The sequence below is a fragment of the Agelaius phoeniceus genome, chromosome 21 (genome assembly GCF_051311805.1).
Source record: "Agelaius phoeniceus isolate bAgePho1 chromosome 21, bAgePho1.hap1, whole genome shotgun sequence".
Lineage (NCBI taxonomy): Eukaryota > Metazoa > Chordata > Aves > Passeriformes > Icteridae > Agelaius > Agelaius phoeniceus.
The window spans coordinates 4,601,094-4,673,182 of record NC_135285.1 but is presented as its reverse complement, the minus strand read 5'-3'; the positions used below and the strand labels follow the sequence as shown (position 1 = coordinate 4,673,182).

Here is a 72,089-nt window from a genome sequence, read left to right as displayed (position 1 = left end):
TTCCCTTTTCCCCCAGACACAGCCCTCAAGGTGAGGCATCAGTTCCCATCTGCAGGACCCACAGTGAAGGTTCTTTATCACAGACTTCCCAGAGGCCAGCAATCCTCCTCCAGCTGCTTCATCTGCCCTTAGAGCTGTGCTAGAGCACAAGAGGGGCATGAAGGAGCAGTTAGGGGCCAAGAAGAGCCCCAGGGTGCTTCTAGCAGGGCTGCCTGCAGGTGAAAAGATGCTGTTTTCCAAGCATGGTGTGGAGAGTGAAGTTTCTCATTGAAGGCTGATGATAACAATAAAAGCAATTGAGAGCTGGTTGCAAACCCACCGCATCCTGGATGCTTTGACCGTGGCTAAATCCAAAATTCCAGGTTTTCTGCCCAAAAGGAGAGTGAGCCTTGCCCTCAGAGCAGCACAATCACAGCAGTGCCCACGTTTCTGTGCTGTGGGCAGGAAGGAAGAGCTGCTCCTCCGTGTGAGGACCTCATCCCTCCAGCAAGATCCCGTTTTCCAGGATGGGCTCTGGAAAGCAGACAAGGTCTCTGCTCATCTCCATGGTATCAGAGTGCCTCCTTTATTATAGAAACAAACAACTCATTTCAGAGACAAGTTAAGGTTGCTAAGTGACAACAATGTACTTACTTATCACATCATTTGCAAAGCCCTCACACTTAAAAACAGGGAAATGAATGATTAAGGACTCCTGAAACCCTATTTTGCCCACATAATAAATATATGTTTTTAAGCAGAGTACAAAGAAGTGCACTCTTTATTTTGACAAAACAACCTCATGCTTAACCTGTGAATTGTTTTCTTTTTCTTTGTCTTTTATATGGCGTTTGTGTTCCATTTAATTTGGTGTACAAACATTTTCTTTTAAAGAATATTCTTAGGGGGCAAATACCATTAGTTAGTTGAAGTATTTCTAAGTACCATTACTGTTAAGTGATACTGAATTTTCAATAAGTGCATATGTGCCAGATTTTTTATAATAAAAAAGTATTTCCATAATATTGTTTGTCTTCAAATCAACATTCATTTGGTAGATGTGTTTCACATTTTTTAAAAAGGGTTTGTTTTCTGTTCAAATTCAAGAAGTGATGATAGAAAATTCTCTCTCTTGGGTCAGAATTAAGATTGTGGAGGAATCTTACAACACCTTTCACCATGTTTGAACAAACAATTTAGGTGAAACAAGTTCATCCAAAGTCAAGAACTTCGATGTTGCCTTTGGATGGGTCAGGATTTCACCCTTTATATGCTTTATGTAGGGAATAAAAGATGTATGATGCTGTTAATTATTTATATCCTGGCTTTTAAGCACTTGAGTTTTGTACCTAATGGGGCTGAGGGAGCAATGCTGGTACTTCACTGTAACTTGTTGGAGGAACAAAACTGCTGTTTGTTTCAGGACTCCCAAGATCACTCAGGTGTTTATTTCTGCCTTTCTGGTTTTTATTTTTATGTGGATAAATTGAAATCCAGGATTTTCCTTCATTTCTAGCTTAGAAAGGTGTGAACCTACACCACTGGGAGCTTAGGCCTGAGTGGGTTAAACTCAAGTTTTGGCCAACCCTTTTTGAGCTGATAATCACAGGAGTCCAAAATCTTCTCCTTGCACTGCCTTTGGAAGTGCTGAGGATGAGATCTCCCTCAGGGACCTGGGCACATCCAGACTTTTGGGCAGTGACATTTTTCATGGCTCTCTCTGCGTTCTGTGGTGGAGATTTCCAAGCAGTCAGGGCGTAAAGGAGAGGGCAGATTTTCAAAATCGCTGCCCTTCCCTCATCCCTGCAATTACTGCACTGGCAAGGAGAGCTGTGAAAGGATTCAGTGCTCACTGAGCTGTGCTCCCTTGAAAAATGTGACCACTTGCTTGGAGGTCTAAATGGGAGCTGGGTAATGTCACTTTGGTTGCTGGAAGAATTAGTCAATGACAAGAGGGCAATCACAGCAGCTCTTCTCCATTAGCTTCATCTTTCCTCCAACAATATCAATTATGGAAGCTCTAGCCCAAGGTTTCAAACAACAGCTATTTCTCTACAATGTTATTATTTTTTGCACATAAAAATGCCTTTTGCATGAGCTACTGTCAAGGTCTAATCTGATCTATTTATCTGTATTTACAAGGCACTTATCTTCTGCAGCACCTAAGAGCTCCACACGAATTAATAGACAACACTCATCCCAATACCACTGAAAAATCTCCTGGACTAAAATCTTCCCTCTTGGATCCCAGGAAAATGAAAAGTGCTATTAAGAGGGATGAAGACAAGTGCTATGAAGGGATCGAGACAACCACAAAGTGCCAAAAGCTGCTGCCAAAATTCCTGTAGGTACCAGTGGATCTGGCACCAGCAGGGGTTTGCTCCCAGCCCAGCACTGCTGTTTGCATCACCTGTGCCAAGGCAGGACCTGGCCTCCCCTTGGTGTCACCTTCTCAGCATGGGTGGTGTCCCCTGTGCCAAGAGTTTCTTTGGCAGAGATGCTGGGCTCCCTCCAGATGTGGGGAATTAGTGCTGAGATGCCTGATGGCTGGGAGGAATGATGTGCAGAACTCCATGATATCAGAAGGCTAATTAATTACTTCATTATACTGTATTATACTATACTATAAAGAATACAAAAGAATACTAAAAGATACCAAAGAAAACTCAGGACTGTGACACAGCTTTGTGTGATTGGCCAAGGAAACAGAACAATCCTCAGCAGAATCCAATCACCAAATTCCTTCAGGTAAATAATCTTCCAACACATTTCACAGGTGCACAAACACAGGAGCAGCGAATGAGATAAGAATTGTTTTGATCATTCTTTTCTCTGCTCCTCTCACAGCTTCTCTCTGTTCAGAGGGGGGCATGTGAACACCACAGTGGGGTTTCTGCACCAGAGGAAGGAATTCTGATTTCAGACCTTCCCTACAGCTCCAAGGTGCCCACGGTGCAAAGGTGGGATGGGTGTGGGGCAGCCAAGTGGTGCCTTCCCCTATAAGAGAAAACACCTGGAAATCCTCCCTGAGGAAACCATGGAGTTTTCACTGCATTTGGGACTGAGAGATAGAAAAGGGAGACCAGGAAAAGCCAGGTCCCTGTGCTTGGGGAGGGCAGAGAGCAGCTCTGGAGGAGGCTCTCCAGGACTCTGCACCACTGGAGGGCTGCTCTGGGTTTGCTCAGCCCTGCTGTGATTCGAGAGGCTCAGTCTCCAAACAAACAAGGGTTTAACTGAATCATAACTGAAGCCAGCACCCACATATTCCCCTTCCTCCTTCCAAAGGATTTGTCTGGTCTGTATTTTTAGGATTAGATTTGCCTCTGATGAGTAGTTCTGGCACAGAATGGACAGAGATGTGTCTTCTTGTTCAACAGTGCCTTATCCTTTTCATTGTCTACCACAGGCAGAATTTTCCAGCCAGCAAGGGGCCCAATGCCCCTTCCTCCTGAATTCTGTCTCTGGACTGTGTGATAGGGGCAAGCAAGAGAGAAAGAAAAGTGGAAAGAAAACATCAGCCTTTAACACAGCAGTATATAGATATATTTTTAACACCAAACCAGAATAAATTTCCAGCTCTCCCTTTCCTTCATCCTTAATTTCCCTAAATGAGGCACTTTCTGTGATGAATTCTCCCCAGGCAAAATAAAACCAGGTTTTCTTCTGATTTTGGCTGCCTGGGTCAGGCTCAAACTGCCTGACAAGGCCCATACATCTCAGGGCAGGCAGAAGTAATGGGGGAGCTAGGAAGAGGGGGAGCTGGACAGCACAACAGAAAAATTAAATTCTGCATATAGAAAGGAGAAAATGGATGGATTTTGGTGAGGGAGAGATAAGGACATTTCAGCTGCCAAATTCCTCATGAGAAGTGGTGTTGTGTGGTAGAGGGAGGAATGGCTTAACAAGTGGTGGAAGAAAAAGATGTTCTAATAAAGCCCAGGCTGAGCTCTCCATGCTGGAAATGAAGGGATCCAGCCCCAGCTGAACGTGGAGCAGGTTCTCAGCTGCCAGAGAAGGCCCTGTTCAGAGCAGCTGTCACTGCCATCTCCTAATTGGAAATGATTTGGATTCTGTCTGAAACCAGAGAGCCCTGAACGAGGCAGTGCAGCCTCCATCAGGCAGCATCTGCTCCCATCTCCAATGGCAACAGTTCAGCCCCCACCACTCCCTCCAGATGCCAACTGGCAGGAGGTGCCCCCTCCATGCCCAGCACCCTGGGCAGCAGAGGGTGCAGAGGGAGCCCAGGGAGAGGGAAACAGCCCTGGGATGCCAGGGAGAGCTGTGGAACGAGGGTTTGGAGGAGGATGGAGGGAGGGAGAGATGCAGAAACAGCCCCACCCTTGTTTGACAGTGGCTTTTCCAACATCACATGCCATGAAAGGCCCTGGGGAAGATTGCTGGAATTAGAGGGTTTTTTTTGCTGATTGTGTTCATGGCTCCTTTGTGCTGCTCATATGTGCATGTGAAATTAAGCTGGGGTTCATTTATTTACTTCTGGTTTTGGGTGATGAGGAGCAGTGGGAAAAGGAGTGACAACAGTAAAGAAAAAAAAGAGGAGTTGAGGCTTTTGAAGTATTTTTGGTGGGGTGGGGAAGCAGGAACAAATGACAATTGAAGATATTTGTAGCAGGAAGGGGTGAGTGTCCCCTGAGCCTTGGTGGGTGAGAGGCAGTGAAATGTTTGCTTGTGGAAGCACAGGAGTCCTGAGAGAGCTGGGATCACCCTGGGATCATGGATTTGCTTCCTCACATCTCCCTGTGGGCTGCACGTGCCACATTCATCCCTCAGGGTGTTCCAGATTGCAATGCAAGGTGTTTTCAATTGCCATCTGTAAGGCAGATCACCTCTGTCAAGTGGGCAGTTTGCCTTATCTCTCTCTTTGAGTGACCACATTCACACCTCCCTGGGAGGGGACATCTGCTGATAACAGCCATTGAATGTCCCTGCATGGCTGATAAGAACTGCAGCATCCCATTGGGAGATGGGAGCCCAGAGGGAGGAGCCAAGCATTCCTACCCAGATATAATCCAGAGGTTTGGAGACACCAGCACGGCTTCTCCACAGGATTCCCCAGAGGAACAGCAGCTGCCTCTCCTTCCCCTGGATCTTCAGAGGCAGAATCCATCCTTCTCTACAGGATCCCTGCTCCAGCAGAACCAGCCCTGACACTGCAGGAGGGCTGAGCCACATTTCCAATGGGACTGTGCCAGCACCCTGACCCACAGGGTGTCAGGCTGGGTTCTGACTCTGGCAGTGTTGTTCTAGTGCACTGCATTGTTTATTTTATCCTTTTATTTTTTTCTTTTCCCTATTAAAGAACTGTTATTTCCTGCTCCCATATTTTTGCCTGAGAGCCCCTTAATTTAAAATTTATAGCAATTGGGAGGGGTGGGGAGGGTTTACATTCTCCATTTCAGGGGAGGCTCCTGCCTTCCTCAGCAGACTCCTGTCTTTCCAAACTGAGACACAAGGGTTACAGCTTCACATCAGCAGCAGCATCCCACTCCCCTCCATGCCTCTCTGTGCCACTCAGATGGAAAGCTGCTGCCCAGCTGGGCTCCCCTGATCCCTCCCACCCCAAAACAGGCAGAGCCAGCTGCAAAACGAAAGGAGGGATGGGAGCCCACCAGGCAAATGTGAGTTTGCAAAACCTTCTGTGGCCGGTGCAGCAGAAGCAAATCCTCCCAGGCTGTGTTTTGTGAACAAGCAGGGGCTGAGGGATGCTTTGGAAACCACGGGCTCAGATTCCTGCACAGGCATCACTCCATAGGGAGGGGGATGAGAAAAATTCAAGTGATTACTACAAAATGTGCTCTGCAGTACCTTCCCCTCTGCATGCTCCAGGCTTCCTCCTTTCCATCCATCCACCAAAGTACTGAAGTCCTATAAATGGGGATTGCAGACAGCATATGAAGTAATTTTTACAGCTGAAAAGAAGCACAGAGTTAACAGATGCTTTTAAAGCACATTCATCTAACCTGGGTGCCTTGGAGCCATTTTTGCTCCAGAATTGCACTCAGAGGTTTTGTGTTCTGGAGCTTGGGAGACTAAAGACACCATGGAGAAGCCTGCTATCTCTTGCTAACAAATTGGATCAAATTGCCTGGGTGCTCTGTGCCTGGGGCAGATGCTGCAGTGAAGATGTAAAACACTTAGGAAAACCTGATTCCCCTCTCTGTGATATCTGCATGGTGCTGGGCTGTGAGATGGGGGAAAAGGGGACTTTGCTGGCATTTCTTTGGCTTAACAGAATTTGATAACTAATGAGTTATTCCAGCCTTCCTGGGGAAGTTTCACCCATTTTGCTTCCTACCCTGGGTCTTAATTAGCAGAGCAGGCTGCCTGCCTGTCTTGTAGTGTGGGAAGTTCAGCACTTAACAAACACCAAAGTGATTTGTTTTCCAAGCCTCTTGAGGACACCAGCTTACTCCTCTCTCAGCTTCAGACAGAAGGAAGGGGGATGGAGAGCCTCTGCTTTCCTCACAGGTTATCCCAGCACTTTATACCTCTGGTGAGGCCAGGGCTGCCCTGCCCTGTGACCAAAGGGATCGTCCCTGTCTCAAAATGGTTACTCAGGATGGAACAGGAAATGGGATGGGCAAAGGAAAGCCAGGATCAGGAGAGGCTGCCATCACAAGGGGGGCTGGAAATGTGTCTCCTGAGGCGCAGGCTGGGTTTTAAGCCCTCAGGGACCACTGTCTCTTAGGCTGTCAAGATCTACTCACAGCAACACTGAAGGATTCCCCTGCCCAGGAGTGGTGCTGGCACTCAGAGGGTGGGAGAAGGGAAGAGAATCTGGAAGTCAATTTACTGTGTCTTGTTGTCTTGTATGCAAGACAACTTATATGCAAAACTCACTCTTTTTTTTTTTCTTTTTTCCCACTGAGATGTATTCATTTTAAAATGTTCTCATCAGCCCCCCAAGAAAATATCAAACCAGTTGTGAAATTTGGGTTCACAGGTGAGGGGACAAAATTAGTGACTGTCCCAAGTGCAAAATGGCAACAGGGCACCTTTGGGGGAGAGCTGTTGTAGTGGATGTTTTAGAGGAGAGAAACAGGAACACTGGGGATATTTGGGGCTAATTTGGGGGAAGCAATTTACAGCTCTGTACCTGAACCCTCTCCTGATCCATCCCGTTGCAAACTGGCAGCCTGAGGTTGTGTATTTATGGTCATGAGAATCCATCTTTTCCTCACCACAGCAGAATTCAGGGCAATGGATATTGGGTACCTATATTTCCTTTTCCTTTCTTCCTCTGAATCCTAATCCAATCTCCAGTTCATGCTGCTCAGGGTGCTGCTTTCCATTCCAGACCTCTGTTCTATAGATCACTCTAATCCTACCCATAAATTAGTTCATTTAATGAACATCAAGCACAAAACAAACAGCATGATGGTGTCTTTACCTGGCCATAATCCTGAATCAATACCATTTCATTCTTCTGTCTAAATCAGCCCTGATGATCTGCACCACATTTAAAGTGCTAATGGTCCATGGTTAAGTGCTTTAAAGATGGGATTCTGATGGGGGATTGGGGCATTTTCTGCCTCTATATGTGAGATTACCAGCATTCCACCAGCTCTCCCACACTACAGACCATGTGTGGCCTGAAAGTCCAGATCATTTGGGAACTGAGCTTTTCTGTCCTTGCTAATAAAGGCTGAAGAGGGAAACATGCTTAGGAAAAGCCTGAAATAAATCTTTGTAACTATAGCTGGGTATAATGTTAGAGGTCAATTTTTTTGTTTGCTGTGAAAGTAATTTCAGGGTGCAGGAAGATTTTCACAAATGTGTTTTGACTCCCTCAAATAGCTAATCTGGAAAAAAAAGCAAATAAGACAGATAATATCCCATTTTGGCATTTTAGAAATGAAGAGTCTCTTCAAAAGAAAACAGGTTTTTTCTGTTATCCAAATTGTATTTGTCTTGAGCTTAAGGATTCCCAAGGATGAAACGAACTTTATGCTTAATGGAAAACAAAAATTTTCAGCTGAGCCAAAGAGAAATTCTGCTTCCCTTCTGTTTGCAGAAGGAATGAATAGGGAGGCAGGGAAATGATTAATGTCTGTTGGTTTGGGTGAACACTCAGCATTTGTTTCACCCCTTGTTTTGCCAGGAAAGCACAAGAGCAGCTTTGCAGAGCCACTGCTCCTACAGGATGCCCCACTGCAAGGAATCAAGGAGTTCTGAGGCATGAGGCTCTGCTCTTTTCTCCCTGATCCCTTCCCAAGCACTCTGAAAACAAGCTTTATAAATCAGACACCAAGGAGAGAATTTTTTGCCCAGACACACGGGCCTGATGCCTCATTCTTGGGGACAAAGCCTCGGGGTTCACAATTCTGTCTGGGTGTGACTCGTCCCCAGCAAGGATGTGGCAGGGAAATCCCTTTCCATGGAAATCACTCCCTTTCCATGTGGAATTCACTCCCTTAACCACACTGGACAGGAGGGTGAGGACAGAGCTGCCAGCCCTGAGACACTTGGCAGGCAAAGAAGGTTCCAGAACGCCTCAGTTTTGTTCTGAGCATCAGCAGAGCCAGCAAAGGACTGGCAAGTCCTGGGGGCAGAGCAGAGCCCAGGAAGTCATGCCCAGGAATCTTTGTCATTTCCCCCACCAGACACTTTCTGAGGGAAGATATATTTTTGTGTAGGCAAAATATTTCCTTCCTCTCCTCCTGTCTGGTCTTGTTCTCTAGGAAAATTAAATTGAACATGAGGAGTTCAATTTTAATGAGGCCTGGAGATCAGTTATGCAAAATTTTAAGCAAATTTGTGGTCACTTGAATGGTCCATAATTATTTTTCTTTGCTACCAATCAAACTGTAAAGACAGCTACTATGCTCCCCCTCCTAACAGTAATGATAATAATGATAATAATGATTGTGATGATGATGATGATGATAATAATAATAATAATAATAATAATAATAGAAAGTAAATAAAAGATATCAGTATTTTTCATTACAACACTTCCAACACTTCCCTGTTAATGTTAAGAAGTGTCAGAGCAGGAAAAAGTGATGTGAGACTGACACATGTACAGAGTCCTGTGCTCAGGAGACAGGAACAACACCAGATTTTATTATTCTTAGAATTTTCTTATTCTTTTATTATTAAAAAAAAATCATTTATTACTCTTAGATCACTGTACCCATCCCAAGATTTCTGCAAAGCATCCAACACCCTCAGCACAACCTGATGCAACATTCCCCACCTGCATGAAGTTATGGATGGGCTCCAGCTGCCAGAAGAAAAGCCCAGGCTCTATAGCCAGGGAATAAACTGGTAAAAAGATAAAAAAAAAAAAAAAACAAACAAAAAAAACCCAGAAAAACAAACAACAAATCAGGAAGAAGCTGTCATGCAAATCTGTGCTGAGCATTGGTTATTTGGACTCCTTGTGGCTGTCAACCCACTTGGAAAAAGGTGATATTGTAGGAAATTGCAGTAGACACCTCAAGCAGAGTTTTCCTAAGCAAAAATAAATGCACAATGGGGAAGGGATCCAAGGTTGAGCCACGAGGGGTTGTAGCAAACTCAGCTGGCAGCAATGCTGCACAATAAATATACAGGGCAATGCCTGGGAGCAAAAGCACCTTGGTTTGATGTGAGGCAGGTGGAAGGAAAACCTCAGCCTTTCAGAGTCATCTCAGAGTGTTCAGCAGGAGCTCTCACCCGTCTGACCAAGGTGGATCAAGGTTGATTCTGGTTTCTGATCCTTTCCTTCGGGCTCAGGGACACCCTTGACTCCATTGCTCCCTAGGAATGGCTCTCTTGGATATTTGGGGATGGTTTTTGGATACCCTTTCTTGAGAAAAAGGTCTCAGGTTGGAGGCAGAGATGTGGGAAGGAACAGAAAGGGCTCTGGCTCTATTCAGCTGCTGCCCACCCTGATTAATTCTCCAGCTAATGACTCTCCAGACATGTTGATGTATGAAGCTCTGTCGGTGACAAAAAAAATTGAACTTTTACTAATTAAGTAGAACATCTTCATAGGGTGAAAGGTTTTGCTAACGAAAGTAACTCACAAAGAATTATGTTGGCTGGAGACTGCTGCTGAGATCCACCAGGGGAGGGAGGGAGAGCAGTATAAACTATTCACTGCAGCTGCCAGGCCAAGATTTCAGTCCCAGGCTGTGTCTGCACTGAGACCACTCACAGCCACATTTCCTGGGCTCCAGCCCTGTCTCAGAAGCACCAGGATGACACTCTGTGCTGCAGCCCTGACTGAGTGATGGAGTGTCACCCGGATTTTTTAAGATTTTCTAAGCCTTCTGATGTTTACATTCTTGTAATGAACTTTCTCACGCATTTTCTGTAAATAACTCATTGTTTTGCATTCTTTTATGGAGGTGGAGAAATTTGATGGGCTGTGGGTTTGTCCAGTGTCATTGGAGAGGTGGCACTGTCACCCTCCAGTCCACTGTCACTTTTGGAAATCTATAAATGTTGGAGTCAGAAAAATAAAGTTCCCTTTTTTCACCTTGGAAAGAGCAGCAGGGAACTCTGCTCTGCTCTTACAGAAAGGTGAAGGGTTAAACACCAAACTGGCCTGGTTTTCCTCCCCAGCAAGCTCTGGAAATGTGCTCCTGAAATGAGTCAGTGGTGATTTCCACCTGAAAACACTCCACCAGTTCTGCAGCTTTGCCTCTTTCCACTTCCTTCCCCTTTCCAACCAACTTCTCACTCGCTGCAACACATTCCTTTGTAATTCTATTGCCCTTTCACAGAGAGATTTGTGGTGTTTTAACCAAGAGCCTACATTAAAATATCAAAACCTGTCATTAAATATTTCTTTTCTTCAGTTCCTTGTAAAGACAGGATGAAACTGGGGGGAAAACTGTCAGAAAGGAGCACAGTATTCACATCTTTTGAAGAGACTGTTTATGGTTATGTTGCTTGAGGGACCTGCAAAGACAGAATCACAGAGGCTGAGGTGTTGGCTTTTTCTCCTTGCACTCTCTTTCCCTTTCCAGTGGCTTTTTTCTATTCTAGGATTCAGCTTGCTGTGCTCAATTCCACTTCTGTCTCCTGGGTAAATCAAGATTAACCCCATTCCAGTCACTGATGCAGCCAAGATTCCCAGCAGGATGGAAATATGGGATTGAGCCCCCAGCTGTGTGCCCCTGGGACTGTCCCTTCTTCTCTTCTCCTGTGATGGAAACCAAGAGCAGCTCTGCTACAGGTATGAAATAAAATGATGTAAATGATGTTAATAAAAATGACATAAAAACCCAAGGTCTGCACTGTCTGCAGCTGCACATGAAGGAAACATGGACCTGGGGAAAGGAGGCAGGAATTATCTTCAGAGGCAGCAAGTCATCATTAGACAACACTTCCTAGGAGGAAACTACCATGGAATCTCTGATGATACCAGGAACCATCCAAGAGGCTGCTGTGACCATAGCTGGGAATATTTTCATAAATTCACCCCTCACCATGGCTGTAAGGGCTTTCCCTGTAAATCTGATTTCTTTTATCCACAAAAACAACTCTTCTCTTCTCTTCTCTTCTCTTCTCTTCTCTTCTCTTCTCTTCTCTTCTCTTCTCTTCTCTTCTCTTCTCTTCTCTTCTCTTCTCTTCTCTTCTCTTCTCTTCTCTTCTCTTCTCTTCTCTTCTCTTCTCTTCTCTTCTCTTCTCTTCTCTTCTCTCCCCCTTTGTTTCCTCATTCTTTTCACAATACAAATGAGCACAGAAACTACAATGCCAAGCAGGCACTCTCTAAGACATTTCATAATGATAATTAAATGAATTGTTTTGAGCAGCTCAGAAGCTGCTTTTCAGCTCTTTGCTGTGTTTCAGGTGGTTTTCTTCCCCTTGTTTCTCTGGGAAATGAGGAAGACTCTGCCAGGTGCTGGCCCAGGTACAGGGGAATAGAAAAAGGAAGATTTCTTTGGGACATATGTAAGATCCACATTGTGCATGACTCAGCAGCTCGTGTCAAAATTTGGCCCATATCAAGAGGAACACAAAAGGATGATCACAATGAGCAATAATCCAAAAATACCCTGGCTAGAAGTGCATACTGTGGGTTTCTGAGCATGGCTTGACAATTAGAGCAGTGCAAGACAGCCACAGAGACAAAAATAGAGCCCATTCCAAGTGGAAGGTACCTTTGAAATGTAGGATTTGCATTTTTTGGTGTGCGTGCTTTCAACTCAAAAATTGCACCTTGGTTCAACAGAATGGGCAAAGTGTGAGGATAAACCCAAATATTATTTATTTTAATAATAATAATAGAAATCTGGAAGAAACCCAGGGGTATCATTTGTGCAAGATTTAACACAAAGGATTGTACTTTGCTTTGTTTTCCTTCAACAAATCTGTTGCTAATTCTAATTGTTCTAAGAGAGCTACTCCCATCCTTTCAGCAGTCCTTACCTGGCTCCCTCCTTCAACCCTCCAGCACTTTCCAGGTTCTGCCTCACATAAAAATATCTTCATGCTCCTGTGTTTATTCTGTTACCTGCCTCTAACAACATTTTCCAAGGTCTTTTAGGTGGCTGATGCACCATTAGGATACACAGCTGATGCCTGAAATTCTCCCATTTTCCACATTTTGTGAAACAGCTCATTACCAAAGGGTGCTCCTATGGTGACATTCCTCTTGTGAGTTCTTCTCCCACTTTCTCCCAGACCTTCAGAAAAATCTTGATTCCTTTTTGGTGCTTTAATACCTCTCACTCCTGGGTTCCTTTCTGCATGGAGGGGGTAAAACAGAATTTGCTCATAACTAAAAAAAAGAATCTGTTCTCATTGTTCTTGAGACCATTCCACTCATGTTATACCTTTTTTACTGGACTCTGTCAGCCCAGTGACCTCTCCAGTCTTGAGTACAAATTAGACACAAAAAGTTCTTAAAACAAATCCCAGGAGAGCAGTGGGGAAGGATACACAGACAAATCCTAAAGGTGACAACATCCATCACTTGTGCAGATTTCTGGCACCCACATATTCCCTCACCTCTCATTAAAAATCAATTCCCTCCCAGAGCTTGGATTTGATTCCACCCATGGGAATGTGTGGGGAGGCTGGGGCTGGGGCTGAGCAGGATGAAGAGCTCTGCTCTCTCCCCACTCCCTCATGCTCTGACATTTCTTTGCAGAAATGGGGTCATTCTGGAGTATTTTGGAAGAAAGCAGCAGCCACATTTCAGAGCTGAAAGGAGGCTCTGGCCAGGGCAATTTTCAGTGGTGATTGATTTTTGAAGTGACACGAGGTCATGACTGAAAATTTTGCCACATGTGTAAAGCTCAGCTCAGTGTGCTGGACAAAGCTGACCTGGCTGTTAACTGATGAGGCCTGCAAACCCATCCCCTTCTAAAATAAGAGTTTGCAGGCCAATCAAAGGACACTGGTCCCAATTCCAAAGCTTGTCCAGCTTGCTGCAGCCATGCCTTGCCAGCTCTAAAACATCCTCACAGCTCTGAGATGAGAGAGGAGAGAGGAGAGAAAGGGTTGAACAGAGCCCAGGGCTGCCTTTTACTCACACCTCCTTCCCATTTTCTCCTCCCCATGTTCCTGTGGGTATGGAAAATGCTCAAAAACGTTGTGCTGACCACCCTAATATAGATGAAGGAGAGTATTCCCAAACTGCCACCTGCAAGGGTCCTTGCATTTCATTTAATAAGATTGGATCTCATCCATTGCTGCAGAAATGCTGCAGACAAGCTCAGTCCCATCCCATCCACAGAGGACAAGGCAGCCCAGAGAGCTGCTTTGGGAAGTATTTGTCCCATGGATGCTCTGAGAGCATCTCCAATGACAATTCCTACAAAGCACCTCTGACCTGAGCTGTCCCTGACCACCACTCCACAGAAACCTTCTCTCCATAGCCCATCAACAGAAAGATCCATATTTTAACACCTCTTTTAATACTTTTTTTGGGTGACAAATTCAATGAGACAAGCAGAGGGAGGGTGTGGTGACTCAAATATGAGCTAAGAGAAATGTCAGTGGCCATTTTTTACCTCTGCCTCAGACAAAGCACATGCCTCAGAGTGGCCATTCACACTTGCTATGTTTTCCCTTCAGCTGTTTTTGTAGCACTTTGGGAATGCATAGGTAAAAAGGTGAATTGTCATCACTTCCTACATTTCCAACCTCATCAATGAACCACTTGGAGCTCAGGAAGTTCAGCTTTTCAATTTCCATTTCTATGCAACCCTTGAGCAGTTCCGAGGATCAGGAAGCTCAGATGACCCAGCAGACCTCTCTTTGTGACTCCATCTCTGATTTAATTGTCCATTCTGAGAAACTCTGTCCCAAAGGATCTCCAATATTTCAGCCACCAGACTCTCTAAGCCAAGGAGCAATACTTAACTTCTCTAAGTGTGATAGGAATTATGGACTGTTTTGTGAAGTAATGAAAGATGTCCATTGATGAAGTGAAAAGTAGAACTGGAGTTCATCTTGAATTGAGTTATCCAGAATAAACCCAAAAGATAAAACCACACTTACCTCTGAGCCACCACAATTTTTCTCCCTCTTCCCTTCTCTCTTCCAACTTGACAGAATGGCAGAAAACCAAGATCAAGGAGAAACAAGCCACCACCACCACACCTCACTTCAGCAAAGCCAGCCTTGGAAGTTTGTTGCACTGTCAGCAAGAAAAGCAATATCAAGCTTTGAAAAATTAATATGATGCTCACTTGCTGTCTAGTTCCTCCTCTGCTTGTCAATAATTCTGTTCATTCCATGAGTATTAAACCTGTTTGCCAGAGCCCTTAATGTGACAAGAAGCTGATGCCTGAAAGAACGATTACTTTCAACTATACATCATATTTAATTTATTACATAACCTGATGTTATTGCTTTTATTGATGAACTGTACTGTGTAAAATGATTATTTGTTAAAGATTTCTCTGTAGTAAAGGAAAAAGGGGAAAAAAAAAAGAAAAAAAAAAAGAAGAAAAAGAGAAAAATCTTTACTGCTCCAGAAAGTCACTTGTAAATGCTTTTTTGAAAAGGTTCAGGACTGGGAGTTACTGTTATTACCTGAATTTTGGCTTTTTGCACTGCAGAGCAGATCCACCTTCCTCCATCACTTAATTCAATCCCTCTCTGACACAGGGACAAGCAGCAGAGGAGCAGAGTGAGGCTTTTCCTGGTGGGATGATGCATGTTGAACTCCCTGCTCTGTGCCATTAAATCCAGGTACTTTGTTAGGGCAGGAAAACCCAAGTAAGTCCCACATGTAAGCTCGAGCAGGGTTTTCTCCTTTGTTCTCCTGTAATGTGATGGGAGCTCATTGGTCTCTGTCATTGACACCCAGGGACTGCCACAAATGTTCTTCTGATGCTGCACATGGGCAAAATGAGAGATGAGGTTCCTGCCTTGAGGAAACATCTACCCTGATTTGGGAAGGTGAGGAATAATGGAGTTTGGTTTGTGCATATGAGCAACAAAGGAGCAGAGATACATTAGGATTAGGGCTCTCATGGCAACTTAATTTCAATAAAGAGACCATTTCTTTGGCTTCCACGCTGTCCCAAGGAGTGGTTGGTATTTTTATGGATGCTAAAGGAAGCAGCTATCTTGGGTGACTACTGTGGATGCTGGTGGTTGAATCACTGGATCATCCCCACTGCCTATTTGTTATTTTAGGATTCCAGTTCAGAGGCAAAAATGACAATGTGAGAAATGTCTCATTTGGACAAGTCAGCACTCAGAGGCTGTGGTCCTTCTCCAGTGCTCCAGCTTCAACACTATTCTCCAGTACTTCAGCCCCTGAAGCCAGGACACTGAGTAACCCTCTAGAACTTCCACTGAACCTCTCTGCATCTTGGTTTCCTAATTCTAGACCCACAGACTGAGAATATCCTGAACTAAACTGATCATGGCAAGAGACTGCAGAGGAACCAAGAGGGCTCCAGCAGAGTATTTTAGTCCTGACACCCTCCTTTTCCAAAAACACATGGCTTTAATTTGTTATGAGGGGCTGGGGAAGGCTGCAAAACTCACTCCATAAGAAAACTGATTTTAAAAAATCAAACCACAAAGGAAATGCACTATTCAGTGTCAAGTTTTAGAAATTAATTATCTGCCAATTCCTGAAATCATGATATTAGCTGGAGTCTTATCTCTGGTTTCACTCAGGTAGCAACACAGCATTTTGAACAGAAGGCATTTTGAAGTCTGCAAACTAAACAGAGACATCCCTCCTGATTAAAAGGTGCTCTGCATTTCCATAATGCACTGGGAGAAATGCAGTCTCAGAAGGGTTCTTGGGATGGTTTGATACTGAAACAGATGTAATAAAGAATTCAACCTGCTGCTGAGAGACATTTCTCTGGCATATTGGTTATAAAAATAACTAGTGATGGCACTGATATGAGAAGGAAGAATTAAGGATGACTGGCTTTGGATCCAGTGGAGGATCTCATTGCTTGGGCTTTTCCAAAGTGGCTTTTTCCCTGTTGAGTTTTTATTTTCAAGTCTTGAATCTCATGCTGCAGCTTCTCTGTTGACCAGGAACTTCTTAGAGGCTCTGATTCCATCCAGCTGAGTCTGAGTCCAAAAAACAGAAGCAAAAAATGAGATCACTTTCTTTGCACTGTTTTGAGTCAAACTCTATTTCCCTGTGTGAAAGCAAATTTCAGGGGTAAAAAACATCCAGAAATTCAAACCCCAGTGGCCTGCATTTCCCAGAAAGACTCAAATAATAGGAATGATTCAACTTTGCTGTTTCATTGCCTTCCTGACCCCTGCCATTCTCTGCCTTCCCGACGCCAGCAAGATCTTAACCAGGATTCTGGGAAACACAAGAGACCTGCAGCCTCTGATCACATAAAAGGAATAGAACAGGGAAAAGAAAAGAAGGGGAAAGCAAGCTAGAATAAAGCAGATAAGCAAGGAAAAAAAAAAAAAAGAAAAAAAAATAGGTGAGCTACAGATTTTTAGGTAGCCCAGGGAATTTTGCTCATTGCCGAGGCATTGGCGTTTATTTGAAAAAGGATCATCCTGCTCTGTCATGTGAGCACAATTTTGCTTCCTTCCCTTTCCCTGGCTCCATTTTCTCTTTCTCTTTTCCCTTCCATTGCTCTTTACTAGCAAAAATGAGGCCTCCTGCTTTGCACAGGCCTACTGAGCCATGCAGGCCACCACAGTGGATGCTTCCCAGGCAGCTTTGCCAAGCAGGCTTTGGACTGTGACTGGTTTTTCCCCAAATCACTGCTCTTCCTGGCAGCCCAGCCAGTCCCTCCCACACTCCTGCCTGTGCACAAATGCAGGGCCCTGCCTGGCACACCCATCCATCTTCTGAAGGACATCAGAGATGCCTCACTGACACCTGTTTTTCTTTTGTCACCTCCCCATCCCTCATTCCAGCCATCCAAACTGAGTTCTCAGCTAATTAAAGAGAAAGCAGATATGGGAGGTGCAGGTTTGTTTTTGTTTTTGTTTTGTTTTCAAAACTCTCCCTTATCTCAGAGGAATTTGCACAGGAGTTGGTTTCTCAACCTCTTTTTTATTTTTCCCCTGGTGACCTGCTCTGTGCTGGGGATGTGACACTGACCTCCAGCAGCAGAACTTTCAACTTTCCCTTTGCTCCCAGTGCTGTCCCTGAGTGCCTTGCAACTCATGGAAAACCCATTAATTCTGTCTGTGCCCTATCAGATGAAAACCTCCATTCAAGTAACATTTCAAATATCAGCTCCTTCGCCTTAATATCTTTCTCAATAACATTTCTCCCAGCTCCACACTCACACTCTGCTCCCCTGGGTGCTTCCCTTTTCTGTGAGTTTTGTTGATTCTTTAAGAGCACACACTCTCTACTCCCTCTTTCTGCTGATGTTCTCCACTGCAGCCTGCTCTTTTCTACTGCATCTCCTCTTTCTCTTGTCCTTATTTTATTCCTCTTCTATGAGGAGAAGCAGCAGCTTTTTTCTACATTTCCCAGTCCCAAATTTCAGCCCCAACAGAGACTTGCTGTTACCAGAGACTTCCCACTTGGGAAAGAACTTACCCAGCTGCTTGTTCATCAAAACAGCAGCCACAGAATTTGCTGGGCCATGGCTGTAGAAGCACAAAAACCTTCCTGAGCAGCCCTGAGGACCCATCCCAGTGATTCAACCAAGACATCCCTGTTTCCACTGGACTGAGTTCCACTCTCTTAGGGCCAGATTTTAGCTCCAGAGAATAGGGAGGCTGTGAGGTGTTTCACACCCCACCAGCCTCCCTGACAGGCCTGGGCTATGACTCCACAGCCTCTGTCACAAGGCTTTTGTGGGTGGAAGCTTGTTTTTGTATCCATCAGCGAGCCCCAGAAGTTATGGATGCAGCATGGAGACCGTGACTCAGTACATCCTCCCCTTCCTCAGCCAACACCTTCCAGATTTGGAACAGCAGAGCCTGGGTGTGGGTTCAGTGTCAGTGGGCATGGGCTTGTGTAGGAGATAAAAAGGGCTGACAAACACCTGATGCCATCAAAAATTCTCTTCTGACATCAATGAGGACCTTGCAGCTTCTGCCCAGAGGCAGAAATGATCCTGGACTTTGCCATAGTTTCTCCTTTCTGTGTTAACACTTTTCAAAGTGCTCTTCTTAACTTGTCCAGTCCCTCAGTCCTTCTCCCCTCTCCTTGTCTGGCAGAGCTCTGTGTCCCTGGGGTGCAGGAGGCTGGGGCAGTGCTGGGGGACAGCCAGGGACACAGGGAGAAGCCAGTGAGAGGCAGGAGTGTGGGCAGGAACACGTGGTGATAACCCATAATAACCATCTCTCACACAGGAAATCTGTGTGTTTACCCAAGGAAAAACAGTGGGAAATGGCTTGGGAGAAACCAAATACCCCAGGGATGGAAGGGCCAGATGTGGGTGAGATCCTGCCCTTCCTGCAGGTCCCTACCAGCAGGGGATGGGGAGCACCCTTGGACTCGTGGCAGTGGCTGGGGGGGACAGGGACACCTGGAGCCACCCTGGGGGACCTGAGCAGTGACAAACAGTGTGGCTGCAGCTCTCTGGTCACAGAGAGCAGCGGGCACAACTTTCCCAGGCATTGTCCTGGGCAGGGCTGTGAGAAGATCAGAGAAAAGAATGAGAAACAATTCTTATCTTCCCTTGCTGCACCTGTGGTTGTGAACGTGTGGAATGTGCTGTGGAGATTTGTTCACCAAAGGGTGGTTTCTTAATTGGCCAATGGTGATGGTGTGTTAGTTGAAGGACAAATTAGGAAAAGCTGTATTGGACTGTATGTAAGGGTGATGGGTTTCTTAATTATAGTATAATAGAGTGATGGATCAACCTTCTGGAATCATGGAGTCAATGCTAATTATTGCCTGGCTGGGGACACCTGCTATGACAAAACAGGGGGACTCCAAAGCTGCTGCTGAAGAGATCACTCAGCTCTCATTCTGATCCAGCAGCAGCCATGACCCCACAGCCAGACACCACACCAGGCCTTTGGCTTCATTCCTGTGCTCAGGTTGCTCTTACCCCACACAGGCTCAGAGCTCACCCCACACTGATTCCCAGCTGAGGCTCCTCCAGTCCAACCACCACAGCTTCCAATCCCCACTGACTGCATGTGGCATTCACATTCTCTGAAAAAAATCCCTTAGTCCAGCATTTTTCTCCTGGGAAGCTGAGAAGCCTCAGAGAAAAGGAAAACAATTCTGATCTCATTTGCTTCTCCTGTGTTGTGCTCATGTGGAATGTGTTTGAAGATTGTTTACCCACAGGTGATTGTTCCATTGCATTCTGCTGGGAGTTGTTTTCACTCTTGGGCCAATCAGGGCCAAGCTGTGTCAGGACTCTGGAAAGAGTCACAAGTTTTCATTATTATCTTTAGCATTCAGTAGGTATCATTTCTGTATTCTTTAGTTTAGTATAGTATTCTTTAATATAATATAGTATAATAAAGTAAAGTATAATAAATTACCCTTCTGATAAGATAGAGTTCTCCTCATCATTTCTGCCTTCATCGGGGCACCCTGCATTTACAATAATTCCACACGTTTTAGGATTTGGTGTAGCCAGTAATTAACACACAGCTAATTTTCTTTTCCTGGGTTACTGAGGCAAGGGAGTCTGGTGGGGTAGAATTGTCTTAATGTGGTCTGAAATATTCAAGAGGAAGAGACACAAATCTCTGCATATATTTCCTTCAGTGCACTTGGGGAGAGGCTGCCCACAGAGAGAAGTAATGCTCCATATGGATTTCAACCTGTGCAAGGTGGAATGGACTCAGCTGAGTAGTTTGCAATACATAATTTATCAAAGGAGTTTATCTTCTATTTTTTGCTCATGGTTTCCTCAGATTGTTGTGGGATTTTGTGATTTTTTTTTCCCACAGCCCTTCATTATTCAAGCATAGTTGGGGATTTTACATATATATATAAATATATGTATGGATAAAATCTCTAAAGATTCCTCTGAAGAGGTTTTAGTTGTTTCAGTAGTAATGGTGAGTTGAATTGTGTGTCCCTGGTCTTATTATTCACACTAGGAGGAAGTTGCAATAACCACTGAATAGCCATGCACATTAATTTTGGAATTCATGTTCATCTGGAAGAATTCTGTGGGATGAATGTTTATTGCTTTTGTTGTTATTACTGTTTATTTTATAATAGCAGGAGGAGCTCCATTGTCCTTAGTCTCCTGGTGGACACCAAGGGGTGCAAGACAACTGAAGGAATTTCATTATATATTTGGAGGATGCATTTATACCAACGTTACCATTATATTCTTTCTGTCTAATATTTTTTCCTGAGCTGAATACTTAATTCTTCTTCAAGGACCAGCTTTAGCATATGCAGGGCCCTGTGTGAAATCAACACAGCATAATCAGAAAGGAAAATTATATGGAGGGGTGTAATGGAGGCTGGAATTATGAAAACTATATATAAAAAAATCCAGGCCCATGCTGACTCCTTTCTACTTCCAGCCATTTATCTAGACCTGGGCAAGCAGTACAAATAAAGAGCAAATTAGTTGGATTTGCACCATTACAAAGTAATCTTAAAAGAATTTATTTTACAATTTCCTAATCATTCCATCATTAGTTTCTCAGTCCACAGCCAGATTGTGCAACGTGCTTTCACATGGGTTTGAAATTTAAAACAGGTAGAAGGACCTTTCACACTAAAACTGCTTCCACAGGCTGGTGATGGCCAAAAGTGAGGTGTTTTAGGGGAAGGATAGCACCCTTAAACCTATTTTACCTTGTCTCTCACTTCTCAGTGAATCAGGACACAGGAAAATCTTTGTGTTTCTCCTAAAGCCAAATCCTCTGATTTAGACCATTTTTGGACCAGGGACTAAAATGCTGTCACTGTTCAAAGCAATGGCAAAACTCAGAAAAGTCAATCTCCTAATGATGTCTACATTTTTGAAAGGGGAAAAAAAAATTTGAAAAACAGGAAGGGAAGGCAGAAGGACAACCTGTGATGTTCAAGAATAAAGAACCTGCAGACTGGAAATGAAGCCCCCTTTAAATGAAAGCTGGAGTCCCCAAAATCTAAAGGCATCCTGCTTAATTAGACTCTCCTGCAAAACATAAGCAACAAATGCTATTGTGAGGCAGCTCCTGGGGTTTATTTCCTTGTTTATTTGTCTGTTTGTTTCTGAGCAGCCAAAGAAAACTTCTCCGGGGACCTGTTTGATTCCTTTCTGCAGTTTGGGCTGGAATATTGATCCCAGAGAAGAGATGGGTGTTTTGTGTCTGTGTGTTGGAGAAGAGATGTGAGTTTTGTGTATGGGAGCTTTGTGTATACGAGGATGTGTAAGCTTGTAGGGATGCAGGACTCATGAGAAAGGCTTGGAATTCACCTGACAGCCCCAGAATTCACCTGACAGCCCCATCCCCTCCCACAGCAGCTCTTCTCCTCCTTTCTCCAAGCCCAAGCTCAGAGGAAGTCATGTATTGCCATTGCTTCAAAACCCAGCTCTAATTTTCTGGCTAATGAAAGACGTATTGACAAAAGTTGACATTAAGCGGAACTAATTACACTGTAACTGCTGAATAACTAAGAAATAACTACCCTGTAATTTATGGTGCAGCATGGCCTCGGTGCAGCAGCTCTCAGAGCTGCTCTCTCTGTGCTGAGCTCACTGGTGCATGAGCTGCAGAACTTTTCCCCTGCCAGGAGGATCCTCTGGATGTGAAGCTGCAAACACTTGGCCATGATTAGAGCAAAAACCCTGCCAGGCTTCCCACAGCCCTTCTGAGCAATGGGATACGTGACTGCCCCCACCTTCTAATTCTAATCTTAATGTTATTCTCTTACATATCCATAGCCCATCCAGTATTGCAGTGCTAAACTGTGTTTCAATAATGTCAAAGTGAAGCATTTCAGTGTTGTATTTGCTGGGAAATGCCCTGACGAAGGCAGGAATGATGAATCTGACTCCATGCCCTCAGAAGGCTAATTTATTACTTTATTATACTAGATTATATTAAATACTATACTATACTAAAGAATACTATACTAAAGAAAGGATACTTAATGCTAAAAAGATAATAATGAAAACTCCTGACTCTTTCCAGAGCCCTGACACAGCTTGGCCCTGATTGGCCAAAGAGTGAAAACAACTCCCAGCAGAATGCAATGGAACAATCACCTGTGGGTGAACAATCCCCAAACACATTCCACATGAGCACAACACAGGAGAAGCAAATGAGATGAGAATTGTTTTCCTTTTCTCTGAGGCTTCTCAGCTTCCCAGGAGGAAAACCCTGGGCGAAGGGATTTTTGCAGAGAATGTGAATGCCACACTTCAGGAGGTGGTGGCATAACTTCTTGTCTCAGTTTAGAGACAAATTTTAGGAGAAAATGCCCTGAAATGAGCATTTTCTCTAAAGACAAGGGCTTTGATAAACCTACTTGCCAATGAGAGAAATGAATACCAATGGGTAATAGTGAAAAAAAAACCCAAAAAACAAAAAAAAGTTTGTTAAGCAAAAAACAAGGGTGCCCACAACGCACAGATAAGGATTGAATAAATACTAGATATTAAATTTTAAAACCTTAACCTCCTCACCAGGCTTTCAGGGCCAGGGGACAGAGATGGAAGCTGTCCCCTTTGTCTTGGGGAAGGGAAGCACACGAGTTCACCTGCCTGGTTTTTATTCAAAGCCCTAATCCCATCTGGGATGCCCTCTCTCTCACAAGGAGTCCATGCCACCTCCTGCACCAGCTCCCCATTGTGGATATCAAGGGCTGGGATATATGACAGGGCTGTTGTGGGGTCTGGCTGCCTGCCCTCTGTAATTGTGGTACCAAGCTCGTTCCTCTACTCAAATAATTTGTTGGAAGAGGCATTAACCATGAGCTGGGAGCAGGGGAAGGCGAGATTCCTTGTTTTCACAAGGAGTGAATCTTGGGGAGATTCACGAGAATCTCTCCCATACATCACTGTCACACAGCAATATCAGCATCCCGCTCAGAAGATAAGTTTAAATGTGCCCTGTTCCATCTGATCAAACTCAGAATTTCTTAGACTTCATCATTAAAGCTGATGAGAAAACAGGCATTTGGCCTCCAGAGAAATCTGGCAGCTAAACTTTCGTTTATGTCTCAGATAGGACCAAATCAGGAAATACGGGTTTGAAATATTTCTGCTCAGAAGTGTCTTGGGCTGATTTTATGATGATACTTTATTCCCTAATCATCTGCTTTATGCCCAGAAATGTCTGCTACAGTTTTAAGCTAGACTCAGGGGTGGGACAGGAAGGTTTGAGCTCCTGCACAGTTTGGTTCAAACCCTTTCTCACCTCAGTGCACGCTGGGCAAGGTGGACTGGGTCGTTACATTATTCCTTTTGTTGGATTAGTTTTTGCTTGCTTAGGTAAGAAGCTTTTTTTTTTTCTTTCCCCACCTTTTTACCTGGACTCCAGCACAGATCCTTCAGTTGTTTCTTGAGGTATTTTTTCCCTTGAACTGTTTCTGCTTGGGTTTTGGGGTTATTTTTCCCTCTGCACCAGTTGATCCAGGCCCCAGGGGAGATGGAGCCAGCACAAGACAGGACACCAAAACCCACCAGCTTCACTTGCTGTGAGGAGGGGACAAATGCCAGAAAGGTTCCCATCTATTCTGCCTGGCAGGTGAACTCATGTGCCTCCCTTTCCCTGTGACAAAAGGGACAAAATCTGCCATCTCTGCCCCCTGGGGGAATGGGAGTTAAGGTTTTGAAATTTCAATATCTATAATTTATTCAATCCTTATCTATGCCTTGTGGGCACCCTTTTTTTTTTTTTTTGCTTAACAAACATTTTTTGGTTTGTTTTTTTTTTACTATCACCCACTGGTATTAATTTCTCTCATTGGCAAATAGGTTTATCAAAGCCCTTCTCTTTAGAGGAAATACTTATTCCAAGGCATTTTCTCCTAAAATTTGTCTCTAAACCGAGACAAGAAGTTATGCCACCACCTCCTGAAGTTCTTCATTTCAATATTACTGAAACACAGTTTAGCACTGCAATACTGGATGGGATATGGATATGTGAGAGAATAACATTAAGATTCTAATATAGAAGTGAAAACAAGTGGGAAATGGAGCAGGAAAAAGTTGAAATAATAAAAAATTTAAAATCCATTCTGATTTCAAATTGATTCAATATTTTGCCTTTGAAATGTCATTGGAATTAGAGTACTCTAATGAAGCATTCACAATTTTACCTATTACCTAAAGAAGAACAGCTTTTTCCCAGGGGAGAAATGTTCTGTAGACCAATTTACAACTGAGTGCAAACCACAAAATTTTTGGCTTGGAAACTCTTCAGTGCAGAAAGCAGAACTTTGTGCTTTGGTGGTACAGCTCCAAGCACAGCAGGACAGATCTCCAGGCACCCCCTCTACTGAAAGCACAAATAATAGAGCTGTTGGTCAGGAGATTTTCTGATGAGCCCCAGAGGAAGTTATAGTGTGCATAAGAAAACCAGAGAATTTGGAGGTAATGAGAGAAGGGAGAGAGAAAAATCACTCTGTGTTGGAGACAGGAAGACAGGCAGAGAAAAGAGAGTGAGATTGCAAAGATAGACAGGTGGGGAGAAAGGGAGAGAGGTGCAATTCAGCTCCTGCTCCTGCCTGATTTGTTCCACCTCCATTATCATGCACCAGAACAACTCATTCTTCTTTTTTTTACCAGAAAGCGTAATAATGTTCCACAGGTGAAGGAGTTATCTCAGCTTTTCTCTTTTCCAGCAAAGCTAACACTCAGTACATGAAATAAAGGTTATCTTGAAAAATAGACGCTGCAACTGGCATACAAAGGAACCCTTTCCTGTGACAAGGAAGTCTTTTCTGAAAGGGTCTGTTAGGTTTTGTGCTCAGAAGAAAAAGGGGAAGAAAACGGATTTGACTGCTTAGTCCCCCTGCCAGGTTGCCAAATTGACTTTTGAACAGGAGCTGGGAGACACTTTCCCATGGCATGAAGAGCAGGTTACCCCTAGGGGGATGGCGAGGATGGGGATGAAGAGGAAGGCAGTGCTGCTGGCCATGCAGGGGATTAGGACAAAACTCACCTTTCCCATCTCTCCCAAACCCATGAGGTCAGGGATGGTGTGAAAGGCAAAGCCCCTGTGTGCAGAGTCTCCAGTGCACAATAAGGAGAAGACAAATCTCCCTTGGGGTGTGTGTCAGGATGACTGAAGCACAGCACACAGCTGCCCATGCTGAGGGTGGGGGATGCCCAGCTGTGTGTGTTCAGCATCCCTCTGTGTGCCCAGCACCTCTGTGTGTGTTCAGCATCCCTCTGTGTGCCCAGCACCTCTGTGTGTGTTCAGCATCCCTCTGTGTGCTCAGCATCCCTCTGTGCTCAGCATCCCTCTGTGCCCAGCACCTCTGTGTGTGTTCAGCATCCCTCTGTGCTCAGCATCCCTCTGTCACTGCCTCCACACAGCTCCTGCTCCTCCCTGCCCCTGGCACGGCCAAGCCTGCAGAGGTGGGACTCTGTTCACTGCCATTACTGAAACAACCACATAATGTGTGTTTTGACACATTCCCTGTGAGGAAAAGATCTCTGATCTGTTAAAACAAACCCTAACAGGGTCTGCAAAAAAAGATCATTTAAATCCTCACTTAAATGACTGAGTAAAAGATCTGGCTTTGACACTAAATGTTTCCTTTATTATTTCCATAGTTTTTCAAAGGGTACCCAGCTCATCCCAAGGCCTTCCATGGCACAGAATCAGCTGCCTCTGCTTTATTCTGCCTCTCCTCTTCAACATTCAGCTACCTACTCCCAACAGGTTTTCCTCTTTGCATCACTTTAGGTTTACATGTCATTGATTCAGTGATTTTGCACTTAGAGGGTTTCATGTCTTCTGTCCTCACATCTCTTCTTTCTTTTCTCCACAGTGCCTGGATCATCTCCTTATAGCACCAGAACTGAGTCCATAAATCCAAATTTAGGGGTTTGAAGCACAGATGGTGGCGGTGCTGATGGACTTTGCTGTCTCCAAGGATTCCTTGCAGCTTTGCCTCCTGGAATGGCTGAGGTTTCCATTCTAGAAGCTGACTCCCCCCTGCACTCACACACCTTTCCCTTCCCCTACAGACAACAACATAACTGCTGAAAAGAAGGTTTTAGATATATATTTCTAGGAGCAGAGTTTAAAGGACACTTTGCAAGGCAAAAAAGATAAGAGCGTGTAACAAACGTGTGGTGTCTGACTCTCTCTTGGAGACTTGGCTTTGATTTTTCTTGAATTGTTTTTTGTCTGAATTTTTAATATAAAGTGTTCGGCAGCTTGTCACTCTTTATGTATGGAAAACATAATACTCTTTGATGTTCTCAGTTACTGTGTCATGTTTATGTGCTCTGACAGTCTTTGAACCGTGGCTCACTGCAGACAATGGGAAGGGATCCTCAGAGGGGTGGAAGAAGGATTTAAAAAGAGCCTCATTTCCTAATCCCAGAATGGCAGTGTGTCACCATCATCCACACTGGTGTCCAGTGCCTTCCAAACAAGGGAATATTTGACTGACTAAGTTGCACAACTGAGCCCAAGGCATGTGACATCACTCTGAGTTATGTCAGCACTTCAAGGGTTTCAGTGAACATTAGAGCTACCCAGACACTTCCAAGCATTTGATGCAAGGAAAGACAAACTTCTGGAGCTTCACAAAATTATTGTCAATTATTTAAAAAGAAAACAAAATTCAATGAGTCTAAAAAGCCATATTTCACCCCAGTGCTGATCACAATGACAGGAGCTGCTAGTAAAATAAATACATCCCTTCTTGTAAGGGCTTTTGTAGGTACCCAAGAACATAAAAGTGACAGGCGGCTGTTGCAAGGAAATTAGGGATGAACACATCCAGATCTATTCCTGCTGAATACTAAATACACACCTGAGATCCCTGGTGAGGATGCCCAGAAGCTGTCCCTGCTCATCCTCATCATCACAATGACATTTCAAGGAGCCACCACGGAGCTGTGTCCTGGGAAGCCTCTGCATGGCTTAGTGTGTTATTTACTGATTGTCAGGGCATGAGGCAAAGTGTAGGAGCTCACACTGGCCTTTCCTGAAACACTAAATGGATCTAAAACCTTCTTTTCAGCAGTTATGTTGTTGTCTGTAGGGGAAGGGAAAGGTGTGTGAGGGCAGGGGGGAGTCAGCTTCTAGAATGGAAACCTCAGCCATTCCAGGAGGCAAAGCTGCAAGGAATCCTTGGAGACAGCAAAGTCCATCAGCACAGCCACCATCTGTGCTTCAAACCCCTAAATTTGGATTTATGGACTCAGTTCTGGTGCTATAAAGAGGTGATCCAGGCACTGTGGAGAAAAGAAAGGAGAGGTGTGAGGACAGAAGACATGAAACCCTCTAAGTGGCAAAATCACTGAAACAATGACATGTAAACCTAAAGTGATGCAAAGAGGAAAACCTGTTGGGGGTAGGTAGCTGAATGTTGAAGAGCAGAGGCAGAATAAAGCAGAGGCAGCTGATTCTGTGCCATGGAAGGCCTTGGCATGAGCTGGGTACCCTTTGAAAAACGATGGAAATAATAAAGGAAATGTTTAGTGTCAAAGAACTGAAAACCCCAGCGAACTGGGATCAAATTCAGTGAGGAGGTTTGGACCAAAAAAAAAAGGAACAGAAAGAATTTTGAAAATCTTTAAACATTTCAGAACTTTCTCAAAAGATTTCTGAGTGTTTTATACTAAGCTTTTCTTTGTTTTGCATCAGCATTTTCATTTTAAAATCAGCTTAAAGTAAAACTAGGTGAAGAGGTTAAATAACCTTGAGAAGAGACCTTCAGATCTTAAGCAAATGCAGTGCTCCAGATTAAACATGGGCTAACACTTTTCTTTAAATTCTTTCTTTTCCTTTCATTCCCCTTTCAAATGTATTTTCAAACTCTAAATGATTTGAAGTGCATTTTGTCCTTTGACACTTTTCTTTAGCTTCTTTTGCAAATATATATTTAAAAAAATGTTCTTAACTTAGCTCTTATCACTGATAACTGCTGGAAAAATAGAGAATGCCAGCTGTTGTTTGTACAGTGCTTGAAAGGGCTTCAATAGCACTGTTAACAAAATGGCCAAAGGGACTGGGGAACACTCAAGGACAAATTCCTACACGAGCTTCCACTGGAGTATTGAAAGTGGTTCATCACACTCCTCAATTCCCTCCCTCCTCTGCACATCCTCCTTCCCAATCCCTTAAATGCCAACACATTTTAATAGCTCCTGCTGCCTCTCTAGGCGAGAAATGCAGCCCCAGGTAACAGAAACCCAGGTAATTCTGTGCTCAAAATCACCACCTGGTGATGGCCTCGAGCTTCCTCCTTGTGCAGCTTCTCCTGCCTCAGAATCCAGAGATTATTGGCTTTGCTCATCCTTTGTGCCCTCTAAGCTGTGCCTGGAAAATCGGGGCCTTTTGGGGAGCAACCAAAGCCTGGGCACAGAATATCCCCAGCTAATCCAAACCAGAGGCAGCTGAACTGTGATTGGAACTGATTTGAGGTTTTTTTGTTTGGTTTTTTTTTCCTTCTGGGGATGGTGTTCTCTCTGTTCCTATTTACAAGCCAGGGGTTATTTGAAGCGGGTTATTTATTTATTTATGCACTTCTATTATCACAAGAACCAAATTGCAACCTTCGAGAGGAAAAAAAAAAAAAATGTGTTTGTGAAGGGCGGTGGTGGGGGGGCCGGGGGGAGCCAACAAATTAAAGTCAGAGAAAGGGGGCTACATCTTTATCAAAAGACAACATCAAATTAATTTCTGTCTGGTCTCAGGAACTCATGTAAAATTTATGGGCTGTTTGTTAATTTTGCTGTAGCGCCGGCAGCACGGGGGTGTTTGTGATGCAGGGGAAGGGCTCGGGTGGGCAGAGCAGGAGCAGCAGCCTTGGCTGGGACACATTGCAGGGAATGGCCTCGCTCAGGTGCCCAGCTCAGCTGGGTGAGGGTGGGAAGGCAGCAGGATGGATGCTCTGGATGGGCCCTGCTCCCTCCCTCAGCCTGCCTGCTTAAAATTCCAGAGCCGTGCTCAGCTCTGGGAGCAAGGCTGCCCTTTCAACACCAGCACAATGACTCCTCTTACATAACCCAACAGCCAATTCAGCAGGCTCACAACTCAAAAGAATTAGTTTTGTATGAACACACCTTCTTTGCCCTTTCCCCACCCTCCTCTCCCATCTTCTTTGCTTTTTGTTGGTTCTGGAGCACGTCCATGGAAGCGTCTGAGGCATTTGTGCCTTTTCCATTATCTCAGCAGGACAAGGGGCCACAGTCAAGGCAGCTGCAAAAAACCAGGGAGGTCTCCCCAGTGACTTAAGTGAGGTGAGAGAGCACACTCCCCACCAATGCTTTACAATGGCAAGGTCGTTTTTGTTTTGTTCTCCAAAGTCTCTGCTGGAATTGGAGATTTGCAGCTTTCAGGAGCTCTTCTGGCTTTGCTAAACCCCGTGTTTCTGCTGGAACCAGGCTGTGCCTCAGGGAGCATCACTGGGGGGAGCACCAGTGGCATACTGTGATATCTGACCTGGGCAGAAATCAGAAACACAGAAATATTCAAGGGTCCCACTATCATGTGTGGCTGGTAACTTAGCAAAGGTCAGCAGTTCCCCAGCAATGTTTGCAAACAGAAGCCTAACACCACATGAGCAGCAAAAAAATAAACAAACAGAACTGCTGGAATCGGGTGAATTTCATTTCCATTTCAAACTTTCCAGCTCTCAAAGAAACCTCATGCATCTCTGTCTTCATTTTGAAGACATAAACTGGCACTACTGCAGAACTTCCCAGCTGAATGAGAATGCATCGCTTTAGAACAGACCTCTAGCACTGATTTAAAGATTCCCACTTCCTCTGTCAGCTGTCCTAACACTTTAAAAGCCTTGCTAAGCAGGTATGGGATTTGTTTTTTCTTTCCTTTTCTCCCTCCCCTTTTCCAGTTTCAGTTCAGTGTGTAACCTCAGCTACCAGCTCAGGATGCTGACGTGGAGATGTTCCCACTCCCATCATCTCATTCCCATTTTCCCATTTATTTTCCACCTTGAAAACAAGCGAACTAAACCTGTCCTACAGATGTACTGGAAATGATCAAACCAACTGAAGATTGACACTAGATTCATATAGAGAAGAATATTCTAGAAAATATTAAGAAATCACCCACTGCTCCCCACTAGACCAGAGATTTTACACCAACTTCTACCAAGCTATTTGATTGTTAGAGAGAAGGAACATGCCAGTGTGGGGTTCAGCATGGTCCTTCTCCACTCCCTCCTGCCAGGAGTGGTGTATCCTCATCCTCACAGAGCCTGGGGAGGGGAGCAAGGGCATTCCTGCCAACCAGGGGGGATTTTTGCCCTCCACAGCCATGGAGAGGAACACTGTGCTTCACAAACACACTTCAAAGATGCCACACCATTAAAAATACATGGACATCATGTGGATCTTAGCTAAATACATATGGCCTTTGATTGCTTGGCATTTCCAATTCATACAGGAACATTACTGCCCTGCATTATTGATGATCACAAGCATTTCACTGCCTCAGACTAAGGACACCTCTTCCCCTTCTCCCTTCCTCGCATGCAGCACCCTTTGCTGGAGAGAGAGCAGTTTAATTAAGCCGTGATTAACGCCTCGCACACGCCTGACTGTCACTGATTGGGCTCTGGGAATGGCACCGCTGTGAGCTGAGCACCGTGCTGCAGGAGGGAATGTCCCCTCCGGGTGCCTCAGCTGCTCCCCAGCAGTGCCAGCACATCTGGCCAGCTGTGTGTGCCCGGAGGGTGCCCTGGCACGGCTGAGCTGCTCCCCAGCTCCAGCCAGGTAGGTGGGATTCCTTAGGGATAGCAGGGATGGGGAATGTTATAGATACTTATTGTAATATTGGCTTTTTACAAATATTAAAATGTTGTCTTATATGTTACAACAGTTCTATTCTCATTATATGTTGTCTTATATATCAAGAGCTCTGTTATCATTATGGTGCAAGGGGTTCCATGTCCTCAGGGTTTCATACCTCCCCAAAATTTCTTGTGGGCAACTCCTCTGAGCACTAACTGTTCCCAGTCCTTACAGCAGCCATCTGACTCCTCTGACTCCTCTTTTGCACCCCTAGTTCTTATTAGTTACAGGTGCAGCCTGTTATCATCAGGCCTGCTCCTAATCTTTAGTAATAGGGTCCAGCTGCAGCTCATTGGGGGATGAGATTGCATTCTACATTACCCATGCTGGGTCCTCCTACATTAAAATGGATTTTATACGTGTGTGGTGTTAGAGTATAAAGATACAGGTTTTATTTCTGTTGTTAATTAAGCTTAGGGAAATAGCTGCTTGTGTTAAAATGCCTGCTTGGATGGGATAACATCCAACACACACGATGAGGACACCTGTGCAGATCTGCCAACCATCAGCACTCACTGTCTGAAGGCAGTGTGGAGCAAAGCCCAGACTGAAGATGATGATAAAAATGGACTAAAGCACAACCAAGGAGTACACATACTCTAAAATGGCAGACCTGAGGAGGGGCCATGTAAAAATAAGTAAAATAGTTTGGGGAAAGTTTACTATGCATAAGGGTCTATGAATATGCAACAGGTTAATGTAACTAAAAGGTATTTAAGGGGTATCCCCAAAGATAATGGGGGGTTTTGGTTCAGTGCCAAGATGCACCTGGCCATAATAACCTTTGCTCTATGCTCCTTGTCTCCCATTGTGCTTTATTAAACTTTTTTCATTTTCCCAGGAGAGTGAACGTGTTTTTCACAGGAGTGGGCAAAGTGAGCCATTGGTTCAGCCTGGAAGGGTTTGAGGCTGCAGGGCTGGGCTGGGCACAGGCTGCTGGCTCAGCCTGGGAGGGAGCAATGAGCAAACACTCCCTGCTCAGCCTCGTGCTGGGCTTGGAACCTCTGTCCCTGTGGGACAACATCTGCTGGGCTCTCCCACACCACACCACACCACACACCTGGGCTAAATCCCATCCCTCCTTTCTGTTCACTCTGGGAAGTTCGGGCACCTTCCCTGCCCTCTGTCCACTCATTGCTCTCCTTCCTGGCCCAAAGCACAGCTAGGCTCTCAGTGTGGGGTGTCCCCTTCACACTGGACATGTCACCCTGATCCTGTGCTGGCACCACATGCCAGCAAGGCTCCACAAAATGAGGTGGGGCTGGCCAGCCCTGGCTGCTTTGGGGAAGTTCTACACAAATGCTCCTGTCTCTCTGGCTGTTGTTTTAGTAGCAGCTCCTCACTGACTCAGTTATACTCCCCCTTTTATTCTTTTAAAAAGGAATTATCCAGAAGCAAGAATTTGGGAAGAGGAGGAGAATATTCAGGAGGAAAAAAAAAAAAAAAAGAAAATCATTACAGCTGAGAAACAGCTCTTGAAACTTATTAGCTCATGACTCATCTCTCTGAAAGGAGCTAATACCTTAATTTCATATTTCTCTGCTCAAATGGAGACCAAAGCATAAACTGAAATGAAACTTTACACTAATGGCTTCTTAATTACACCCATCTAAAAGCAATTACCTGAGGTTTAACAGATACAAAGTTGGGGTTGACACGGTCAGTAGAAGGGAATGGTGCAGCAGTGTCTGGAGGAGATGGGCTGTGGGAAAGAGGAGGTGGAAGATGCCGTGGCCAGGCTGCCTCTGCTTCCTCCTCTCTTGCCCTGCTGCTGTGCAATCTCCCCCTGAGAGTGTGTGAGCACCAGGCAGGTACCACAGTGAGGGATATTCCTCAGGAATGCCCTTGCAGGGCTTTTGCAGTGCTGGGATAAAAATTCCTAAAATAAAACTCCAGCGTGCAGGACTTGGCAAATGCAGTACCAATGATATTTCCCTCTAGGAAGCCACATCTGCATCCCAGCTCCTGCCTGGTAAAGCTTCTTCCTTCCACCTCTCCACCTGCAAGAGGAGAACCATTCCTACCAGTCCCAGGGTGCATTTTAAGAATTTCTTAATACTTATTGAAGGTTTTGAAATTATCCATACTAAGTTACCACAGGAGACCAAAGTGGTGTCACTGCTGTTATTATAAGCACTATTATTAATACTACTGTGAGTAGATTTCAGGGATGTTTTGCTCACAGTTTAATGATTTAGCACTAATAAAGGGACTTCAGCAAACCAGTGGAGTCCAGGCCACCACAGCAGTGTAGGTTTCCTGTACAATATCTGGGAGAAATCAGCTTCCAGGAGCGGGGTTGAGAACAGGCAGTACATGGTGCTGGGAGCCATGTGAGCTGGGAAAGTCATGGAGGTGAATTTGAATCCAAACTCTCTCCAGAGCTTTACTCTGAGCTGCAGGGAAACATCTCCCCCCAGTCTCAAAAAGATCTTGCACCGGCTGGTTGCTCTGTGAGGAAATCAGATTTTGGGAGGAATAGCCACCGCTTGAAGGACTCCCCAGGCCTGGCCAGCCCCACCTCATTTTGTGGAGCCTTGCACCGTATCTGCACCACTGAACGAGATAACACAATTATTGGCTAATTAGAGTCATCAGAAAGCGTTCTGCAATGGCAGGCTTTTAATTGACTTCCCCATTAACAGATAATGATCAGGCTCTGCCTCCTGCCAGGACGACCCCCACTCCTCTTCCCCCTGAGACAGGTGGTTGACCTGAAAATGGAACAGCACAGCTGTCCTGAGTTCATTCATGGCTAACACATCCCCTCCGTTTGGTGGGGGAACAACAAACTGAGACTGAGAGAAGGAAAAGAGAAGGAAAGGGAAGGTTCCTCTTTGCCTGCCCAGGCGAGTGAGAGGAATGGCAGATTTGCCTCTCCAAACAAGCTGTGGGCCTGCTGGTAGATAAAACCAGCACTGGGAGATAAAAGAAACAATGGGAAGGATCCCGTTGACTGATGAATGGAAAAAGATAATTTGCTTTTACAAATAAACTTTAGGTTTGCTGATAAAGGAAATTAGACATTGAGAGATGAAAGAAACAATGGGGAAGAAAAACCCCTAAATTCTGTAAAAGGGAGGGTTATACATTAGAGGGAAATTTTAGGTGTCAGGTGTTTTGGGAAGTCTGAATCTCTCAAGTACCTCAGCCAGTGGGGAAAGAGAGAAGGGAAACGTGGCTGGGAAATTGGGATAAAAAGGAGGCTGCGTCCTACAAAAATCTGAGAGATCCCAGGGGATGCCCCATGGCCTCTCCCTTTATTGGAATAAAGCCAGAAAGGACTCCTCTGTCTCCTTTTTGGACATAAACCTCTGGTGTTTGTGGGTTAATGTTTCTAACAGGAGGCTCTGACAGAGCAGGGCTAGCACAGAGACAGCGAAGCTGCACAGCCCCATCCTTCCCCTGCCAGCTCAAAGCTCTCCCCAGTGCCAGCCCAGGATCCTGCTTGCTTTCCTCCCCTCCAGTCTGTTGAGTAAAGTAGTTTAGAGAACACAAATTCAATTTCACAGCTTCTTTCAGGGTGCCAAACACCTGGTGTTTCCTTGCCCTGGAACTAAAGCTGAACATTTCCAACATATTTCACAAGACACAACTGGGCTGAACACTCTTGTGTTGGAAGAAAAGGGCTGAATTCTCTCTTTGAGCTTGTTTCTCTGCAGTCAGGTGTGATTTTCTGGCCTCACAAAGTCCATTGGATACCCTTGTGTTGGAGACTTGAAACAACACACAGCATGGTGCCTTGGTGGACTGGGATCTTCTCCTGAGAACCATTTAACCCACGTGCTGAGCTCTCATTTGGGTACTGAGCATTTGGGGAAAAGGCAGAAGCTCCTGCATCTAGCCATAGATCCTAGAAAGGGTTTTAAATGTCATTGTGATCCATCAAATAAATAAGTTTTTCCAGAGGCAGCAGGAAGAAAGCCAAGTTTCCTTTTTCTCCTGTGACCTGGATTTCCCAGCAGTGACTCAGAAGGACCCCAGTTCCTCTTGGCTTTGCAGCAGGGGTGGGCAGGGGGCAGCAGGATCATGGACCTGGGGATTGCTGAACTCCTGCACAGGTCAAGAGCAGCACCAGTTCCAGACTCTTCTCTCTGCCAGCTTCACCCGTTGAGTTGGAGTTTCATTACTGCTTCCTACTGCATAAAATGTGCTTGAAACTCTAATTTATGAAAAAGTTCTTTGGGAAGGACTGACAGAGAAAAAGAAACCTGGTTTCCTTAGGAAGTAATTTGAAAATAAACTGAATTTCTGCTAGGTGTGTGGTGCCATTTCAAGACTCCAAGGGTCTCTGCATCTGCAATTTTCCTTTGCTGTGGGCAAGATGTGTTCTCCTCACTCTCTGGGTTTAAAACCAGTAACAACCTGAAGTTGAGGATTTACTGAGATGCAACAGTTGAGATATTTGTGCATGGGATGAAGGGATAGAAATCAGAAACTCTGAAACCTGCAGGGTCTGGAGCCTTGGCCATTACTGCTTCTGTAAAAAGTGCAAGCAGCCAACCTTCTTCTGGTGCATTGGCTCCCCTTCCTTTCAGAAATTTAGCTGAACTCCGTTCAGAGGGCTGTAAATGCAGGTTTGAACACTGGAGAAGAAAAAAAAACCCCAAAAAACAACTATTGCTCTCAATGATATGGAAATTGTGCTCCTGTAGATATTTCAGTGTTTACACAAAAACGATCTTGGTTCTTTTTCCCAAGGTTAGTGGTATCCAGAACCATCTTGTTTGAAATTGCTTTGAAAGCATTGTGATTCTTCTCTGTTGTTTTTAAGAACAAGAAATTTTTTTAATTTCCTTCATTTTGGTGGTAATTACACTGAATTTTGAACACTTGAGCTAGAAGGCTTGGAGGGAAGTTGCTGGCTATTGTGAATTCCAGGAGGGAGGTGAGCCAGGAGTGCAGCCAGAGCTCCAAACCAGCACCAACGGGGACCTTCAGACATGCTCAGACTGCACAACCAATCCCACTGAAAATCAGCTGTACTGATGCTGTGCTGACCACAATGCATCACAGCAACACAAAAACACAATGCTGGCAAAGAAACCCAGAGGTCTGTCATAAAAAAAACAACATGCAGAGGTCTATATTTCCACTGTGTTCACTGTTAGGGTCTTTTTTCTTGTTGAGAGCTCAGTCACAACCCATCCAACACATCCTGGCTGCTCCCTGAGAGCCCTGCACAAACACCCAGTGCTGGGAAGGGAGAGAACACTGAAGCATTGCCTTGATCTGATTTTTAATTCCTTTTTCCAGGCAAGTGGATAAAGATTGAAATCACCCCAAACTCTGTCTCTCCTAAATGCAGGTCAGCAGATATGTGACCAATAAAAGCAAAAAAGGCCCAGTTAAGCACTAAAGAAAAAGGGAAGCACTGACCAAACTGCATTTCTCTGGCAAATTATTTTCCTGTCTAGACTGGTTGTCAGATGTTGTTTTGTTGTTTTGTATGCCCAGAGGCCAGACCAAAGCTGGGATCCCCACGTACAGGCAGCTTTGTTTAATGAGAGACAATCCTTGCCCCCAGGGAGCTGTAATCAGAATAGGCAGGACAAACAAATGAAATAAAGTCGCCGTCTTCATCCTGTGAGTGCCGATGGAAACAGGACCCCAAAGAGATTAAGTGGCTTGCCTGAGGCCACCCAGAAAACCTGTGGCAATGCCGAGCTAAAAACAAAAAACAAAACGAAACAAAACAACCCACACAGCATCAGAATCCTAATGCCGGTCTTTGACACAAATCTGGCTATGACTCCCTATTTCCACGAGAATCCAGGGAGATCCTATTTAAGGCAATGCTGTTATTTTACAGCTGCGTTTCTTCCTGGCAAAGGGAAGAAATCCTTCCTTGCAGGACCCAAAGATGCTTTATTACCTCCCTGGAGTGGGCGGCAGCTCCATCCCTGGAGGAGACGATGGAGAGGGGTGGAGGGAGGAAGAGTCGCCAGCCTTTCCTGACGCTGGAATGTAAATAGTGTTTTGCAAAAGAGCCATTTATCAGTGAAATTACAGAATCCGTTTGAAGATTCCCCAGGAGGACTCGCTGAGAAGATGGCTCGTGTGGAACCGAACGAGAGGCTTCCTGCAACACGCCCGGCCTTCGTGTAGGCAGGGGCGCTTTGCTGGGAATTAAATCCGCGCTGGAAATGTTAATAAATGCAGACACATGTTCTTGTTTGTAGGACGCGCTGTGCCTCCTTTATTTATTCCTTTCATTTCATTCTCCTGGATGGAGCTGCAGTGCCAGCCCCCTTTGGCTGGCACCTCCCTGGGGGAAAGTTGCCTCTCTCTCCTTGGCATCCCTTCAGCCCATGGTGCTGCTGCCCACCTTCCAGCCAGCCTCGGGATCTCTGCTGCTCACAGTGACCCCAGGATGTGTTAGAAAGTCTCTTTTCCCAGCCCAGCAGTCAAAAAAACAAGAGTCAGAAATCTTCAGTTCTTGGTCTCAGGGTTTTTTTGTTGTTTCTGTTAGGAAAATTAATCCACAAACACCAGAGGTTTATGTCCAAAAAGGAGACAGAGGAGTCCTTTCGGCTTTATTCCAATCAAGGGAGAGGCCATGGGGCATTCCCCTGGGGTCTCTCAGATTTTTGTAGGATGCAGCCTCCTTTTTATCCCAATTTCCCAGCCACATTTCCCTTCTCTCTTTCCCCATTGGCTGAGGTACTTGAGATGTGCAGACTTCCCAAATCACCTGATACCAAAGATTTCCCTCTAATGTATAACCCTACCTTTTAATTTTTAATTCTTATGGAATTTAGGGGTTTTTCCCCATTGGCTGAGGTACCTGAGAGATTCAGACTTCCCAATACACCTGATACCAAAGATTCCCCTCTAATGTATAACCCTCCTTTTAATTTTCAATTCTTACAGAATTTAGAGGTTTTTCTTTCCCATTGTTTCTTTCATCTCTCAATGTCTAATTTCCTTTATCAGCAAACCTAAAGTTTATTTGTAAAAGCAAATATCTTTTTCCATTCATCAATCAGTGGAATCCTTCCCATTGTTTCTTTTATCTCCCAGTGCTGGTTTTATCTACCAGCAGACCCACAGCTTGTTTGTAAATACAAATCTGCTATTCCTCTCATTTCTTACCTATAAAATTCTTTCTCTGGCCTGCTGAGGCCTGTTTAGCAGGACAGACAGAGGCACTCTGCCGCCCTCAGGGCAGTGTTATCTTTTTATACTAAAAACTACGTGTACAATATTTACCATAACTTTCCAATACCTATCACCTGTGTTAGACACTGAGCTTCTACTCTAAACCAATCCCAAAGTGCCAACATCACAGCAGAAGATGGAGGCCAAGAAGAAGAAGGAGAAAGGCTGGACACGCCCACATTCCTCCATCTTGCCCCCTGAACCCCCATTCTAAAACCCCAAAAAGTCAATTTTTCACCCTGTGACAAACTAACTGTCATTCTACTTAGACTTTAGTGGCTTGCAGATCCTCATCTAAGGTTGGTAATTTTTTCCATGGGTCATAATCAAACCCACAGGTGTCTTGGGCTCTGTGCCAGGGTCTCTGAGCCCCCAGGCAGGGGTTCTGGCAATCCAGGACAGGCAGAGGGATGTCCTGAATCCTGACAAGCCAGGAGCACAAAGGCACCTGCAGGGGACTGGGTGGCTTCATTTCTGGGCAGAAAGCAGCTTTCAAAGCACTAAAATAAAGCTCAAGAATAGCTGAGGCAAAACTGTTCTTCTGCTGGAGTCTGTGGAAGGGTTCCCCCATCTGCTCTGCCAGCAGAGGGATGGAAGGGAACCAGGATTGGTTTCCAAAATCCACCTGGAGTGAGTCTCCCTGTCTCATGGCTGAAGACTCAGGTGCATCCTGTGTGCAGCAGCTCAGGTGTTTCTGCTCTCTGGAACAGAGGGTGCTCTCCAGAACAGCAAAAATTGAAAAAAATAAAGTCAATTTTCTTCCTCACTGGAAGAAAACCTAACCAGAGTCACTATTACATCATGGCCTCATGTTTACAATGGCTCAGACCAGCACAGTGGCCTTTTTGTGCCTTCAGATAAGCCCTGAGAATGACCTGAAGCCAGCACTGGAAGGTGGCCTGCCCCTCACATCTCTTTCTAGGAGATGAACACATCCCAGTGAATTGATCCAAATGTTATATGTTCATTTACCCCTTCTTTTTCTCAGGCAGCTCCCCTAGGAAAGAGTTTGGCTGCCCTCTAGAATGGAGTAGGTGTTCAAAGCCCTGCATATCCCTGCTGAGGTGCTCAGCTTCCTTGACAAGCAGATATTTCTATTTGAGATCCCAAATCAAGCATTCATTTCCCTTTGTAGGAAAATTTAAGTACAGCTGAGTCGGAGAGGCCTTTAAGAGAAATAAGATGTAAAATTTTGCCTTCATTTCTCCACAGCAGCCTGCCAGGTGTCCCTGGTCCCCTCCCCACACAGCACAAAAGGTGCAGAAGCCTCTCCCTGGCCCTTCCCTATATTGGGTTCAGTACCTGCCTGTTGAACTGCCCCTGCTCTGTACCTGCAGCTGCTTCACCTTCCTCCACACGCTGCTCGTTTGCTCAGCCCCTTCCCTTCCAATTCCCTATTAATTACCTTGTCTGGATAATTAATACTCTCTTTCTCCCTTTCCTCCCACCTTGCCCAGAGTGCCTCAGCATCCCCTTGCCCACAAGGCAGCTTCCCAAGGGTGGCTCCAGGAAAAACCCCCTCCCATCCCTCCCAGCAGTGGTGCCACTGCCCTCCAGCTCCACCAGGCTTCAATCTGAAGCAGGTTTCTCCTCCTCCTCCTCCTCCTGTTTTTCTTCTCCTCTTTGTCAGTCATATTTATTACAGAAGAAGGAAGAGATGAATTAACCAGACCCTTGTGTGTGTCTGAGGGCAGCTGAGCCAGACTCATGGGCCCAGTAAAATCCAGGAAAGCCAATGATTGAAACTCAGCCTTGGATCTAATCTTTTTTTCAGTTCATATTATTCCCTGTTCCTGTAATTTAATTTACAATATAATTTCATATTCTTCCTCTAAAGCAGAACTTCTCTCTTTATATGTACATATATTTTTTTATCCTGCCAGGTTGGATTTGTGTCTGATTTTATTTTATTTTGTTAAACAAGGAGGCTGAAGTCACTTTATTTCCTTGAATAGAGCAGGAGGATAAATCATTGTTGGAGATGTGCTGAGGCACCTTTCCAAAATGTGGATCTTAAGAGGAGATGGAAGAAAATGCTTTAACCAGGCATTTTGACACCTGAGTGAGAGATTGTGCTTTGAATATTGGGTGTATTATTTCCACTGAGGTATATTACAACACATTAAGTATTGATTCTTGGCTCCTTCTGGAGCTGGGAGAAATATTTATATGTGTATGAAACTGCTGAAGAGGTCAGGGACCTTTGTTCCTTTATTAACTAGTCCTTTCTGGTTTCTTTCTCAGTTCCCAGCTGGGAATTGGAGTTCCTCAAAGTACAAACAAGCAGCACTAACAGTGACCACAAACCAGTGCAAGCAGGAGCTGAACAAGGGGTCCTGTAGGGTCCTCTGGGCCTTCTCAAAAATGTCTCCTTGCACTTCCTGGTGTTTTCACAGCCCAAGTAAATTTTGCAAAGAAAAGAGCTGTGAAATCAGTAGGTGTGGGATGGCTCAATAGTGGCAGGAATGAGCCACCCTCCTATTCACACAGTATCAGACAAACTAAATAAAAGATCTACTTTTCTATATATCACATTCTGTCTTTGCCTAAAGCTTTGCAGTAATTGTTTGGTGTTCAAAATTCAGTTTAATTCCCACCAAAAAGAAGGAAATTAAAGGAATTTCTCATTTTTTTTTAAAAACAACAGAGAAGAAGCATGACAATTTCAAACTATTTCAAACAAGTTGGTTCTGGTTACCACTAGCCTTGGGAAAAAGAACCAAGATCACTTTTGTGTAAGCATTGAAATATCTACAGTAGGACAATTTTCATATCATTGAGAGCAATGGTATTTTTTCTTCTCCAGTGTTCTAGAGATTTCTTGGATGAAACATTCACACTCCAAACTGGGCTGAAACTTTTAAGCATTAGAAATTTTATCCAATTTTTGTTTGTAGGCAAATTCACTTGCTCTTGCCAACTTGCATCCCAAGTGCTACAATCCATCTTGGAATAGAAGGAAAAATGTGTTACTCTGCCTGTCAAAGGAAAGGCAGCTCCATTTAATGTCTGGATCACATTTCCACATCCAGATGGGCCCTTGGCCATCTTGCCTGGCCACAATAAAGCAGCTCCATTTCTGTGACCGTGTCATTTCTTTGTGCAAGAGGTCTACAGGATGCATGTCACAGACATCTTTTATGGAAAATCCTTTCCTTAGGATCTTTCCTCCTGAGAAGCTGAGAGGCCTCAGGAACAAAATGTAACCAATGGTTATCTGCTGCTGTGGAATGCAACAGGTGCATCTGGGATTGGGCTCATGTGGTTGTTTCTAATTAATGGCCAATCACAGCCCAGCTGGCTCGGACAGAGAGCCGAGCCACAAACCTTTGTTATAATTCTTTCTTTTTCTATTCTTAGCCAGCCTTCTGATGAAATCCTTTCTTCTATTCTTTTAGTATAATTTTAATGTAATATATATCATAAAATAATAAATCAAACCTTCTGAAACATGGAGCCATATCCTTGTCTCTTCCCTCAACCTTAAGACCCCTGTGAGCACTGTCACAGATGCACAAGCTTCCCCACCAGGTTTTATTTGCTGGGCCTTGCTTCAGGTCCTTGCATCAAACCCCAGATGGGAGTTATTGTCCTGCCAAGTGGTTTCCATCTCTGCTCCACCATGGAGACAATTGATTCATCTCAGGCCAAGCCAGTGTGACAGGTATATCCATCCATTCAAGGACAATTCCCAGGTAGGATGGGCTGCTAAATGAATGCACCAGCTTGCAGCTGACACCCATAATGCTGATTTTCCCCTCTCCTTATAATCATAATGGGATCTCAGCAATAGAGATGGATTTGCTAATTTCCATCTCCTCTCTTCTTTAATCACTGTCAGGCATAAATTAATTTCTCCTTAAAGAGCTTTCAGGTTGAGATGCTGTCACTGCACAGTGTACTTAAAGGTCCTAAATCAGGGATCTAAATCCCAGAACAACGTTTCCTGCCCAATCTGAGATTCCAGAGCATGTAAATACATGTCATCCCAGCAACATCACAGGCCTTTTTCTTGGGGTGGGAGAAAGGAGGAGGAAAGCTGAATTCTGAATGTGGGACATTGAAAAGCAAGGTGAGAGCTGTGCTACAAATCAGCTGAGTGCTGCTGCTGCTGCTTAGATGTCCTCCAGGCCTGTACTGATCCCAGCTCTGTCAAACAACAAAGCTAAAGTGCATTGCTGTAGCTGAATCCATTGGAGATGGGGAGAGGAGCCTGTCCAGAGCGAAGTTCAGCCCCTGCAGGGCCTAAATTCCCCCCCTAGAGGAGTTTGTCTTTCTTTACTGCTCTGGGATTGGCTGTTCTTCTTCTGTCAGGTGCTTTATCAGGTGGATATTTCACTGCAGGCATTTTCAGTGCACCCAAAAACCAACACAGACTGAGAGAAAGCAGGAAGCTTCTAACAAAACCAGAAGGAGCAAAATCATTAAGCAAAGATATAATTTTCCTTTAAAAAAAATGCTAGTGAATAAATTATCATTCCTTTTCATTAAAAATTCAGTGGAGATGAAACTGTGTGTGGTGATAATGAGCAAATGTTTATATTTGCAGAGAAGTGTAGCTGCATGGATGGAAAGTTATTGATTTAGCCCCAGTTTTCACACATTTTGTGGAGCTCTTTGGATGGATGTCTGTCCAGCTGGCTGCACAACTAGCAATGGAAGACTTGTAACATCCTGAAAAATGGCTGCAACACATTAAAAATTATTTCCAGGGAAATTTAACTATTTTTTTACAATGGCCTATAGAGCTACTCTTTAAGAGAAGAAACCTAAAGAATCCATGTCATTCTCTCTGACCCCAAGTTTTCAAACCACTGGAAATATAGGAGGGAAATAAAAAGCTCACAGACCTCTATTCAGTCTTTCAGTTTGTCTGAAAGTTGCCTTTCCTCAACAGAAATATCAACAGAGTGAAAATTGCTTTCAGACTTCTTAGTTTATCCCTTTTTTAGCTTCTTGTAACAGATAGGAAGTTTAAGGGAGAGTTTAGGAGTAAATAACCTAGCTGGAGTTTGAGGGAATGCAGAAATGTCCATGATTATTTTCTTATTCCTTCCCCCATTCCATCCAGTTGGTGCTCCACGTGTCTCCTTCAGAAAATCTGCTTTTTCCAGCCCAGACAGTCTTGGTTTTCTACCCTCTGAATTCTACCCTAGTCCTTTCCTTTCCCTTTTTGCTTGCCCATCCTTTCCTTCTCCACCAGTACATCTCCATGGAGTCTCCCATGGTCCAGCCTGCCCTCACAGAATCATTCAGGTTGGAAAAGGCTCCAAGATCACTGAGTATGACCCTTGTCCCCAGCCCAGAGCCCTGAGTGCCCCATCCAGACCTTCCCTGGGCACCTCCAGGGATGGGCACTCCAAACCTCCCTGGGCAGCCCCTGCCAATGGCTGATGACCCCTTCAGTGAGGAAATTCCTCCTGATGTCCAACCCAAACCTCCCCTGGCACATCCTGAGGCCGTTCCCTCTCATCCTGTCAGTTGTGAGGACACTGACCTCTCCAGTGAAGAAACTCCTCCTGATGTCCAACCCAAACCTCCCCTGGCACATCCTGAGGCTGTTCTCTCTCATCCTCTCAGATGTGGGGACACTGACCTCTCCAGTGAGGAAATTCCTCCTGATGTCCAACCCAAACCTCCCCTGAGGCTGTTCTCTCTCATCCTCTCAGATGTGAGGACACTGACCTCTCCAGTGAGGAAACTCCTCCTGATGTCCAACCCAAACCTCCCCTGAGGCTGTTCTCTCTCATCCTCTCAGATGTGGGGACACTGACCCCTCCAGTGAGGAAATTCCTCCTGATGTCCAACCCAAACCTCCCCTGGCACATCCTGAGGCCGTTCCCACTCATCCTGTCGGATATGAGGACCCTGATCCAATCTCCCACCCCTGACCAACACCACTTCCCTCTCCTTTTCCCACCAGAGCTGTCTCCAAGTGTTTCCCAGTGCCACCACCATTTCCAGGCTCCCTGGCAGCCAGCTGGCCCTTTTCCAAATGAGCCACTGAACGGCAAACACAGAGATACACTGGGATGAAATGAGCTCCTCTTATTGATTTTTCCAAACCAATATGGCACTGAGGCTGCCTCTTTGTGCCATTTCCCTCCTCTGCCAGGAGGCATTCACACCTCTTCCATCATTTTAATTAGGCATTACACCTGACACAAACGCTGAGTTGATTAACCTAAAAGAAGCTGAATGGGCTGTGGGATCGTTAACACGGGGCCCCTGACACCCCATAACTCACTCCAACGTGGCTGTTGCACAAACTCACAGCTTCTCCAGAAGCCACAACACGAAGTAATGGCACCTACAGAGAGCTTTTTACGAGGCTGTCTCACATAATAATGCTATAAAAGCCAGATTTAAAAGACAGATTGCCCTGGACTCCACAGACTTCACTTTTTAATGTTTACATAAATGCACCTTTTCTGCACTGTTTTCAGGTAACAGCCCTTCCCAATCGTGGAAGTCAAGGCAACCATCAGCTTTGCCTTCCCCAAAAAGCTGCTCTCATCAGGAAGCACAGTGCTCTTGTGGGATTCTCGTGCTGCTGGGGCAGGGAGCAACCCACAAACATCACTGCCATATTTTCTGAAAAATCCTCTTTGCCCAGGATTTGCTCCTGGGAAGCTGAGAAGCCTCAGCTTCTCCTGTGTTTGCTGCTCTGGAATGTGGTCTGGAGATTAACCAGCGTGTGAATTGTTTTAACTTAATGGCCAATCATGGCCAGCTGTGTTGTCACGAGTTTTTATTATTCATGCTTATTAAGCCTTCTGATGTATCCTTTCTCTTTCTTTAGTGTTGGTTTAGTATAGCATTCTTTAACATAATATAATATCATAAAATAATAAATCAGCCTTCTGGGAACATGGAGTCAGATTCTCATCTCTCACCTCATCCTGGAGACCTCACAAACACCACACACAAACACTCATTTGCCACAACCATGGCCCTCCCATGAATTCCTCATTTGTAGGAGAAGTCTATGGTGTGAGCAGAACCCATCCAGCCTTAATGTGCCTTTGTTACATCACACTGGAGAAACATTAAGTTTTGGTGTCTCCAGGAGTGTTGCCAGAGGAACTATTTTCCTGCTCAGATGCATTTTCCAGCTCAAACTTGAATTTGCCCAAGACCAGAATAAACCTACATCAGCCACTGGCTGACTCTGCCCAAGTACAACTGAATCAGCCCAGCCTGGAGTAGAAGAACAATAAATTGCATAAATTTCCCTTTTTGCCTGAGAAGGAAAAGGGCCAGGATTCTGGTTCAGCCATGCCATTTGGTGGCACATGAAGCTTGGCTATGGGTGCAGCACTACCCAGGGTTTTCTTGCCCTCCTGTCAGTCCAATCAGACTTTACTTTTGGGAGCAGCAAGAGGACAGCTGATCCTTCATTGCCAGCAACAAAAGGAGAAGGGCTGAGGGATCATTAATGTGTCTGCCTATCTGTGTTGGAGGGGGAATCAAAAAAAAGTGAGTTGGTAGGGCTTAATTGGTCTGGGATGGGGAGATATTCCACATTCAGCAGGCAGGACTCCACTGAGATTGGGAAATTGCTGGAGATGTATGAGTCCTGACGAGATCCCCTGTTAGTTCATTGGCAGCACTGATTTTGCCCTGCTTTCCTCTTCCACTTGTTTGTTTAGCTTTGCCCTGCATTAAAACCTGTCAAGCCTGCAAACAAGACAATGTTTTTTGATTAGGCTGCTCAGCTGAATAAAGCAGAGCTGGGAGAATTTCCTGCTCTTCTAAAGCAGAGAGAAGTTGTGTGATTCCATTAGGATACAGCCAAGGTACATACCGAGAAAAGGAACTTTTTGGATTGATTGGAGATGGCCCCAATGCTGCCTTGAGCATCATCTGAAGTCCAAAGTTTGCCATCATCCCTGTAGCTCACACAGGCTCAGGGAGGAGCTCTGCAGCCTCTCAAAGGCGTCTCTGTCTCCACTGGGAGCAGTCAGAGCCATGGATCTCCTGCTGAAGTCCAACCCTAACATCATCCCCTGCGCTCATACAGACACAGCAGTCCCAAGGCAGCCAGGGCTGTGCTGTTCTTCTGAGGCACCCCCAGGGATGGGACTCTTCCTGCATTTGGAAATAGATTCTTATTGCATTTTGGAAACAGAACAGCTTGGTTCCTGCCTGTCAAAACACTGCTGACATCCAAACTTGGACATCAGTGTGTAAGGGAAGATTAGCTACTGCTGTAAGCCTGGGATGTGCAAGGGTGAGGCCTGATCAGGATCACCCCTTTTAATATAATATTATAATAAAATTATATATTATATATATACATATATATAATATATATACACATATATATACATATATTTTATATATATATACGTATTATATATATTATACATATATATACACATATAATATATATATCTATAATATATGTCTCTCTGGTATAAAATATATCATATATATTTTACATATATATGTATACACACATATAAAATATATATATATATCTATAATATATGTCTCTCTGGTATTAAAGTTCCTTTTTAGGACCATTCTGCACAAGAATCCACCCACTAAGCAGTGGAGAGATAGGCAGAAGGGCAATCTGCTGCTGCTTTCATATCACTGGCTTCCCATAGAATATCCTGAGCTCCAAGGGACCCACAAGGACCATCAACTCCAGCTCCTGGCTCTGCACAGGACACCCCCAAGAATCACCACAGGCTTTTTCAAGGTCTGTCCCATTCTTGGCAAGGAAGCACTGAATCACACATTTCCACTTTGAAAAAGCCTCCTCCCACATTGCCTGGCAGCCCAGCAGAGTGGGGGGAGAGGGAGAGGGCAGCCACAGCTGGGCTGAGGAGCAGCTTTGCTCTGAATTCCTGCTCTGCAGCACGGAGGCAGCTGTCCTGCCAAGCTGAAGCAGCACAAGTGGCAAACAGTGAATGCAAACACATCTGTGCTGGTGTCAGACACGGGAAGGTGTTGGTGGTGTAGCATGGCAATGTTGTTCAACCCTCTTCCCACTGAGGGTGACAGAGCTACCTCCTCCAGACATCAGGAGATAAGGGGAAAGAGAAACTGCTCTGCAGCCTGGGCACAGCTCAGGCTGTGAATTCCAGCAGGGCTCGGCCGTCCCCAGCTTCACTCCCTGCATTCCCACCAAACCAGAGCCCTCTGAGCAAATGGGGAAGTTGAGGGATGGACACGAGCCTGTCAAAATGCTGGGACAGTGACACACCTGTGACATGGTGAGGGATGGGAGGGATTGAGGAGTAACCACACAGAATTTGCTTGCTTTTGCCCAAGGCTCCTTGTGTCAGTTTGCACGAGTGTTCAACACAGGGCAGCAGCCAAACTCCAACAAGGGATTGCTTGCCCTGAAGGGCTCCTGACTTTGCCTTTTCTGGACAGGAGAAAAGCATGTGAGTGACCAGGTATTCTCTTTCATGGAGAACAGCTCCATCTTTCTGTTCTCTCCTCCACTGAGCCTGCTGCAAAAAGCCTCCTTCTTCCCCCTATTTGCATAAGTGATGATGCAGCCATCCTAATTATCGAGGGAATCCACTGCTCCCCCCTTCCAGCACCTCCCCCCTTTGCTGCTGCTCTTTCCCTGCTACGGGTTTTGCTGGCAGATGGAACTGGAGCCTCCTCAGCCCACTGGCTCTTCCTTGAAGAAGAACAAAGTGACAGCCCTGCAGGCAGCCGAGGCACGGCAGCGTGACTAATCCGTGTCAGGAGCATCCCAAAGGCCAGTGCCAAGGTTGGGCTCCCACAGCTTGGCTGGGGGAAACAGGGTGCTGAGCACGGGCTGGAGGGGCTGCATTGTGCCCTCACCAAGTGTGTCCTCCACACTGCTGGGCTCTGCAAGCTGCCTCCAGGCCCTCGAAGGGCTGGGGAAAGGGAGATCTGGAGCATGCAGTTTGGGGGGTAACCAGCAAGGAGATGAGCAAGCTCATACATATGGAAGGATGACCTTACCAGCTCCACTCGGCGTTCTGCACATCAGATGTGATTTGCAATCAGCCATGGCCATGCTTGTCTCCATTTCCCCCTCAAGTCCTGTTCTTGCAGCACTGTTTACATATGGTTTTACCCATGTTTTCTGATTTATCTGTCCTACTTCTCTGCCCCTAACCCATTACCTCAGCAAATTAGCATTTACCCATTAAAGTCCTTTCAGCCAGACTTTTCTGGCTTTATTCATGCTAGGATTGGGTCTTCCATGCAGGGAAAGTTCTATTTTTTAGTGTTATTTATCTGCCTGTCACAAAGTAGGTGGCAAAGTCCTGACAGCAAATCTGCAGCCATAGCAAGTCCTGTTTAGCACAGTCCAGCCTGTACATAGCTCATTTTTTATGTACATGGCATCAGATGGGCTACCCATGTGATCCTCTTCTGCTGTGTGCCTGGAAATGCTCCAAAGAGCTGATGAACCAATTGGAATTGCAGACAAGAGTTTAGTTATAGTCCCTGGGGGGAAATGAGGCCTGTGTGGAAGGAAGTAGGACAGGAGAGATGAAAATAGTCTATCAGGAAAGCAAGCCAAAAACCTGCCAAGCTCCTCCACCACGCAAACACACGGCAGCCTTCTCCCGTACTCCAAACCCTGAGCTCCTGCATCCCACAGCCATCAGCTGAGCTGTCAGTACACTCAGCACTTCCAGGACATCCATTTCAGGACCCAGAGCTTCAAATCATGACAGCCACTTTTGGGGGTGTGCAGCAGAACGGGGGAGGACAGCAACCAGGTCCGTGTCAGCAAGGATGGACTGAGCACCTCCTCCTCCTCCTCTGAGCTGGGCAGGGCTCTGGGATCCCACAGGGAAATCTGCTGGGAAAGGGCACCAAGAGAGGAGTCCATCAGCTCCTCTCACAGCAATTTTCTGTAGATGGACATTGCTGGGCATAATCAGCCCAGCTTGGAGGAGAGGAACCATAAATTGCAGTCTAGGGCTGGCCTGAATCTAGTTAATCCTTAAGGCTATAGCAGCTCACACCTCACCTCCTTCAGAGCCCTGGCTCCTGGCTCTGTGCTCAGGGATCACCCTCTGTTGTACCTTCTTGTCAGAGATCTGTTCTGTCATGTTCTGCTTGCTCACTTCCTCCTCCCAGCCAGCATCTCAGTTGGATCTGACACGCTCCATCTGCGAATATCCCGATCCAGCCTCCCCAGGGCGGCCGCATCAACACTCCCAGCTCCAGCCAGGGAAAAGGCAAAATGCCCCCTGCAGTTGGATTCCACAGGAGCCTTTCACCAGCCTCTTGTGCCCCAAACTCTGGCCAGATGGCCTCACCACGTGGTGTCCCACCACGTTTTGTCCGTGGCAAAGGTGCCAACTATCTCTTCCTTCCCTGCTTTGAAATCCTCACTCTCTCCACAACACAAACACTCTTTCAGTTGTCCTGCTTTCCACATTCCAGGTTGGCAATTAGAATCTGCAACCTCTGAGCTTCTCTGCAAACTGATGAGCTGCTAAAAATACAGCCCCTGCAGGCACCCATTCAACTTCTATTTCTGTATTTTTTTATTATTTATTTTTTTACTTTTTTTTTAACCAATTTGAGATGAACAAAGCACTTCAACAAAGGGAAGGAGAAAATGCTGTGATTGTGAAGATGGATTGCTGCCACTTACTTTGTTCATTTTAATTACACAAAGTCATCACTTAGTGGGAAGCCTCAGGATAGGAAAAGGGAGCACAAAGAAGTTACCATATCCTTATTTCACTATGCTTCATTTTAAAGCCTCCCCGACATTCTGGAAACAATACCTGAACTAGCACTCCCACACTTTTAAATCTTTCCATACGTTACTCACCTCCTGTGCCTTCAACCTGGAAAGCCCAAAGTCCTCCTGGTAAAAATCAGAAAAAATCAGAGTGGATCTGCAAGAGCAAACCAGCTCATCCCTCCATAGGAGGCTGGAGAGTTTGTTTAAAAACTTCTCTTAACCAATCCTCTCGTGCCACCTCCTAAACTGGCTCCAGCTTGGACATGAGGCTGGAAATCAAGATCCTTCAGGACAATTAAAGAGGTTAAAGGCAGAACAGTTCCAGCTGGTGCCTGGGTAGGGCTAAGACCCAGGACTTTCTCCTTTTGCCTTTGTTATTAATTCACTTTGCCACCTGGGGCAAATACTATTCCTGTGACTGACTCCCTTAATTCCTCTGAAGTTAATGCTGTGTTACTCAGCCTGGCAGCCCTGCTGGCCAATGCCAGGTGTGTTGAGGGCACTGCTGAGCCCAAACTGGAGTCCCCAGCAGGTTTTGCTCTTGGCCAGCACAGGCAGGAGTGGAGTGTTCCCCTCCCAGCCACTGCAGCTGCCCCCTGAGGGACCCATTTCACTCTGGCCCTGTGGTTTTGCAGAGGCTGAGGGCAGTCCCTGCCCTCCCTGTCCTGCAGTGACAGCTGAGAAAGGACAGTGTGCCATTTTCTGAGCAGGGACCCAGGAAAACCACTGTCCTGCTGGACACAGAGGCCAGACCTTCCCCTGGGCCACCCCTTGGGCCTTTCCTGTTTGCCTGAAGCACTCAGGCTCAGCTCAGAGGATGAGGATGGCTCCTTTCCCCACCAGGGCATTTATGCAGAGCAGTTTCTGCTTCTAGGATTGTTTCTGATGCCAGAATTCCCAAATCCATGGCCTCTCCTTTACCCTGATATGGCTGCAGCACTGTCTGGTTTTGGGGGCCTGAAGGGGATTCTGCCCCTACTCCTTTTAACCATCAAAGGCCATCATTCCTCAAATAAATACTCTCACTTGTGTTACCCACATCTGCCCAAAATGTTTGCATCTTCACCATCTTTGCCCAAGCTTTCAGCTCCATCTTTGCCTTCCTAAAATCTGGGCTTTCCCCAAAGGTCTGATTTGATTGTAACCTTGCAGATCCTGTTAATTTTCAATAAGGGCTATTTTTTTTCTGTTAATTTTCAATAAGGGCTTTTTTTTTTCCCTGCTAATTTTCAATAAGGGCTTTTTTTTTTTCCCTGCTAATTTTCAATAAGGGCTATTTTTTCCCTGCTAATTTTCAATAAGGGCTATTTTTTTTTTTTCTGTTAATTTTCAATAAGGGCTATTTTTTTTCTCTTAATTTTCAATAAGGGCTATTTTTTTTCCTGCTAATTTTCAATAAGGGCTATTTGTAAACTCTCTGGTTATTGCTGCAAGTCTGCAAACTTGCAGCAATAATTGTGTGATTTTGGTTCTCACTGCAGTATTTCTCTGCCCATTTTATGAGCTGTGCTTAGATAGTCTCTCCTCACACACCAATTGCCACCTTGTTCTGTGTTTGACATATGTTTTTCCCTGTGCAGTCTGATCTCCAGTAAGCTTTTCTTGTTTGACTCAAGGGTTTACAGGCATTAACTGGGTGTCCTTCCCCTTCCAGGGCCTGGGGGTTGCATTTCCATTTGCTCCTTTGCTTCTGGCATCACTGTGAGCTTTCCCACAGCCACTAACTGGTGCTTATATTGTTTATTCCACATTCCTCTTTAATATTTTAGAACATTTTCCTCACAAGTTTGTTCCCACACTCCCTTATTAACCCCTTTCTTTTGGATTATGTTCAATAGATAACACTCACTTCTGTTGTTGCTATTTGCCTTAAAATATTTATGGAATTTCTTACAAGTTTGTTTTTCCTTTCCTCTTCAATTTTGCCTTGACCTTCATAAGTAAATTTTTAAAAATAATTCCACTCATTTTTCCTTCTTTTTTTTTTTTTCATGCACAGGTAGAATTAGATTTGGACAAGAGTCAGATTTTTCTATTTCTAAGAGAGCTCTTGTAATTTTTTTTCATAGAAAATCTGATTCCTGAAGATATGCCAAAGTTTTGAAACTCCTTACAAAACAACTTCCCTAGAGCAAGTTTTTAAACAACCCAAGTGATTTGTTTGGAAAACATTGAAAGTAAATTGACCTCGGAGGCAAACTGAAACATAAAAATTGTCCCCATCATGAAACTCAATCCACTTGGTTGTTAAAAATAATACCAAGAATGATAGAGCTCTAAATTTTAAAATAATGTTAGGAATAAAGGTTGTGGAGAAGAGGTGAATGTGACAGGATCCAGAAAGAAAACACTGCAGGAAGATGAGAAACAGTGTGGGCAAACAGGATTGTAAGTAAGTAATAAGTATATTTGCTGTTTCAACAGCAATAATTTTCAAAAGTTGAAAAAAAATTACAAGCAAAGTTGATTAGAAAAAAAAACTGTAGGCAGAGAAAATGCTGATTGCAAATTGGTGATTCTGCAAGAAAAGTTTATTAGAAAGTCAAAACCTAAACACTACAATTTCATGTGAAATTAGAACAGAGTTTAGCTGGAATCCAAGCCTTGCTCTGTTTCAAAAGAAAAAAGCAATAGAAAAAAAATCTCTCTTCACACACAAGGGTTACATATGAAAATTCAAGGTGGGAAATGGAAAACTTGCACCCTCTGAAGAATTAGCTGAAATCTTCAAGACCCTTTGAAGAATTGGCTGAAATCCATTCTGGTCTGCTGACTTTACCTTCTAATATATTTTCTTTACTTACACAACTGCAGCACTGCCTCCACTGTCCAGAGGCATCCACAGAGGTGTCCCTGCTTTTCACCTGCATGACTCCTCTGAACCTGTGCAGGTCTCAAATGATCATTTACTAGGGAGGAGTGGGAAAAAAATGTGAGTTGGACTCAATGATCTCAAAGGTCTTTTCCAGCCTGGTTAATTCTGTAGTTAATTTTGTGAAATTAAGCCCTGGAAAAAGAGGTGGAAATGTGTTTGTGGGCAGGGAGCAGGCCAGCCCCATGAGAACAAGGCTGTCCCCCTCTGACTTGCTGAAAATTCTCCCTGGCTGACACAGATCAGCTGATCCTGGGGATCTTTACCCAAAAACAACCCCCAGACATGGCAGCTGTACCCGTCTCACACAGCAGATGTGGGAAAAGCTCTCTTTGTGCCAAGCAACTCCAAAATGGTGGAAAGGAGGAGTTAAAGGCCATTTATTCATTGATTCATTCCTTGTGTGGGATGGAGCTTAGACAAGGGTCCATATCCCAGCTCTGCTGAGGGGAGGCTGAGCCAGCTTGGGCAGCTCTGTGCCTCAGTTTCCCTACCTGAACTCAGGAGAATCCCACTGACCTCCAATGGAAGATGCTCCTTCCCAGGACTATCCTGTAGTACTTTTAAGATTATGCACAATTCTGATGCCAGAATTCCCAAATCCATGACCTCTCCTTTACCCTGATATGGTTGCAGCAAACTGTTTGGTTTTGGGGGACTGAAGGGGATTCTGCCCCTGCTCCTTTTAACCATGAAAGGCATCATTCTTTGGCTTGGCTTTTCCCTCCTATTCCTTAGAGCTGGCAGCAGCATTTTGTGTTGTTTCTCATCACTCAGAGCTATTATTAACACTCTTCTGGAGACATGAAATGTGTCTACACACACCTCTGGTAATTAGACTAAAAATCCTACTAGTGCTGATGCAGCTCTTGCAGAATATATTAGGAGCAAAGCCAGCGCCGCAAAGTTTTTTGGAACTCGACAACCACACGTGAGACCAGAATTAGAAGATTCTTTTTGCTGCACAGAAGGTGAGCAGGGAAAGGTGGGAGTGAGGAGCACTGTGTGAGGACTCAGCCTGGCTCCCTGTGTGGCTGTGGCACTCACAGGTGCCCAGTGTCCAGCCCAGCCAGCCTGGCTCTGGCACAGCTGAGCTGCTCTGCAGGACCACGGGCACGTCCTTGCTGTGAGCAGCCTGCTGGCACACCTACAGCTGCCTCTGCTGGGAAATAAAGTCTGAAAAGAGCCACATCCCCCTCCACAGCTCCCAAACCCATGTGTGAACCATCCTGGCAGGTTAACTTTGCTTTCCCACCTCTCAAATTCAGGGGCAGATGGCCAAGACTTGGACATTTGTGGGGGGGAGACTCAGAGCTGGCTCTGCACCTCTGTGTTGTGTGTGGCACATCCCTCCTGCTCTCCCAGGTGTCTCAGACATGGCTGTTCTTAGAGCTGTTGGGCCTGTGGGGTCAGGGTGGCATTCAGACAGTGGGGCTGAGCTGCTGGGAGGGACAGCCCGTGTCCCTGGCTCACATCCTTGTCCTGCATCCTACCCCCATGCAGGTCTGGGGGTAGGAGGAGAGGAGCAGGTGTGTAGGGAGAAATATTTAGGGAGGAAAGGATGGAAAGTGGCTGTGGTGATCCCCCTTTTGCTGTGGCCACCCATCAGAGCATCATGGGGTGTTGGAACCCAGGAAATTCCTCTGGCTGCCCTGGAGGGCTGGATCCTCTGCCCAGGGGGCTCAGAGACCTTGGCACAGAGCCCAAGACCCCTGTGCCTTTGATCTTGACCCATGGAAAAAAACAATTACCAACCTTTATATGAAGAATTACAAGTCAAAAGAGTTTAGGTAGAATAATAGTTAGTTTGTCACGGGGTGAAAAATAGATTTTTTGGGGTTTTTAGAATGGGGGTTCAGGAGGCAAGATGGAGGAATGTGGGTGTGTCCAGCCTTTCTCCTTCTTCTTCTTGGCCTCCATCTTCTGCTGTGATGGTGGCACTTACAGATTGGTTTAGAGTAGAAGCTCAGTGTCTAACACAGGTGATAGGTATTGGGAAGTTATGGTAAATAATGTAGACGTGGTTTTTAGTATAAAAAGATAACAACATTGCCCCAGGGGCAGGCAGAGTGCCTGGAACTGTCCTGCTGAGCAGACCTCGGCTGGACAAGAGAAAGAATTTTATAGATAAGATACAATAAACAACCTTGAGACTGAGAAATGAAGAGCCCTGACTCCTTCTTTCACTGCTGGGCTGGGAAAAGAGACTTTCTAACACATCCTGGGGTCCCTGTGGGCAGCGAGAGTCCCAAGAGCGGGGGTGCCAGTGAGTGCTGCTTTGGGGATCTCGGAATGCTCCCCCTTGCCCCAGCCCCTCTGTGGCACTGCATGTACCGAGCAGCCAGGCCTGGCAGGATCCTGGGGAGGGAGGTTGTGTGGAGGAAAATGACCTCTCTGAGAGAAGAGCAGCACTTCATTGCTTTTCAATCCTTCTGCTGACGCCAGTTCACAGCCTGCAGCGGAGTCCAGAATACGCCTAAAAATAACCCAACACCTGGGCCCTGTGCTGCTGCTGCAGAGAGCAGGCAGGTGTGCAGCCAGTGCTGCTGCTGGGAGTGCTCTGAGCACAGGGCAGCAGGCAGGGGGGCAGCCCCAGCCCTCTGCTCCTGGCACCGACTGCAAACAGGCCAGGATCTCCTCCAGAGCCCCTTCCCTGCTGCTCCAGCCAGCACGTCATCATCCTGCTGAGGAATGTCACACAGAGAAGAGGAAGGTCACCCTGTTCCTGGGAGGATGGTGTTTTTCTCAGTGGCAGGGCATTTCTGGTGTTTTCTGGGTGCATGTTCTGCGTGAGCAGTGTCCCATGAAGAGCTGCACAGTCAGACTCCATGCTGGCAGGATGGGATACACCTCTAGCCCCCAGCTCAGGGGAGGGACATGGGCTCTGATTGATACCTCAGACAAGGCACTCCCAAATTTGAGGTTGTGATGCTCAGTGGTTTCTCTCATGCTCTGTCATGTCGTGGCTCAGGGGCAGGAATCTGGTTGGAAACCACCTTTAGTGACAACATCAGCATTAGCAAGGTGATTGTAGGGCTGAGTGACAGGGAAAGGGGGATCAGGGAGACTTCCTTATACCAAAAAAACTTCTTCATGGCAAGAGCAGTGAGCATAATGTTCTCCAAAAATGGGAGAAAGGGAGAAGGGGAGAAGGAAAGAAGAGAAAGGAAGAAATGGAGAAAGAGAGAAGGGGAGAGGAGGGGGAGGATAGAAAAGGAGAAGTGGAGAAAGAGGGAAGGGGAGAAAGGGAGACCTGTCCAAAGTCAATAGGAATTTTTTTCCACCTCCAGTGGATCACTGTGTACACCAAAGCAAACAAATGGTGCCCACAGGATTTATACTGAGGAAATCAATTTCTTGGAAGTCAAGATTGAACTTAAACAATGATGTAGCAGGTTGATCAGCTACACAGACACTACCAGACTGAGAGTCTGTTTGAGGCTATATTTTTGCAAATACTTGTGGAATCAGATTTCTAAGACCTCTGAGATATCATTTGCTAAAGCACCCATGTGAAAGGGAATAAAATATTTTGTTTCAAAAGATCAGAGAATAATGGGGAGAAGAGAAATGCAAACGTTGTCTGATCTGCTACTGCAATTCTGATAAAAAATTCAGTGCTGGGTGATTCAGGAGAAGGTTTAACATACCTGCTCATCAACTCAGATCTAACACATCTAATTGTGCATTTCTTCCCATGGGAGGTCATTTTTGCCTAACCCTGTCTGATAATTAGATTATGTTGTACAGATTTAGTCATTATCAATTTCAACCTGCATAATGTTTGGCTGGACACAGCTCTCAATGAGGTTGCAAACTCTTTGATTCCCCCTAAATTATTCATTTCAGTAATATCCTGTGACAATAAATTCCACAGGTTCAGTTCATCCCATACATGGAAGGTTTTCCCATGCTGCCTGCACATATCTATACCTTGTCACCCTCGTTTCTTTCTGCTCTGTGAAATCCTGCCAGGTTTTTGGGGCTGGATTTCTCCAAAGGTGAGTGTTTTTACAGGCTAAGATGATCATCTTCACAATACCACCCATGATTAGGGGCTTCTCTTTTAGAGGAAGCACCCCAAGAGAAGACTGCAGGGAGCTTGTTCTCTGTATACACTGAATAGTAAATGTGTTGTTCATCGCAGCTGGGAAGTGAGTGAGAAAACAAAGAGAGATGGAGAAACTCAAATACAAGGAGAATGTGATGTCACTGTGGAATCCAGTGATGGATGTCACTGTGGAATCCAGTGATGGATGTCACTGTGGAATCCAGTGATGGATGTCACTGTGGGATCCAGTGATGGATGTCACTGTGGGATGCAGTGATGGATGCCACTGTGGGATCCAGTGATGGATGTCACTGTGGGATGCAGTGATGGATGTCACTGTGGAATCCAGTGATGGATGTCACTGTGGAATCCAGTGATGGATGTCACTGTGGAATTCAGTGATGGATGGATGCCACTGTGGAATCCAGTGATGGATGTCACTGTGGAATCCAGTGATGGATGTCACTGTGGGATGCAGTGATGGATGTCACTGTGGGATGCAGTGATGGATGTCACTGTGGGATCCAGTGATGGATGTCACTGTGGAATCCAGTGATGGATGTCATTGTGGAATCCAGTGGTGGATGTCACTGTGGGATGCAGTGATGGATGCCACTGTGGAATCCAGTGATGGATGTCACTGTGGAATCCAGTGATGGATGCCACTGTGGAATCCAGTGATGAATGTCACTGTGGGATGCAGTGATGGATGTCACTGTGGAATCCAGTGATGAATGTCACTGTGGGATCCAGTGAGGGATGTCACTGTGGAATCCAGTGATGAATGTCACTGTGGGATCCAGTGATGGATGTCACTGTGGGATGCAGTGATGGATGTCACTGTGGAATCCAGTGATGAATGTCACTGTGGGATCCAGTGAGGGATGTCACTGTGGAATCCAGTGATGAATGTCACTGTGGGATCCAGTGATGGATGTCACTGTGGGATGCAGTGATGGATGTCACTGTGGAATCCAGCTTCGAGGATGGAGCTCATCTGCTCCGGTCCATTGAGAGCCCTGTCAGTCACACCAGGGGTGACAAAGCCATGTTTAACCTAATTTCAGCCAATATGCAGCAATGTTTGTAATAACCAGCTGTCAGAGGGGCAGAGGAACAGGAGAACAGACAGGAGGGAGACACAGGACCAAGCTGATGGTGAGCTCTGGGTTAAATCACCCTCCCTGAGCTGCCTGCCCTCCCATGGGCACAGAAATGCATGAGAACATCCCAAGTCAGGAATTCCAGCCCCTGTCACCAGTTAGGTGCCACCCAGCCACACCTCAGAGCAAAGATGGGAGCAGCAGATGGTGCAGCCCTGTGGCTCTGGGCAGGAGTGGTGCCACAAAGCAGGGGAAAGGCTGAGGAGCTGTGGAAAATCCACGAAGGGAATGGCACAAGGAGCACCAGCAGCTGCCTCTGACAGGAGCTGTTCCTTCAGCTGTGCTCAGGGTGGCTCCCTCTCCTGCACACCCCTGACCTGGCCCCTCCCAGGAGCACTGTTTGCCTCCCTCAGTCACTTCCCAGCCCAGTGCTTTGGGCTCAAATGCTTCATCTGTGCTCGAGTTTTCCCCCACCTTCCCTGGCAAGCACCTCTGGGTCTCAGCCATTCCACAGCATCCTCCATCCTCTCTGCTCTCCAGAGCCCTCTCTGAGCTCCAGCACTGCAGATCCAGCTGACATCCCTGCTGCCTGTGCACTTCCAGGGTGAATCCAGCCTCTGCTTCCTTCCACACTCTGGAACAGGCAGTGGCTGCTTTCCCCATCAGCTGCCTCCCTGCTACACACTTTCCTCTTCTCTTCATTTCCTCCTCCCCTCAGGATATTGCTGCTGGATGAAGTTTCCCATTAAAGCAGCCACTCTTGTAGAAAGGTGGGCTGACATGATTAATGCCATTCAGTGAGGAAGGCAGAAGTGCAGCCAGGGAACAAGGAGACAGGCACATTCCCAGCAGCCACTCATTAGCATTTGCCCCAAAGTGGCAGCAGGACACAGGATGGACACAATTTTTCCAGCTCTGTCTTGTGCTGGATGCAAACTTTTTAGGGCCAAGAAGGAAGAGAAGCCTTCTTCTGTCTGTTTAATTTTTCATTTAATCTGTACCCTGTGACCGTGTTCACAGGGGTTCTTGGATTGGGGAAGAGACGAGGATCTGACTCCATGTTTCAGAAGGCTTGATTTAGTATTTTATGATATATATTACATATATATATATATGTAATATTAATATTGTATGTATATATATATGTATATGTAATATATGTATATTACATATACATATATATGTATTATTTTATTATATATATTACATTAAAACTATACTAAAAGAATAGAAGAAAGGATTTCATCAGAAGGCTAGCAAAGAATAGAATAGAAAAAGAATGATAACAAAGGTTTGTGGCTCAGACCGAGAGTCTGAGCCAGCTGGACTGTGATTGGCCATTAATTAGAAACAACCACATGAGCCCAATCCCAGATGCACCTGTTGCATTCCACAGCAGCAGATAACCATTGGTTACATTTTGTTCCTGAGGCCTCTCAGCTTCTCAGGAGGAAAAAATCCTAAGGAAAGGATTTTCCATAAAAGATGTCTGCAACAGTACCCAAACAGTGCTGCCTTGTGCCCAGGTACAAAGGGAGAATTGATCCTCCATGCCTGTCCTGGTGGCACTGTGGAATCCACAACTCAAGCTTCAGATTGGGCTCAGGGGAGGTCAGATTTATTTCTGGTCTTTTTAGGTTTTAGCAGCTTTATGTTTTCTCTCTCTTCACCCTGTTCCCTCTTCCCCTCTGCCATTTGCAGCGTGCCCTCTGTGAGCAGCTCTGCTGCCAGGTCCATTCCCTGAGATTTTCCTCACTAACCTGGAAAGCCCCAGGAGAGGCCCATCCCCTTTTCCTGGCTCCAAAGTGCCCTCAGTTGGGAGGAAGGGCTTGGATGGCAGCCCCCAGCTAACACTCAGCTGAGTGAAGCTCTCCTTGCAGTCAGGGGAGAAGAAAAAATTTCTCTCCACGTTATAAAAAGCAGGAGTTTGGCTTGTGTGAGCTGGAGGAGTCTGTTTCCCCCAGCTGACAGCCAGAGGAGGTTATGGTGATTGACTTTTGGCCTTCCCAAACTTCCCCCACCACCTGCACGCTGTGATCGACATCCTACACCTTCCCATAATAGTTTGCTCTAAGCACTCTGAATATTTAAATGAGCAAATCAATGAATAAGTAACTAAAAAAAGGAAATCTAGTTTTTAAATTGGATTTATTTCCTTCAGCTTCCAGCCATTGATTCTCCTTATGCCTTTTCCAGACTGAAGAACATTTCAGCACCCAGGATCTTCTCCCTGTGCAAGTGCCTGTAAAGAACTCCAACAGCTTCCAAGTCACCCTTCCTTCCCCAGCTGCTGTTTTTAAAATACTTCACAAATAATTCATGAAAAAGGTATAAAAAGAGCATTTCTGCTCTCTGTGTAAAACCTCAGAAATACTCTTGTTGATGTTTTTTGTTTGTTTATTTGTTTTTCCAGGTTACCCAATGCCCATAAGAGCTGCAGTTCTCCAGTTTCAGATGTGTAAATGCTGTTAATCTCAAATGAAATTAGCACCATAAAGAGCCAGGGGCCTGGGAATTGCTTCAACAAAAGTCAATCCATTATGTTCATCCACACTTTTATCAATCAAAGCCTCAGTCTCAAAGAATAAAACTAATTCTCTTTGAAAAGATATTTTTCTACAGAATCATGTTGACAACACTGGTTTCTCATTCTAGCCTTTGATTCTTTATCAATTAGCATCAGATTATGTGGCCCCATTATTTGATCTGACTGATAACATGTTACCTATTACACAGCTACAACCTTCTGGCCTTTTTGAAAAATAATGTTATTATATAAAGTTCACACAATTACCTATCATGCTGTGAGGTTTATTAGAAACTGGAGTTAGCAGACCAAGGGGAAGTTCAGCTAATTCCTCAAAAGGGTCTTGGTGCAAGTTTTCCATTTCCCATCTTGAATTTTCCAGTGTAATCCTTGTGTTTGGATGTAGATTTTTTCCATCCTTCTTTTGTTTTGTAACAGAGCAAGGCTTGGATTCCAGCCAATGTTGTGTTCTTATTTCATATAAAATTGTGGTGTTTGGGGTTTTGGCACTCTAATAAACTCCTCTTACAGAATCACCCATTTGCAATCAACATTTTCTCTGCCTACAATTTCTTTTCTAATCAATTTTGCTTGTAGTTTTTCTCAACTTTTGGAAATTATTGCTTTTGAGACAGCAAACGTACTTATTACTAGTCACAATCCTCTGTTTGCCCATATTGAGAGTTTCTTGACTATGCAAACATCTGATAAGTGAAGAATGGGGAAAATTGTCCAGAAAGTTCTTGCAACTCATTAAGGAAAAAGAAAAAAAAAAAAGAGGGAAAAAATAAAAAGGAAAACCAAAAAGAAGAAGAGATTTTTAAGTAATGGATTTTAGAGCTGGAAGAGAGGAACTTTTGAGGCACTGATTTTGTGCCTTTGGAAGAAAGGAAAGAAGAGATTTCTCAGTAAATGGATTTTAGAGCTGGAAGAGAGGAACATTTGAGGCACTGATTTTGTGCCTTTGGAAGAAAGCAAGGAAGGTGCCATGGAAGTGCCATGCTATCTGCCATGGAAGTGATGATGCCAGCTCAGTGTCAGGGCTTATTTCACCTGACACCATGGTCCTTACCATGGATCTTCCACTGGTGCCAGTGCTTTGTGCCCAGCAGTGGGTGAGTTTGGGCCATCCCCTGACAAAAGCTGTAGGCACAGAATCATCCTGGGCCAAAGGGACTCAGGGTCTCACTCAATTCTGCCTCCCAGAGTAATGAGAACTCTGAATTCTGACCTGCTCTTTTACCCAGTCAGGCAAAGAGGCAAGAGCAGAGATCCATGGATGGAAGGATGGATGTGATGGGATGATCCCAGAGCAGAGGGGAGATGTCCTATCTTGGCCATGACAGGTCCTGCCTCGGGGCACAGTCCAGGAGCCTCCCCAGCTCCCTGGAAATCCCTTTGCCTCTGACTCAATAGACCCTGCTTTAGCTACAATCAGCTCCCAGCACAGAGAATAATTCATCTTTAGTCCCCATCGTGTTTCCTTTTTGTAGAAGAGCTACAAGAGGTGTCACACGTGACAGGAGCTATCGGAAAATCGCATTTTCGGAAGCTACCCTGACATTTTCATGGAGGTTTTGGAAGACAGGCTTCACACAGGGGAACCTGTGGTGCCTTTCCCACTCCATATGAGCTCTGTTCAGGCTGATGGAGAAACCCTTGCTGCTCTCTGCACCACCCCTGAGCTTTGCTGAAGGTCACTGCTGTGCTTCAGCTGGGCTCAGTTACTTTCTGAGGCACTGGGGATGTTCCTGCACCAAAATGTTGCCCTAATTTTACTCCCTTAGTTAAAAGCTGCTCTGTGCTGGCTCCCTTTGTAGGCAGCAGAGAGAAACATGGACTTGCTGCTGCCTGTGTGTGGTTCCAGGGGAGACTAATTGTTTTAATTAGACTTTTTAATAATATCTGAAGTGAGGCAGCTTGAATGTTTCTTATGTTCCTTCCTTGATCTAAGTGCATGCCAGAATCCTGGTTTCTGTGTTATCAATTACACCCAGCCTGTATCTTTCAGTTCCATTTCCCTCTCTTTCTCCTGGAGTTTCTCCCTACATGCTATGATTCAGACACTGAATTTCAGATCTGCCATTTTAAAAAAAGACATTTTCTTTCCACTCTGAACTTCTTGCTTTGTCAGCATGAGGACCTAGATCACCGATGAGCCAATTTTTGATAGTTAATGAAACATTTTCCCAGTCTCTGTGAGCTCTTCCCACTAACTTGAGCTGGAGTCCAAGCCCTGGTCTCCACCTTTTCCTTCCTTTTTAGCTCCTCCACTTTTTCCTTCCTTTCAGCACCTCTGAGTTGACATCCAGCCTGCTTTGGTAAGGGGCTGGAGTTCCCTGCCTGTGAAGGCTGAAACTCTGTGACCATCCAGCCTGTTCCTCCTTTCTTTTGCAAATTACCTTTGTCTGGATCAGGAAGTGGCCTGACAGATACACGACTCAGACACGGAGATGAAAAGAAATCGTTATCAGATCTGTGCTCCTGACTTAGATAAATAAGCATTGGGCATGATTCTCCACTCATTAACGTGTGTCCCTCAGGAGAGGGCTGACAGTTCATTAAGTAAGATGATATATTATTATTTAAACTCCAGACTGATCAGGCTGGGTGGAAACTCAGTCTACTGTATTCATGATTTTGTGCATTGACAAGCAACTTCTGCAAAGCGTTCCTCTGAAGTGGCTGAGACACGTGGACATCCAGATCCTGCTGCAATTCATCTGACAGGGTAAATTGTGTCATTGAAGTGGCAGAGCTCTGTGCTCAGGCCTTGCATGCCAAAATTCATCCCCCCTCCCAAAGAGGTTTAGTACAGGTTTGGTTCAGTGTGTATTCACCAGTCTAAGCTTGATTCAAGTCCCAAGCTCAAGTTATGTGGTTTTCCAGTTCCTCCATCCCAATAATCCCATTTTCCAGGCCCTTTTCTCCCTGCTCTGGTCAGCATGAGCTGTCCACAGTCTGTGTGCAAAGCAGGACTCAGTAGTTACTGGCAACAGGATGAAGTGCCAAGGCAAACTGTCCATCCTTATTTATCTTACTTCATTTCACACCTCAAATTCAGCTTTTCAGGTTCCACTCCTCAGAGGTGCCGTGCCTGATCCAGGGCCATTCATCTTCAGGACAAGTGCCTATTGATCAGCAGTTATCCAATTTACAGTAGCCATGTAATACAACAGGAGCTCTGGGGGCTCAGGAGGGAGTTCAGTGTGGGACCAAGGGAAGGAACTTCTGCAAACCCTGCAGTGCAAGCACAGATGCTCTTGCTTTACAGCACAACCCCCAACCCCAAGCACAGTAAGAACAACAGGATCACTGCCAGAAAAATATTAAAAAAAAAAACCAAAAAAAACCAGTTCCATGCCCTCCTGCAGAGAGGTGTGAGCATTCTTGGCCACATTTTTACAGAGGAAAAAAAAAAAAAAAGGAATCTGTGCCCAAGCAACTTTTACATTAATGCCTCCTAAACCCTCTGTAATATGCAAGGCTTATGCTTTTTTTGGTGTTTGTTTTTTGTCAAGCCTGAACACAAAGAGCAAATATCTCCTTTCAGGAAGAGTGACCTTTACTGTGCACCAGTAAAGGAGAGAAGGAGGCAGAATAGAGCTCCCCTGTGAGAGGGGAGCCACACAAAGCTGCTGGGCTACAGAGAGCAGAGCTCTTGAAAACAGAGCTGCACCCACACCAGGGACAGCACAAGAGCTGCCTGGGTACCTTCAATAGACCTATTATTCCTTGGAAAATCCATTTCTTGGAAATCAGAGCCATTTGCAGCAAAGAATCAATTTTAATAAATCCTTTCCTGTTGTGTTTTTGGGGTTTTTTTGTGGTTTTTTTTTTAAGAGAATTGACATAGTTTTTAAGTTCTCTCTTATTTTTTCCTCAGATTGAAACAAGTTCTCTTATAGCATTGCCAATAATTAAAATGAAACAAAAATGTTCCTAAATGACCAAAACCAAGAAAATTCCACAGAAATATTCCTAAAATGGCCAAAAAGAAGAAAATTCGACAAAAAATGTTCCTAAAGCAGCCAAAAAGGACAAAAGAAAATTCCACAGGAATGTTCCTATTGTTGCCCTAACCAGAATGTAGCTTTGTAAAAACTCAAGTTTCTGTCTGGATCTTTTCCTTGGGACATGCAGACCTTTTTCAAGCAGCTCCATGTCATGCTGTTTCTTGTAGTAATTTTGTAGGACATGAGCACTGATATTAAGGGTAAAGTAATTCTATTTTGCACCTTCCTCTGATTTCCCTCTTTGATGTTCACCTCCTCCTAGAACATTTTCCCTGATGCCGTTGTTGGGTTGAAAGCAACCTGATTCACATCTCATGCCAATTATTGTGACATTGTCAGAAGTAAACCAGTTTACACCACCTGAGCAATAGGATTATTTAGCAGTGGTGTCAGTCCTCTGCCTCCTCCTTCAAGATTTCTGCCATAGGCCTTGAAGGAAAGCTGACTCCTTTCCTCCCCATCAGAACAAAAGCATAAGCAACTTCATTAACTCCTACATTAGTTAAAAATCAGAAAAAAAAAATTAAAATATCAAATTGTAGCTGGAAATTTGTGGTTTTCCTTTATTTTATTCATGATTCTAAAGAATTGAACCATATTCCTTCTGGACTCCACCACAGGGGACATTTCTCAGCGACAAAACCACTTTATCAGAGTTTCCCACCCTGGCTGTGCTTCCCTGCATTGCAGCTCTATTTCCTACTCCAGACCCATGGATGGAACTGAAATAAAAAAATTTTTATAAACTGATTCATTTGAGCCCCTCCACAGAACTGCAGTGACACATCTGCAGGAGGAGCAGGGTGGAAAAGGGGGAAAAATGGCTGGAGAAGGGTGGGATATTTTGAATTTGCCAGGGAAATTGTAATGCAGAGCCATCCTTTCCTTGTCTTTCTTCTTGCTTGTTCACCTCTGGGCAAGGACTGAGTTTGTAAAAACACAAATAATTGGCATATGTTAGAAACATAAAAAAAACCCCAAAAAATGACAATTAGGGGGAATGAGAGGGTGGATTGGAATTTTCTGCCTAGGTCTGCTCTCATTCTGGATTCAGCAGCAGGCTCAGGGATCTGGCTTCAGCTTTGTTTGTGCATTTGTTTGTTCAGCTTTTTTATGTGTTTTGTTTCATTTCACCTAATAAATACAGACACTGATATGAATCATATGAATCTCCACAAATTTCAGGATATAACTTTGGCCATTTGATCCAGAACCCATCTGAACTTGAACCCAACTAAAAGGATTTTTTTTCCCCATGTAATAACTATGTTAAAAATGTAAAAAAGAAAACCCCAAACTCAAATTCATAGTGCTGCTCTTCTACCTTTTTAAAATACAGGGCTGTAAATTCATCTCATTTGAGGCCTAATGTGTGACAAGATTCACACACAGTGATAATATCTTCTATTAAAGCAACGGATATTGTTAGAGAGAACTTCAGCACTCTTCATTTTCTTTGAGACTCTCACCATTCTATGCAACATCTTTGGCATATACACAAACCCAGGGTCTCTCAACCCCCAGTGGGTCTTACAGGCACAAATCCATTATCACAATATCCCAAACACAGGGAAAAAATTGTCAGGGGTAGCAGAGAAGGAGGTTTTTTATTTGTCTTTCTGTTATGGACTTCAAATTGAATCTGTCAGACAATATCCAGATTATCTGCTCAGCATGAAAACAAAGAATGATTTTTTTTTTCTTTTTTTGATGAAAGCTGAGGTGTGTACTAATGTCTTGAGGGCTGAGAGTGTTTCAGACATCTATTACCATAAATTAGCCCGAAAATATTGGAAGCTGGCAGCCCTGCCATTCTCTGATCTCCCTTGCCCAGTCTGCAGAACAAACACAGATGTGGACACTTTGTGCTCCCCCCTGGCCTGTGTGGGTTTGTGCCAGTGGATTTCTTGATGTGATATCTCAAGAGGAGGCTTCACTTGTTTGTTTGCACATTGATCCGTGCCTGAGTGAGAAATAACTCCAACACCACTTTCTTATCAAGTGGAAATATTGAAGTCTGACTTTCTGATACAAATATTCTGAGTGGGAGCTTTGGCAGTGTGGGGCATGGTGGGCAGTGGGGAAGATGTGTCCAGTTCTGAGCTTGAGCCCTCCAGTGGAAAGCATCCACTTTTCCTTGGGGATTTCAGCCTCACATTCTTCAACCATCCCAGGGTGCCCTGTCCAACCTGGCCTTGGGCACTTCCAGGGATCCAGGGGCAGCCACAGCTGCTCTGTGGGCCTCCCTGTCACAGTCATATTTTCTGGAAAATCCCTTTGCCCAGGATTTTGTTCCTAGGGAGCTGAGAAGCCTCGGAGAAAAAGGAAAACAATTCTTCTCTCATTTGCTTCTCCTGCATTTTGCTGCTTTGCAATGTGTTTGGAGATTGTTTACCCACAGGTGATTGTTCCATTGCATTCTGCTGGGAGTTGTTTTCACTCTTTGGCCAATCAGGGCCAGGCTGTGTCAGGACTCTGGAAAGAGTCAGGAGTTTTCATGATTATCTTTTTAGCATTCTGTAAGTATCCTTTCTGTATTCTTTAGTATAGTTTCGTATAGTATTCTTATATAATATAGTATCATAAAATAATAAATCAGCCTTCTGAGAACATGGAGTCAGATTCATTCCTGCCTTCATCTGGGAACCCCACAAATACAATACCTCCCCATTCTCACAGTGAAGTGTTTACAATTTAAGTCCAAACTGAGAAACATGGCATCACTTTACATCCACATTTTCCTCACTTTTTCCTGGTGCAAAGGCGAGGACAGGCATTGTGTGTACCTAATGATCCTGAGTGTTTGTGTGCCAGCAGGCAGCCTGATAATCCTCCACCTGAGCAATATGATTATTTAGCAGTGGTGTCAGTCCTCTGCCTCCTCCTTCAAGATTTCTGCCACAGGCTTTGAAGGAAAGCTGACTCCTTTCCTCCCCATCAGAACAGAAGCACAAGCAACTTCATTAACTCCTACATTAGTTAAAAATCAGAAAAAAACCCACTGGGAACCATGCATTAAAGGTACATTGCCATCCTCTCCTCTGCCTGGGCACCCTGGGAGCTCCCCAGTCCCTGTCACCCATCAGGATGGATTGTATCTGTGCTCACTAATTTCACAGCCTGTAAATTACAGGCATACCCTGCCTATCTTCATCTCATTAGAGAAGGTTAATTTAAGCAGACAATCAACAAAAATACAGAAAACTGGTTTGGAAAGAGGATTTTGCTGTGTCTCTGACAGACAATGAATTCACAACCCCAACATCTGCCACCACTAGAGAGAAAATGCTGGAGGAAAAAAAAAAGGAAAAAAAAAATAAAGGAACTCATTGCTGTTTCCTCTGATGAATGGTGAATTTCCAATTAGCATTTTAATTACTCAAGCCAGACTTTCAGCTGGTTTGATGATCACAAGAAATTCCATAAGCAACAAGTCATCTTGGTTTGTCAGCACGTGCTGGGGTAATGCAGAATGCACTTACAGGGGTTGGCCTGTGAGACTGGCTCTCTTCTGGAAAAATCCTACAGCATTAATTGTTCTCAAGTATTTATTTATAGTTTTACATAGTTTTAATATAGTCTATATAGTTTTACACTTTTGTATGGCCCAAGAAAACCCTACAAGACTGTTGTACCTGAGGCCTTTGGTATACATGGTATAGATTTATTTTCTGGCAGATCCTACAGCAAATCCATCAATAGGACCCCAAACATCTCAATCTGTATCACTTGCCTGAGCAAATCCTTCAGCAAATCCATCCTGTATCATTTCAGACACCTTTGTGTGTCCTTCACCCGTGCTAATCCTACAGCAAACTTGTCCCTGGGGACTGATGGATGGGCTCCTCCCTGCACAAGGTCTGGTGGTGATAATTCTGCCACCTTTCTGTTTGTATAACCAAAAACCCAAAAAAGAGCAGAGTAGAAGTTCCTGTTCAGAGTTGGGAATTTCTGTGTCCTCTGGTGAAGGAGAAGGAGCAGGGATGTGGTTATCCTTGCAGATGAGGAGTGCAGCTTTGGCTATCCCAAATTCTGCCCTCTGTTTCTGCACCACAGCAACACCAGTGGGCTTGGCATGGGACACACCCTGCCACAGGCTGGGTTTCCCAGAAGGTCAAGGATGTCATTGCTAACAGAGGCTGCTCCTGTAATTCCAGGCCCTTTCTTGGACACCTTGTGCTTTGCCTTGGGTAGAAAAACCAGCAGGTGGAAAGAAGTGCTCAGCTTTGAACCCCCAGCTCGGTGCTGAAGAGCCAGACACCAGCAATGAGCTAGCAGCAGCAAAGATCAGTCAAATCTTACACGTACTCAGAAAGGTCTTAGTCTTAGCTTTAAGACTTTAAATGGTTGATCTGGGGGTTTGGATTATTCCAATCTGTTGATTTGAACAGATCTGGAACTGATCAAGATGAGGATGGGCTCTTTGGGCCCTTGCAGGCCATTGTTCTTAATTTGTATTGTCTGTCCACTTCAGTAATATTTTTCTCCCATTTTGGTTTGCTTATGTTGGGGTTGTGAAGACTCCCTTTTCCTTCTATTTGTGTGTGATTTCTCATCCTCTCTGGATGTCCATCATAGAGCAGCCTTCTATGGTGTAAAGCTACCAGCACATCATGGGTGTATATCCATCATCTCTGAAAATACCCCCTTCTCTCCCTAGCAGTAATCAGGACCAAATCTGTTTACTTGAGAAAAAAAATTACACATGGGGGGCAATCATTTATTCAGAGCAGAGAAAACCAAAACAACCAAGCCAGCAGTGCCCATTTCATTAAGTGGACAAATGAGAGGTTTTTAAGTTCTTGGCAGTCTGATGGATAAAGGTACCTTGTCAGAAGGTCCCTCTAGATTGAGTTGCAAACAAAAGAGAGGGAAAGCTTGAGAAGAAAAGCAGATTTTTGGTGACAGAATGAACAGATCTGACTCACAGCTCTGGTTTCTGTGGTGCTGCTGTCCAAGGTGCTGCCAAGTGTGTGCCCAGACACCAGCACTGGATGGACACTGGGCCTCTTTCCTTTTCCAAAGTGGTCTTGTCAGGTCAATCCTTCCCTGCAGCTTTTCTTCTTCCTTCCCACATCCTACTCCTGCATCCCATCCTTTCATCCTCACTGGGGCTCTCCAGACTCATTCCCTTCTTGCAGTGTATTTTATTTATGCATTTATGTTATTTTTCTCTTGAAGGTCCAAAGGTGGACATGGCTCTGTCACTTGGAGAAGCTCCTCAAGCACCAGGAGCAGAGCTGTGTAAATCCCACAGGAAAACACATCCTGCCCAGTGAAATGAGAAAAAAGAAAATAAATTTATCTCTACCTCCCCTTTCCCCATTCTGCCCCTGAAGCCTCACATGCTCTCCATCCTGTTTTTCCCTTTCCTCCTTGCAATTCCAGCCCTTGCCCCATCCCTCTCCAGCTCACAACAGTCTGGTAGAATTTCACCAATGCAGGCAAGTGGAACACTTCACTTCCAATCCCTGAATGAGGCCAGGGCACAGAGGAGTTTATTATATCATAAATTAGAACATGAAAAGCTAATACATTTTATACATTTGTCAGAGAGGGAGAGAGAGGGGAGGAAAAACCTTTGCTGCCAGGTTCCTCACAGCAAATCTGTCACGCTGGAGAGAGGCTGCTGGAAGGGAAGTGTTTACAGACAGACAGAGAGAGCCCTGGTCCAGAACAGCAAAGCTCCTGCTGGATGCTCCAGGGCTGGGGCAGGAACCAGGATGGAGTTCTCAAACCAAACCACCACAAGCACCTCAGCTCTTCTTGTGTGGAAATAAAATGATGCCCCCATGGGGAATCTGTGTGTGGCTGCTGGGGGCTTTGGGTGGCTGAGGAATCAGGGGCTGCTGCTGGTCTTTGTGTTGTGGGTCGGAATTTACAGAAAATAAGAGGGGAAAGCATATCCAGAGATGGACAATGGAGCTGAGGAAGGGGCTGGAGCCCCAGGAGGGGCTGAGGGAGCCGGGCAGGGGCTCAGCCTGGAGCAAAGGAGGCTCAGGGGGCCCTTGTGGCTCTGCACAGCTCCTGACAGGAGGGCACAGCCAGGGGGGTCGGGCTCTGCTCCAGGGAACAGGGACAGGAGCAGAGGGAACGGCCTCAGGCTGGGCCAGGGCAGCTCAGGGTGGATATCAGGAAGAATTTCTTCCATTTCTTCCCTGGAAGGATTTGCAGGCATTGGAACAGGCTGCCCAGGAAGATGGGATCACCATCCCTGAAAGAGTTTAAAAGTCATGTGGATGTGGCACTTTGGGATGTGGTGATATTAACAGTTGGACTCAGTGATCTTACAGGTCTTTTCCAACCTTAATGATTCTCTGATTCTAAGTGAGATCCAAGTAGATTAATACAGAGGAATTTCCTGGGAAATCTGTTCTACCTGCCAGGCACACATCCCCATGGCTTTCTTGCTCTGTGTTCATTCCTAGGTGGATTGTCCCATTTTAATTGAGCTTTGGCCCAGTCTCACAGCACCCCCAGTCCCTGTGAAGTTGCATTTCTGCTGCCTGGCAGATCCAGTGACAATGGGCTTCATATCCCTCCTTCCACAACCCAAAACTCAAGGCAGGAAGGCGTTTCCCAGGCATCATCTCCCTTGAAACTGTCAGCAAGTCAGACTTAATTAAGACAAAGAACAGCAAAAAGCAATAATAATTAAAACTTAGAATCGCCTGCACAGATGAGGAAGTAGAAGGAGCTCATGCTGGCAGGAGCATGGTGTCTGAGGCTGGCATTCCCCACAGCCAGGTCCTTTACCCACAAGGATTCACAGAATTCACAGAATCACTGGGTTGGGAGAGACCTTCAAGACCATCGAGTCCAACCCAGCCCCAACCCCTCAACTGAACCCTGGCACCCAGTGCCACATCCAGGCTTTGTTAAACACACCCAGGGATGGGGACTCCACCACCTCCCTGGGCAGCCATTCCAGAACTTTATCACTCTTTCAGTGAAAAGCTTTTTCCTGCTATCCAGCCTGAATTTCCCTTGGCACAGCTTAAGGCTGTGTGCTCTGGTTGTGTCAGTGCTGCTGGAGAAAGAGCCCAGCCCCAGCTGAGCACAGGCACCTTTCAGGAGCTGTGCAGGGTGATGAGGATGAAGCATGGGAGATGGCAGTGGTGGTGCCTGCAAGAGTTTAGCTGAAATTACCCCCAAAGATGTTTCTCCAGGCTGAGCTGCCGAACAGGTGAGGGAAAGGCAGTAGTTGTTGCTTTGGTTATTTCAGGCTGGACCACCCCAGGCCTCAGGACACAGCTGGAGGCACAGCTGAAGGCAAAGCTGTGGGACTGATCCTTTTGGGAGCATTAATCTCTGTGGGGTTAAAGGTGCACTGGGACACAGCACTGGTAGAAGGAATGGTGGACGAACA

General features: G+C 45.2%; 1 long non-coding RNA gene across 1 annotated transcript; it reads right to left on the bottom strand.

The window, feature by feature from the left end:
- Nucleotides 1-12,347: 12,347 nt before the first annotated feature.
- On the bottom strand, nucleotides 12,348-37,410 carry LOC143695585 (uncharacterized). The gene is made up of 4 exons (XR_013184961.1): nucleotides 37,156-37,410; nucleotides 14,980-16,491; nucleotides 14,443-14,581; nucleotides 12,348-12,680 (listed from the first exon to the last, which is right to left on the bottom strand). It is a non-coding gene; the product is annotated as an uncharacterized LOC143695585 (long non-coding RNA).
- Nucleotides 37,411-72,089: the final 34,679 nt, after the last annotated feature.